This window comes from Molothrus aeneus, chromosome 6 (assembly GCF_037042795.1).
Source record: "Molothrus aeneus isolate 106 chromosome 6, BPBGC_Maene_1.0, whole genome shotgun sequence".
Classification (NCBI taxonomy): domain Eukaryota; kingdom Metazoa; phylum Chordata; class Aves; order Passeriformes; family Icteridae; genus Molothrus; species Molothrus aeneus.
This window is the reverse complement of record NC_089651.1, coordinates 18,899,867-18,971,955: the sequence shown is the minus strand read 5'-3', so window position 1 is coordinate 18,971,955 and position 72,089 is coordinate 18,899,867. Positions and strand designations below refer to the sequence as shown.

The following is a 72,089-nucleotide window of genomic DNA, read 5'->3' as shown; positions in this document are numbered from 1 at the left end:
TCCTGCAGCTGCATTGCTGAGGAGAGAAGCTGTTAAAAAATTTGGAATTTGATTTGCTATAATTGTCTGGCAGGGTTACTTGGAAGCTCTTTGTCCAGTGATGTGTGTTGAGAGTAATATATTTTTCATTTTTTAATCTAACCAAAAAAATTCCCTATAATGACATTAACAGTATTTTAGATGAAAGAATGAAAGAACTTGCTGGAATTGTTTGAAAAAATGTATAAATTAATGTAAGTTATCTATCTGCCATAAAGTGTAGCTAGGTGGCTTTAACTGAGTACTTTCCCATCTAAGAATCAAGTTATTTAAGTCTAAGAAGACATTACTACTTTTATTATTATATATTGCAGAGTTCTAAATTCTCACAAATTCTCTTCTTTGACCTTTTAAAAAAAATTTTTATTGCAGTTTTAAGAAAAAGTTTTTATTTCCAGGTGAAACACTTTCTCTTGAAATATCTCACACAAGATGAAATACAAAAGGCTGTACAATAGAAAGCAGAAAAAGGCCAAACCCAGGGCTTGATGTGCTCTGCAGGAATAAAGAAAGAATATTGCAGTCAGGAGAAAGCAAAGGGATGAGTTTTGCTTGAAATAAGCAGTTTTTTGCTTGAAAAAAATCAATGTTTTTGTGAATTTTCCATTGCAGTTTTTCTTTCTTGTCAAATACATTACAGATTCTAATTCTTTCTGGACATCCACCCTCTCAGAATAGTGGAGTGAGCACAATGTCTGTGAGTGGTTGCAATTTTGCTATGACCAGTACAAACTAGATTTCAAATGCATTTCCTTTTCCAACTTTATTATCAATGGCTTGCAATTATGCAACATGGCCCAGGAACAGCTTGTGGATGCTGCAGGCCTTTGTGGAGAACACTTGTATTTCATCTTACAGAATAGCAGGATGCATGGTTAGTGTTCCAGAAATCAAAGTCAAAAAGCATTGCATTTTTGTGTGAGTTTAACAAAAAAAGTGGAATCCACATTCCTGAGCATTGAGAAAAGGCAAAATACAGAGGCCACTTAGATAGTACATGAGGAGTATGCAGAAAAGGGGCAGGCAGACAGCAATCTCTGCAAGCTTTGGCCTCAGTCACGCACAGTCCAAGCTCATCTTTGCAAACCAGTCAGATTTCCAAAGGGACACAAGCTCTGCTCTCTCCTTTGGTTTTCTACTCAAAGTGGTCCATCTGAATGCTCCAAGGGAGGTTTGAATTCTGACAGGATATAGAAAGAAACAATACATTTTTATTCCTGTAACTCAAAGTAGTGAAGGTTGGTTTGCTTCTTAAAGAGTAAAGGAGAAGTTTTGTTTGATGGTGTTATTGGGGATACTGCTCTGATAATCCCCCTCATTAGAAGTGTGCTTAGTGATGCACTTGAATGAAAACACTTATAATTTACTATTTTCAACCTTGTCTCAGAAGATTTATTTTTGCTTAAATGAGCTGAGATTCAAAAACTAAGCAATTGCTAGTGAAATAGAAGTGCAGTTGCTGCTGTAGATGCCCTTTCTTGCTCTTCACTCCTGCCAAAGATCAATTAGTGTGCATGCCAGGCTTTGGCAATTCTACCCAGCTCCATTGTGGTGTTATGAACAAAGAGTTTCCACTAAGCAGGGAATTTCAGAAGGTCATTTCCCTATGCCCTAGCAATGAGACTCTGAGGAGCCTTTTAGCTGCTCAAATCCTTCAGCAGCTCAAGCCTTCTCTGGCTTACAGGAGTATTTGACCAAACTGGAGTTTTATGACTGCTGGAAAAGGATTAAAGGCTTAGGCATGCAAGTCCTGGAGGATCTCGTGGGAGCTGACACTGCCAGTGGCTCCCAGTGGTGAGCACCTGCTTAGTCACAATGTGCTGGAATTCCTCCATCCCTCGCTGGTCCACTACCCACCTTTGAACTGCCCAGTGGGGAGTGGAGGCTGGCAAGGCAGAAAGAGCAGTAGAGGGTGACCTGGGTACACGGTGAACAGGGAGGGGCAGGCTGAACCTGAAACAGGATCATTGACAGACTGGGAAGACCAGAGGCAAAGCAGTAGGAAAATACATGGATAAGCTTTATCAAAGTGCAGCAGGGCTGTGCAGTGACTGAGACTGCTGTCAATATGCTGGGAAAGGTGAGCAAGACTAGAGACTGTCACAAGAGCAAAACAACCCTGTGTTTAGGTTGGCACTGCTCTGCTGTGGGACTGACTGTCATCACTTTCTTCCACACAATGTTCATATATCATGTCAGAGAGGCCATTCTGAAAGCAATTATTAAATGTAGGAGATAAGGAAGTTATTAAGGGAATTAAAGAATACAGAGCTGTGAAGAAAATCTCATTAAGAAAATTAACTTTTTATAGTCTGCAGCAAGATTGGACACTTGTCAGGAAACAAACTACAACAGCTCATGAATATCCCCCTCATGAATAACACAAGGCCTGTGAGAAAAGACAGTGGTCCAGCAATGCCAAACCTTCCTGCAGGATAATCAGTGGACCAAAACATGGCTGCACAAGCAGGCTTAATTCTAGTTTTTCCCAGTTTTGAATGCCACACTCACAACATTAGTTAAGTTCCTCGAAAGCAGATTTGTATATGCAGGCATTTACTTATGTTTTGTGAATTTAATTACTCCTTTAAAAGGTGATACTGGCCTGATAATGTAGGCATGTTCCAGCCCTGTGAAGATCTGATTTCCAGCATTAGAGATGATTTTTACTTAGGAAAAAAAAGGGAGGGAAGACTGCAGGAGCAGTTTTCAAGGCACAAGGAGCCGAATGAGAATGAACTAATCTAACTGTAAAGGAAGGGAGAGAAACTGGTATAGAGGATGGCAAAAATGAAGTGCAAAGGGACCATAGGGCAAAGAAACAAAATACATGAATCATAAGAACAGAAACATACAGACACAATGCAAAGGTAAGAAAAATACCCCAGAAGTTAAAAAAAACCCCTAAAACACTGACATAATCCTCCCCAACTCCCAGGTTTTCAGGATAGTTATGAAAGTTATGTCAGGAAAATTATGAAAGAGTGGAAGTCCTGATATAGCTTTCATAACTATCCCGAAAACTTGGGATTTGGGGGAAATGATTGAGTGAATGGTTATTTTCTTCATGTTTTTTTCTATAGGTCATGAGGTACTACACTGGGAAGCATTAAATTCTGCACCATTTCACTGCTTTTTAAAAGAAATTCTTTAGGTACATTTCCCAGTTAGGTTCCTATACTTTGGAGTAACACAGAAAATTTTCTTTAATTTCATAAGAAAAAGCTTTTTTGATTTCTCAGACATGCTAGGATTCAACATGTCATCTAAAATGAACAATTCAATCCTCTCTATTTGTCTGGATTGAATCTGTCCAGTTAAGCAAGCAAACAAATAAAAAAGACCCTATTCTGAATTATTTATAAAGGAGCTACCTTCTTTGCCTATTAATCTCATCTATGCAAATGTATCAATCCATATATATTTGGTATATTTAGTTTTTTGAGCCAAAAAAGAGTTTGCTGTAGTTATTTATCACTCTTCTTTGTGCTGTATTGGGAAGTTGTAATTGCTCACATGATAGTTTTTTAACATGGCAGAATGAGTATGATTTTTATTACAAAGAATTTTCAGGGAAAATATTCACTTCACTGAAATCCAAGTTCACTTTCTACAACTTCTCATGCACGTAAGTTCGAATTTTCTTCTGCTAACCCTTTTGAAGGTTCATTCAAGTAGCCTTTGCATTTGGAAGAAGCAGTTCTGGAAAGGGTAAAAGAATTTGCTGAAGTAGAAATTTTGAATATAATTTTGAAATGCAAATTATTATTTGTGGCAAAGTTTCTCTATAACTTTTGCTCACATCTATGCAACCATAGTTTTAATTCTTCAAAGCAGTCTATGACATACAGTTTTACATACAGCAGTAACAATTAATGTGCAGTAAGTGCTCTCAGCTGCTCCCTACCTAAACTTCACAATAAGTAAATTGGTTAAAATGAAACATGATGTATGAAAATTCAATTGTGTTTTTTGAAAGCATCAGAGCTGTTTGGTAGTTTTTATGGACACTTGTTTTTATACACTACAAATTAAAGCAAAAGCTGTAAATTCATCAACCATTTTAGGCTAACCACAGGTGTTTTTCAGGGCTCTGATCTTGCTTTCCAGTGGACTTGTTTGCAGCATGTTATTCCCCATAACCTCAGTTCACTGCTGAGTTCCTTTGTTGTTTAGCCCTAAAAGTCTCATTCTTGAAAATCAGAAGACTTATTGCCATGCCTGCAATAGCCGTTGTGTTTTACAGGAAGCATTTGGTTTAAGAACTGGAATTATCAAATCAGGTGCTGCTGCAATAGCAGTTTAGGTTGGTACAGGGTCAGTGGGCAATGGCCAGCGTGGCTCTCACTGCCTGCACACCTGCATCACGCCCTGGCTTCATCTCTACCAAACAAATGGTACAAAACTCAGAGAAGTAAGGGGAATTGGGGGCAAGGGGGGCAGGAGGGAATGACACTATCATGTGTTCATCTCTTACCTTTCGTGTCCCTTTCTGTGTGGATTTGAGAACCAAATGCCATCCTGTGTTCTCCATGGTCCTCTGAGTGCCCTTCCTCATAACCCAAGGACCCCATGTACACTTTTGTTTACTTTTCATCCTTCACATCTCTTTTTGTGCAGATCTAGAGCCATCAAAGGCTCTCTGAACCTTTTTTTGTGGGGAGCAGTGGCTGGACGTTTTCCATTTTGGAGCTATGTTCGGTTTGACTTGGTGCCAGGGCACATTTAGTTTTCTAGGCAGGTGCACTGCCCCATCTAGTGGTGCTGTGGAACAGGGACAGCAGGAATGCAAAAGACCAGCAAAAATCTGTCACTCCTGACAAATTTTGTGTGGTAGCAGTGCCTGGGAGCTATCAGTTTTGGAACTGGGCTCTGACAAGAGTGAATACTGTGACAGTTCATTTAGGGGGGAAGGAAATTAAAGAGTCCCAGGGCTGGTCATGCAGTTAATAAGCTGCAAGGGAAGCTGAAGGCAAAGTAACAGCTTTCTGTCCAGGCAAATTTTGTGTAGGAGCAGTCACTGGAAGTTTTCGAGTTTGGAGCTATGCTTATGGTGTTTTAGAGAGTGTCATTGTACATTTAGTTGGCTGGGCAGCTAAATTTCCACTATTTCTGGAGTTATTTTCTGAAGTGCCCCACCAACACTGTGACTATATGCCCCCCTTCCCACCCTCACACTCTCATTCTGTAGCTGAGCTCTAAAACTGTAAATGTTCGGTGGCTGCTCCCACAGTAAAGGTGATAGGACAGAGCTGATCTGACCTTCCACTTCCACCTGTAATACCCCCACAGCCCTTCCCTCCCACACCAGGCCATGCTCTGTGTGCCCCACCCTGCCCAGAGTGAATGCTTGACCCAGATATTTGGGGCTCTGCTCTGGGAAACTGGGAGTTGATCCAGTAAGGAAACCTGGTCAGACTGTGTGAGTGTGGGGAGTCAGGAGGGGCATCCAGGGGTCACTGGAGCCACTCTTTGTGAAGGGACCTCAGTCCCAGCAATTAAAGCATCTGGAGCTGGGAGTGTGACTGCCAGAGTGGCTGCTGGGTGGTCAGGCAGGGAAGTTTCCTAACAGTGTATTTAGGTGGGAAGGAGAGCACATAACCACAGTGTTTGTCATGCAATTTATGGGCTGCAGGGCAGAGTGAAGTCCAGCAACAGCCTTCTGTCCTTTTGTGTGGGAGTCTTTGCTGAACACTTTCTGGTATGGAGATGGTGTCTCTCCAGAGGGGTCATGTGTGATGATTTAGTTGGCAAGGAAAGTGCATGGCCCCAGTATTGGTGGCACAGTTGACAGTCTACAAGGAAAAGGTGCCAGCAACATCTTTCTGTCCTGGAAATTTCTGTATGTGAGCAGTCTCTGGATGTTTTCAATTTTTGAGCTGGAGTGTGCTGAGAGTAAATAATGTGGTGGTATATTTAGGTGGGAAGGAAAGCACATATCCCCAGAGCTGCTAGTGCAGCTTATGGACTCCATGCAGAAAGAAGGCAAGCATCAGCTTTCTGTCCTGGCACTTTTTGTGTGGGAGCTGTTGCTGGACTTCTTCAGCTGTGAGCTGGGATTTTCCTGGAGTGGAAGTATGAGATGGCACGTTTTTTGGGAAGGAGAATGCATAGCCTCAGATTTGGTGGCACAGTTTAGAGGGTGAAATGGAAAAGTGCAGATGAGCAAGAGCTGGCTCTTTACCTTCCCCTGATGCCATCCCAAAGCACCACTAGATGGTGGTATGCACCTGCCTAACAATCTAAGTGTACCCTGATCTTCACCGAACACAAGTGCAGCTCCAAAAATGAAAAAGTCGGACAAATGTTCCCACACAGGAGCCAGGCTAGAAAGATGTTGGTGGTCTTCAGTTTCCCATTGCAGTTCATAAGCTGCAGCACCAACATTGGAGAGAAACATTTTCTTTCCCACCAGCAGTTCATCCTTCCAAGTGTGGATATAACAGCCTCTCCTGATTGAAAGCTGTGGACAGCCACATCCAAAGGAAGGGAGAGTCTGCCGGTTGGGGAACCATGCAAAGAGAACAAAACCCATGAGAGAGAGAGAGATAATAAATAATTTCTCAACATACCATGGTCTTTCACATGCATTTGATCACCTTTTTTCACCACAGTATTAATTAGATGCAATCTGCCATAAAGAATTTCAAAGGGGTTTACTCCCTCTCTAGCACATGGAGTAATCTAAATTCTCAGTAAAGCAACAGATAATACATCTACTTAAAATTTGACAATTTTTCTTCATAGTCTGATTCAACCTTTCTACTTTTTCATTAGATTTTCTCCAAAAGGTGTGCAAATGCCCCTTAAACCGAAGGAAATTAGACAATCCCTGAACCACCTCTTTGAAGAAATGTGCTCCACTGTCTGAAGATAAACCCTCTGGAATTCAAAATCTAAGAATTATTTCTTTTATTAAAATTTTAACAACCTCCCTGGCTCAGCTGGTGCAGCAATAGAAAGCTTCTGCACATCTTGAGAAAGTATCAACCAGAACTAGCAAATCCTTATAACATCTACATTTAGATAACTTAGAGAAATCTATTTTTCAGAATTCCCCTGGAGCTATTCCCCCTTTTACCACTCCTACAGGGGTTTTAGGATTATTTGCATGGCAGATTGATTTTCTACTGATCGTGAGAATTTGTCAATTCATAGTTCATGATTCGAAGTTCACAGGCAGGCAACCATAATCCCACAAACCACAGTTAAAACACTTAAAAAGAGTAAATGTGTTTCCATTGTCCTGCTAACTGGGGTATCCCCAAAGCCACACCCAGGCAGAGACACGAACAGGCTCTGCTGAACTTGTCCATGCTACAGCCTCCCTGGCCTGCTGTTCACTCTGCTTTATCAAGGATTATTCCCAGCTGCACAGTCACTCGAGCTACTGACAATACTCCTCACCTTTAACCCATTCCTCCCAACACAGAGTTATCCACCAAACTGCAGGAATTGTTTTCCTTTTTTGAATGTCTCAGTATTTCTGCCAATTGAACTTCTTTCATTCACATATTGGCATGGAGTTATTTGTCATTGTTACCTGACAACTGTTCCAGTTCTTTTGGAAATACATTCCAAACAGAGTAGAGCTGTTTCTTAATCTCTGTGGTAGTACTGTCCAGCATAGCTGCATCTTTCTTCCCATTGCTGGATTTCTGCTCATCCACCAGAATGCAAAAGAAAGCATCTTCTAAATCCAAAACAGTCAAATAAGTACTTGCCCATTATTTATTTGGATTATTGCTCTGAAATTCTGCACCAGCCTATGCTCTTCAGAACGAGCCTTCTTTACTGGGAATATATTATATTCAGATTGACACTCTAAGCAGCATTCAGGATTACATCCAGGATGTCATTCTTGGGTTCCTCCAAGGTCTGGTTCATTCATTAACAGGATCAAGCCTTCCATGCCTTTTCCTGTGGATCTGCAACTATGTGGAATTTCCCAGCTATGTGAGTATTTAACTTGCATAATAAATCACATCCTCTTTATCTATCCCTGCCCCAATGTTATATAGGGTGAAAAGGGGGGAACTGACATTTTCCCATCTTCTGGCTCATCCCCTCTGCAACACACCTCAACACACCTTGCTGGTTTTACTCCTCCTCCTCAATATATGGCATCAGCATAACTCCTCCAGCTCACACCAGTGGCCTGCTTCTCCCTTGCCATCTACTCAGCCACCAACACCATCATCAAAAGCTGCAGAACCCTGCTTCCTGCTCCCACACCATCACAACAGAGCCACCAGTAACCCTGCAAACACCTGCCAAACCCAGGATTTCCATCCATACACATGCAGCTATTACGTTCAGCAAGGACATCACAGGCAGTTGTACAAGGCATGGAAAGCACATACAGCCCCAGAGTCTGAAGTGCAGTTTATAAACTCTACAGAGAGAGGAAGGCTAGCAACAACTTTTTCTCCTGGCACTTGTTGGGGGGATTTTTGGTAGAAAAAAACCCTGGATGATTTCAGGTTTTGTGCTGTAACCTGCTGAAAGTAAATAATAGCATAGTATATTGAGGTGGAAAAGAAAGCACAGGCTGTGTAGTTTGTGGGCTGCAATGCAAAATTGAAGGCCTGCAGCTGCTTTCTCTCCAGATACCTTTTGTGTGTGAACAGTCACCAGACATACTCAGTTTTGGAGCTGCAATTGTGGTTATATTGTGCCATGGTGCACTTAGTTTTCTAGGCAGCTGCTTATCCCCATCTAATGGGTTTGTAGATGAGCAACAGGGGCAAGGTAGAAGCCAACAGCAACTTTCTGTCCTGGCACTTTTTGTATGGAAGCTGTGCTTGGAAGTTTTTAATTTTGGAGATGGGTTCTGTGGAGTGTATGGGTTACTTCCTTTGGAAGGAGAGTGCCTAGCCACAGTGGCAGTGGTGTAGTTAATAGGCTGCAAGGCTAAAGAGAAGGTGAGCAACACTCAGCATTTCCTAGGACAAGGTTGTTGAATAGAAAGCACCAGGAGATAGGGCTGCTTGGGAAGAAATAACAGACATGCAGCAAGTAAATTACAACAGCTTGAGACTGGCTCTAGTGGTTTGTGGCACATGCCATTCTTGCTTTTCCCTCTTTTAAAGCTTGCCAGGCTTTGTTTGTAACCTGTGGGATTTTTCTGTGTTATAGTTGACTTTGTTCAGTTAAAGTGAATTAAATGTTCCAGGCAACACTTAAAGTACTTCTAGGAAGTAGATAACTACCTGGTTCCTGTAGTTCATAAACACACCTTAGTTTAATAAGTCATCAGTTACAGGGAATTCTTGCACAATTTTTTGCCTTTGGAGCCGAGTCTGCATGTCTCTCAGCAACTTTTTCTGTACTTCACACTGTTTTGCTTCTTATCCCTGTATATTGGTGAAAATTACTTCTGAAAATTAACTGGTGGTGGCATCTAGCAGAGAAAGGTATTTCAAATACCAGACATGCACCAAAAATGCACATTCTTTGGATTCTGTCTTATTTGTCACTCCTGTTAGTGGGACCGGTGGTCTTGTAAGTTGAAGGCCAGGTTCCACTCTCTAATGTTGCAGAGCCCAAAGGGAGGCTTCAGTATAAAAATCACTGCTGAAAGTAGTTGTTTGAGCATGGATGTCACTCAGATGGAAAGCCTGAAAATCTTAAAAGTGAGAAGTTCAAATACCATGTTTTGGTTTAATGCTGCTCTTGTTGTTACACATCACCAGTATGTTAAGGACTTGTTCTCCTCTGCAGCAGCCATCAAAATGCAGGTTCATCTCCAAGCACAGCAACACTCACACAAAATGCACAGGTCAATGATTTGAATGCTTTGCTACATTGGAGCCAGGGACTCAGCACCTCATAGTATGGACTTCTCTTGGGAAGATGGAGGATCTGTAACTGATTTTGGTTTTGTCCTTGACAAGAGCCCATCACTAGGAGTGGAAAGGGCTTGCCTCAAGAGTCAGAAAGGACTATGGACAGGACTATAATTACTTAAAACTCCCCAGGATTCGGGTGCAGTAAGCACAATTAACAATTTTGATGAAGTGCTGTGATTCTTAGGGCTGTGTGTGCACTATGACCTGCAGCCTAGAGGAGCATGGATGTGCTTGAATGTGCTACTTGGCATTGTCAACACAATCAGCTGTCAGAGACAGGATCTGGCTGGCTGAATTAGCAGTCTTGCAGTGTGGGTGTAAATCTTTCTACACAGTACAGTTTCTTCACCCAGCAAGGCAGTGTCTTTCATGGAGTGTCATGTGGGAAGTTCACCCTAGGCTCCCAAGCATTCCCACACTGTCTCTAGCTAAGAGAATTAAGTATACTGGGCTGGATTTCAAAGGAGACTCCCTCAAATTGCAGGTATTTCTTGGGATGCCCTGTCATTTAAATGAAGATAAAATGAGTCACTGCAGCTTTCTTGCTTCATTATGGTAAAATATTTTGCTTTAAAGCTGATGTTATGAATCACTTCCTTTTCTAATTAAATGTTTCATTACTTCAGTTGCTATATAGACACAATGTCAGAAGACACAAAAGACACCAAGTCAGAATACCAAATCTGTAAATCAAACCCCCACAGCAAAACACTTCACTCACATTGGAAGAAATGGAGTTAACTCCACTGCAGTCATCAGCGGGAGCAGGCAGGCAGTATCTGGCCATAAATAAACATTGCTGGACCAACTTATTTGAGAAGAAATCTATCTCACTTCATTTTAGGTGTCTAAGAATTAATTTTAAGGGTAAGGTAAGTGGTGAGAGCTCCTCTCCTAGCCCCGGAGAGTCATTGCAATGCCTGTGGGGCATGTTCCAGCTGCCTGGAAAAGGATGTGTTGCCACTCCTCACAGAAGGATCTGGGATCAAATTTAGTAGATTAAGTATCAGAGAGGCACCATGAGGTAAGAAAACCTCTGCCATGATGGCAGACTGGGGCAAGTGCCTGGATGTTGGCAAATTTTCATTAAACTCATTACCTTGGCTTTATGGTACTCTCCCTTTCTAAAGTGGGAGGTTTCCCCCTTTAGCCCCCTGAATAAACTGTGCTTTCTCCTTCTGAGGCATAAATCATAAACTCCCCATGTACATGAAAACACCAGTGGCCTCATTAACCACTGCAGCCCAGGGTCTGGGGCCATGAGGAAAACCTGTGCCACCCTGGGACTGCCCGTGAGAGCTGTGGCACTAGCAGGGATGCTTTCTCTAGTGATTTTCCCAGCCAAGCATGCAGCTTCATTGTCTTCTTCTTTTAATTTGTGTGAACAACTTGATCTGTTGTTAAGCCACTTCCACCATGACTGATTGGTATTTGGTGAGATTTTGCTGAACAAGATGTGATTGAGCCACACTTGTCCACCTTTTCTGTCAGCAGGCTGAAATGTCAACACCAGCATAGGTGATAGTGTCCTAGCACCAGTATTTACAGAGAGAGAAATTGCTAAACCTCAAAGCATGTATCTTGTCCAGTTCAAGAGTCCATTTTGGGCAAGGGTGCCAAGTGTTTTTGTGCCTGTGGCCTTCTTTTGAAATGACAAGCTGTTTGAGAAAGACTCCCTCTATTTGTCCTCACCAGTTGTTTTTAAGGGATGATTCAAAGGTCTCTACTGTCTCTTGACTGCTGCAAGAATCTGTGTGAGGGAGGGGCAGGAATGGAGAACATGTCTAAATTTTCCCAGTAAAGTCAGGTCTTATATCTGATATTTACCCTACAGGCACAGTGAATGTGCATAGCCCATGTGCAGCTGCACATGCTGTAATATCCATTACTTAACGTGCCTGGTAAGGAGTAAAGGCAATGACAGCATCCTACACATGAGACTCCAGGCAAGCAAGGGCATCTTCGGTGGGTAATGGCCCTCCATGCTATGCTGGAATCCCATGATTCCATGTCATGACACCCATGACATGGGTGACATCTTCACTGGAGCACTGCAGGCACAATGTGAAAGGTTAATCATGGGCTCACAGGGCTAACACTGTTATCACTGTCATCACCACGTATCAGAGGAAGATTATGCAGGTGTGCACCCTGTGAAAAAAATGGAGATTTTGCAACCTTATCTCTGTTGCAGCATTGCTACTGTTACTGTCATTGTTATTATTATTATTGCTTCTGAAAAGTAGTGATGCATAGAGCCAGAATCCCCTCCACAGAAGGCCAGTGATGAAAGGGGGTGAGGGAAGTCAGCTGATACCTCCAAAAGCCCAATCATATTTGCATCAATATTCATGCTGTTTGTACACTATCTCAAGACATCCAGCAAAACTTCACACTTCTATCTCTGGAAGTCATATCCAACTCAAATCCCAGGAGAGGGCTGAGAATTGCAGATATCTGTGAGAAGCCACCATTGTGCAGGACTTTTTACCAAGATAAAAATGAACAAACAAGCAAACACTTTTCGCTTTCAAGGGGCTTTGTAAGTACACTCTGAAAAAGTATGAAAGCAGCGTAACTCTAAGTTTAGCTAATTTCTTAAGTGCAGTAATCCAAAACTATTTAAACACATCTCATGCTGGGATTTAAGAAGAATATTGACCTCCATACAGGTAGTCCTATGCTACTGAGAAAATGATGAAATAACAAAAGATCAGTCATAAAATGATAGGATGAGGTTTCTTCTCTCGAAACAGATGAGCTGAAAGATCTCCTCAAATACAGAAGAGTCCAGGAAAAGGTAAAGGTCAGACAATGGAAGGTCAATGGGTCATCTAGTTGAGTCCTGCTTGAAAGCAGCTGCTGGAAAGGCAAGAAGAAAAGTTTCACAATGAGAAAAATACGCAATCTATGTTTTGGTAGTTATGTTGCATTAAACCTGAAGCATATATTTTCCAAGGCCTTTGTTTATCATTTTTTTTAGCAGCAGCCACATGGCAGCACTATGACCTATTTTCTACTGCGCATGTTGCACAAAATGCTTGTTCAATAACGTATGCATTGATACTTGCACTCTAAAGACCCAATGTGACACAGTGCAGTATGTCACCAAGTTTTCAAAGTGAGGATCACTTTGAAATCCTGAATGAAATTCAGGATTCATGAAGATGAGTACATTTAGGGACATGGTATTATGGCCTTTTTAAAATGCTTTTATTTTAGAGCGTGTATCTTTCCCCCATGCATCCTTTCCAAAGTAATTTTCATGCAATTATTTCTAAAAGAAAAATCTTCCTGCGTGAAATTCGTGATTCAAATCATATTTTCTTCCTAGAAACCACATAAAATCAGTCACTGGCAGAGTCATTCTCTCTTTGTTACAAATACTAGGCCTGCATAAGATATCCTAAGGAATAGCACTCCACTATTTTCATGAGCTTTGGTAGAAAGTAATCTTTCCTTGCATCCAGTGATGTTTCATAATATTGATTTTCTCCATTATTCTTCATTTTTAATCATTAAAAAAGTACAGTCTTTGAAGGAGAGATGCAACTGCTGTCCCTCCTCTGACCAGTTGATTTTCTTTTATATTGTCTTCTATACAGAAGACAACAAACTTCTCAGCCTTTGTTTTTAATAATTCCACATACCCATGCCTTTTTTTTTTATCTTAGCCATTCTCCCTTGACCCTAAACTGCAGGCGTTATTCTAGTCATCCAGCAGTTCATCTGTGTGACTGCTAAATTCATTAGCTTTCCAGGCACAAGTGCAAACTAGGCTTGTTCTCACACACAAAGATAGTGCAAAGCTCCAGCAGGGAGAACAGGGGGACTTGCAGTTGTCACTCGTGGCTGACAGTATTTTGACCAGTAGCCTGGCAGACATGGATTACCTGGGAAGCTGATCTGCCCTCAGATTTGTAAATAGCCCACAGAGCATATTGAAACTGTTTAAGTCCTGAAAATCTTGTTTGTGAAACATGTTGATGGTCTGTGCTTCCAGTCACTTTTACTTATCTGTTCTCAGCTCTTTATGTGGTTACAATACATGTTTTGGATGCCTGTAGGAAGAATTTGTGCTTTGTGTACGACCAGGAAACTGAGCAGAGTTACACAGACTAGAACTGTTCAGTCACAAACAGGAACAAAGTCCACTGGATGCTTCAGGTCACTCCACAGACCACTCAAAGAGCAGGAAAGGACTTGTGCACTTGGCTTGCTTTCTGCTGCCCAGCTTACTACGACCTGAACTTAATTTTGGTAAATAGGTTAGTCAAACATTTTGCTTTCTGTAACAATTTTTATTACTCCTTGGGATGGTTTGATAAACACAGGGTCATTAAATGTGACTGAATAATTCAATTTCTCCAGAAACTGAAAAATGTTATGGTGCACTTCTTAGCTGTTTACTCACAGAGCCAATCTTTCACCTGCACATGTTTAGGTGAAGTATACCACAAAGTTCACTACTTATGCACCCAGTACAAAACACCTTTTTCCAGACTTGCTTTGCTTTTCATATATGTAATACATCAAGGTTCTCCAGAAATATCAAATTACAAAAATATAAAGGCAATACATTTTGCCTATTAAGTGAGGAAGGAAGACCAATATGACAAATTGTTTGCTCTGGGAATTGCTCAAGCAGGGCTAATAAATAAAAACAGCAAAACAGACAACTGTAGGGCAAAAAAACCCAACAACCAAAGTAACTCTTGAATCAATTCTCTGCCTTTAAACAATTTTGCTCTCTAATGAGGCCTTGGTGGTAAAACTAGCCATTGGCATTGCTGGTTAGGTGTCAGTTTCTGATGAGGGGAAAAAATGAAAAAAAAACCCGTCTTGCTTGATGTCAGATATTTCATGGCAGATATAAGGAAGATTTGGGCTTTTATGTTAAACATTCACGAGCAGTAACCAAGATCCTGGTTTGGAAACCACACATTTCTTCCTGGTAAGGATGTAGAGGTTTCAACATGTCATCAGGGACGTCAAAGGCAAGAGAACACAATAGAAGGGGAGGAATGCTTTCTAATGTCCTGTCCCAATTTCTGAAGGATTTCTCCCTCTTCTTACCCATTCAGCACTCTGTTTTGCTTGAGTTGAAAGTACTATAGAAGCTAAAGGAAACACATCACAAATAAATTATGCTTTATTATGGCTGCAAATATAAAAAGATAAGGAAATTCAACAGAAAAGGTACAAAGGTGGATTTTAATCATATGTGTACACTCAGCTTTGACTGAAGATGAGTCTTGCATACACTGCAAATCTACAGGGCCTTAAGATCTGTTAGTTATGCATTATTCATCTGAAACGAAGTCTAAGGAATTGAGTTCATATTGCAGCTTATTTATAGAAATTACTGGTGTGATCTGAGAGAAACCACAGCACTGAGATTTTTTACTTTAGGATGAGCATTATAATGAAAATGAGCCCTCTTTCAGGACTAAAGTTAGAATACTTTTACCTTTCCTGAAAGAGTGTTTGAGGAACAGTCAAAACATTCAGTTCATAAACAGTAGCACTGTGGATCTTAGTTTGATTGCTGTGACCATGGTGTTCAATACCAGATATTTTATCTGGCTTAGTTTGGAAATAGCTTGGAAATAGTTTGGAAATGGCACAGAGGCTAGATGCCAAGAGAAACTGGATGGGGACAGAGTTGGGGTGATTCAAATTTCCTGTACTTTCTGGGAAGTATTCTGAAATGTAGAGCAAAAAAACCAGAAAGCTCTAGGTAGGATGGAAGAGTATGTCCTCACAGTGCTGTACTCCACACTAAAGAAGGCATACCTGAGTGAGAAGGAAATTTAGTAAGGAAGATGAGTGGATGTGCTTCAATCAGGCAGGCAGAGATGAATGCTGAGGTTTGAAGGGAAACACTGGGCTGCAGTAACACAGCAGCAACACTATGTACTCAACAGCAGTCCTAGTGAGTGTTGCGAGGCTTGGAGGCTTCACTTCAGTAAAAACTATGAGGAAAGAGGAATAATCTTTTAGTTCACTTCAAATCTTTTAATCTATTCAGCATGCAGTATTATCCTGTACTTTTCTCATTGTCTGAGAGACAATGGCAAAACCAGGTGAAACAAAAGGACTTTTCTTCTCTTTACTCCCCACCTGCATAGATGAGGTTTTGTGCAGCCTTCCTATGTCCTCTGCTTAGCTTGAACTACAGGATGAAGTCAGCTGATACTCCTTAACTGTAAATTAGAGTAGCAAGGAATGAACTCACTTCCTTCATTTAAAGATTTCTCTCTAAAGAACAGTTCAATCTATTTCTGAAACCAGTCTGAGAACTACTATAAGGCATGTAATTGGTATACCAGAAATCAAGCAAATAGTCAGAAATAATTCATATTATTGTCCTTGCAGACCTAGGTGAGTAAAAAACAGTTCTGCTTCCATCCAGGAGACTGCAGCAGAAAATAGCACATACAATATCTGTGGCCCAATGAGTAAAAAAATTCTGCAATGAAAACCCCTTCAGTTTGGCTGGCATTTGAAACTGTTAAGGAAAACTGTGCTATCAGTTTCAGAGTGACCATTAGTCTGCATTACAGATTTTCCACTGACAGTAGATTATTCTAAATATTTTAGGAATGGACATAACAGTCTCTTTCCAAAAGTATCTGCCAGATCCACCAATCTGAAAACCCAATCTCTAAATATGCCTCTAGTCTTTGCTAGAAATGATTATGTGTATTTTCAGGCCACAGAGTTTTCTTTCTCAAAGTTTTGCAGAGTTCAGGGAATGTCACAAACACAACCACCATTAGGTTGCAACATTCACTGTGGCTTTTTCTAATATGGTAACCTTTAATACAGTAACCTTTCTAAAACAGTAACCTTTAGTATTGCACTTTTGACTTGTTTCCTTACCTTAGAAAACTTCCAACTACTTACTTTCTTTTCAAAGCTTGGCCAGGCTCCATTTTGCTACTGTTAACATAACCTTAGGCACATGCTGTGAGGCTTGCATGTAATACCCTTTGGACCTGGGATGTCATCCATCTTCTCACATCCAGGATGGTGTCAGATCATCTGTATTCTTCCCCTAATGTGACTGTGAAGGACAAAGTCAGGAGCCAAAAATAGGCAAAGCAACAGATAAGAAGTGAAACATCAGAAGGAGAGAAATGAAAACCATGAGATCTAAAAATCTGCATGTGATGCAGTTCTGTCACTTGCTGCAGGTGTTCCCACCAAACAGCCTCTTGGCCCATTTTTCTGAGTGGAGGATCCCCTATGAACTTGCCCAGCAAGGCTCTCTCTTCTGTGTGCTAAGCAGTGCTTTCATTCTGGTCTTACTGGTCAATATGTATTAAAAATAACATGGAGAGACAGTGAATTGCTTGGAACATTGAGTATGCAGATGTCACTTAATTTCTTTTGCACTCTTCTGCCAAAGATGCTCAGGCACTTTTAGGAAATCCCAATGGGGTCTACTCATTGTTAGCTAATGAAAAATTTTAACTTTCCTTAAAACACTTAGGTACCTGCTCAGTTTATGGACATTTTGGTCAATAGTGTATTAGACCTATACTTGCCCACTTCCCAGTGGATATTGATTAGTGCTTGGGTTCACTTGGTTCCCAGGTCATCTCTTTGGAGGTACTGTTAAAAAAGGTGAGACTATCTCAGCTGTTCCACACAGTAATACCAGAGACTGGGGACATAACTGTGGCTATGGAGAGTTACTAGAGAGGATTTAATTTCTAAAGCAATAATGTGTTGCTTAGTGGTTACATGGCACCTGTACTTTGCAGACAAACTGTAAAGCCTGTTTAGTTTGACTGTACACTTATTTTATTTGGATTTAAACTACCATCAAGAGTTGTGAAATGTTTTGAGTGATCATTTTGCCATTCCTTAAAAACAAAACACCTATCTCACTCAAGAAAATGAATAAACCAAAAGTGTTCTAAAAGGGATCTTGGTTAGGAGAAGAGGGGCATATTTATTTTCCCAAAACATCTTTCTGTTGCTGCAATCACAGATGTACACCACATGTTCTGTGCCAGATCTATCTCAGTGTAGTCTGATAACCCTGTTGACAACTCAGTCAAGTGAGGTTAGTTCTGGTTAAAAAAAGCAGTGCAAGACATGGCAAGACACTCTGATCTGCTTAAATATCTCTTGAATTGTTACTGCATCTTCATGAGAAAGTATTTTAGAATGGAAAAAGACTAAGCCAGCTCAAAGTCTGAGACATTAGTGTGCTGGCAGAGCTTGGTGTTACTCAGTATAACAACAGTGAATGAGATGGTTGATTCATACCAGTGAGGGCTTGGGACACATGATTGGTCTGGAACATGTAAGAGAAGGAGGACGTGGCAAGGCATGGGCAGTATTTGTGGTATATGAAGTCACTAAATGATTTTTGCTGGCCAGTAATGTGCACTACACAGTTTTGCAATATTTTGATCGTGACAAAACATCTTATTCCTTCTGGATACTGGATTTTGTAAAGATTTACATAGAAGCCTTTTTCATAGAAGCACAGAGTTGAAAGAGACTTGTCAGGATCACTGAGTCCAGCTCCTGGCCCTTTGCAGGCCACCCCAAGGATCCCACCAGGTACCTGAAGGCATTGTCCAAACACATCTTGAATTCTGTCAGGTTTGGTGCTGTTCCAGTGCCCAGCCACCCTCTGGGTGAAAAATCTTTTCCAAATATCTAACCTGAACTTCCCCCAACTCAGCTTCCTGCTGTTTCCTCAAGTCCTGTCACTGGTCATGAGAGTGAAGACATCAGTGTCTGCCCCTCCTCTTCCCTTCAGGAGGAAGTTGTAACTGGAATGAGGTCTCCCCTCAGTCTCCTCCATGCTGGACAGACCAAATGACCTCAGCTGCTCCTCACACCCTCAAGTGTGTGAAGGCCCCCTCAAGGCCCTTCACCATCCTCAAGGCCCTCCTTTGGACCCTCTCTAACAGCTTCATGTCATTTTTATATTGTGGCACCCAACACTGCCCCCAGCACTCGAGGTGAGGCTGCCCCAGTGCAGAGCAGAGGGGACAATCCCCTCCCTTTCTGGCTGGGGATGCTGTGCCTGATGCCCCCAGGACAGGCCTGGCCCTCCTGGCTGCCAGGGCCCTGCTGGCTCAGATCCAACTTCCCATAAACAGAGCCCCTATGTCCCTTTCCTGTGGCACTGCTCTACAGCCTCTCATTTCCTAATCTATACACACAACCAGGGTTGTTGCCCTGTCCCAGGTGCAGAATCTGGCACTTGTCCTTGTTAGACTTCATGCAGCTGGAGATTGATTGACCTCTAATTTGTCAAGGTCTCAGCAGGGCCTGTCCCCTCCAGGGAGCTGACAGTTCTTCCAATTTGCACAATTATTTAGAGAACAAATAAATTAATACTTTTCCTGCATCATCTCATGAAAGGTAAATGTGGCCATTTAGTGAGACCACACTCATGCATATGTGTCAAGGCACTGTCAGGGCCCTGAGGATATTCTCCCTTCCCCTCTCCCAGGCTTTTGGCTGCCAGACCTCTGGGCAGCCTTAGAAAAGGATGCAGGTGTCTGGTTTTTAAAGGAGCTGTTGGGAGAATCTGCTCTGCAGGGTCCCAGTGGGGCTCCCTGCTTAGCTTGGGAGTGGCTTTAAGCACCCAGTCTCATTCTCAGTGCCCTTCTGCAGGTGACTCTGCTGTTTTCCACCTTCACAGCCTTGGGCTTGCCCCATTGCTGAAGACTGGTCTAATGATCCAGCCAGCCCAGTTTCCTGTCAGATGACCTGTCCTGCTCATCTTGCTCAGATGCCAGGAGAAGATGCCCTTGTCAGGGAGGGTCCTGTCCAGCCTGCTTTGCCCTCACTCTTCCCTCCTGCCATACAAACATGCATACACTTATCTTTTTATGCAAAGTTACAAAGTTACATTTTGGAGCCGTTCTTCATTTCATTTTCTACCACCTTGTGTTGCCACTCAGGATATCAGTGAATGTGGAATACTGACTTGCCTGTGCTTACATTCTAACTATGGACACTGTCATTTTTAAATGCCATGGGAGATAACATAAAAGGAAAAAAAACCAAAAACAAGTAGTCTTGGCCCTGTTTAAAATGAAACTGCAGTGGTGTTTTCACTAGCAAGCAAATTGGAAAAATACCTGCTCAAGAAACTGAGACTGCACCCAACAAATTTGTGCTCAGAAAATCTTGAATAATTCAGTTCCAATGGGCAGACTAATTCTGTTACCGATATTAAACTGCTTGACATAAGCAACTTGAGAAACTAAAGTATTTTTTAAAAAAATACGCCAAAACAGAGAAACACAAAATTGCACTGGAGATAGCCACACTTCCAGACCAGATCCAGGTTTAGGGTATAATACTTTGCCACATCTTAAAAACAGATGAAAGTAAAGATAATGAAAGGTAGGTACACTGAGTAAGAAAAGCTGCTACAAAGAAGTCGTGCTGCATGTACAGAAACCAGAAAGTCTTGAAAGCCTGGGGGGTAAGATAAACGGATATATTTAGATCAAGAACTACGTAACTTTCATGGTAAACTGATATTATTTCAGTCTGACAAAACACAGGTTATCATGACCTGTCACTGATTACTTTGATTTCTTTGGATTACAAGGATCAGAATTAATTACAATAGGTCTTACAGCACCAAGCACATGCAGTCTGTGCTGATGATATTCAAAATGTTTTAGAAATTAAAAATAGGCCGATGAAAGGGAAAAAACTGAGTTAACTTTGCTGAGCAATGCAAAGTTGCTACAGAAACACAGACCATACTGCGAGCACGCAGAAAATTGCAGTTGCAGCCGTGGACGTCAGAATCACCTTGTATCTTATCACCTTCTTAGTTAGCAGGGGAGATAGAGCATTTCAGCAGTGCCTACTGCCACAATCAAAGGCACAAAATGTTCTGATTAGGTTCTTCTTATAGAACTACCAACCTGGCTTCTGTGGGTTAATGGGTGAATACAGCCTGACCTAGATGCCAGTGTCAGGACCAGTGGGAATTGGAATTACTCACAGGATTATCTGTGATGTTTACACTTGCCAGCTAAACAGAGCCAAGTCAGGTTTAGCTAAGTTGCAATCATCACAACTTTACGTAAGGCAATAGTTTTCATTTCTTTACTAAGGTTATCTGCAGGGGGCTTAATCATGTTAAAGTAAGCACTCTGTCTTAACACTTCCTAATACATGACAGCTCACACAATTATTTGGAGAACAAAATAATTAACATCAAGATATGTTCTCAGTTGACTGATACTCTCCTGATTTCATGTGTAGATGAAAACAAGGACTGGAGACTAAGATATGTATACAGGTACTGGTAGAATGAAAAAGGCAGATTTGTTATTTTTTGTTCTTTTTTTTTAAATACAAATATCTTGATAGTAAAAGGCACCTGCAAGATACAGTAAATAAATAAATGCCTAACATGGTAGTTTTGGTTGCCTTTGTGCCTAATGAAAAACACACATGATTTTTCCCATCCAGTTACCTTCTTGTAACTGTCCACCTTACATTCCTATCCACTATTCCTATCCTAGCCAGACATATGTAGATATGAGTGCTGTTGGTGGGTGTAGCTGATGATTTATTCTTTTGTTTTCTTTTTCCCCCTACTGATATTAATAGATCTAAATGCCTCTGCTTTTTCCTCTCCTCACCTGGCTTTTTTTCCTAGGCTTTATGCTTCCTTCTGAAAGAATAACACCTTAAAATTACATCATTAGGCATACAATACTAGAAGGGAAAATTCTGACCAGAAGTGGGGGTTTCTTTTTGTTGATGATGCATGATCTTTAGTGTAAGGGAAAGATTTAGTCTGTAGTGTCCATGCTTCTGGATTGGGTCCCATTTATGTATTTGTAAGCTTTGAGCCACACATCCTGGAAATTGCAGCAGGAAGGATTGCATGGCTGGGTGGGTTTGCCCACATGTGAAAAATGTAGGAATCCCAGCTCTTAGCAGTTCGAAGGAGAGACTCCATACTGACACCACTGTGGTCAAACAGGCCATGACCTCCTTTTGGGACAGAGCAGTATTCCAGCTGTTATCATACTAAAATCAAACAAAGCATCTGCTATCCAAGCTCTTGAAAGTGGCAAGTTCATTACAAATTCAAAAACTAGTAATTTTCAAGCTGACTGCCATTCTGCCCTGAGACTGGTACCTTGGCATTTTAATAACTTTCATGAATTTGCATTTTTAAAAGAATGTAGTCACTTTTACTGAGATGTATTGAGTGTACTTATTTCCCTCAAATCCCGCTGTTTGCTGGAGCAGAGTGGGCTGGCTGGTCCTTCCCATGGGGTCTATCTTACAGAAGGGGCTCCCACACAGAAGGGGCCAGGACTGGAAGCTCTTGCTGACGCTCACTGGGGCTCTGCCCTTGCGCCAGGATATCCTTGTGAGGATATCGCTCACCTAATGCCTGGCGCCAGTCAGAACCCAGGCTCCAAAGAGAAAACTCGAATGAAAGACCCTCCAGCCAGGGCTCCCGAGCAAAAGGAAACAGGAGGGAGAGCTGGTGCTGTCCTGCACCTTCCCTTGGAAGCTCCTTCACACCCCCGTCTGCACTTGCTCTAAGATCTGACCCCACTCTTGCCAGAGCCCACGAAAGCCATCGCCTTGGGCTCACAGAGGGGCTGGGGGGCTCGAAATCTCAACTTTCCTTGGCAGTCCCTTCACGGCCAAACAGGTGCCCCTCTCGCAATCCTTCTCCAAGGAGCACGTTTCTCCCCGCCTCGTTCATGGCCCCGGATCCCCTCCTCGCAGCCCCCGAAGCTTCTCTCCCGCGGACGCTTGCGAGGCCACAAGGACCGTGTTTCCCGGTTCCTGTCGCAACCCCAAGACCGCCGCCCCCACGGCCACACTTCCCCGCGGCTCTGCCTTCCTGCATCCCGACTCCTCGCCGTCCGCCAGCCCAGCCCAGGCCACCGCATCCCTCCCCCGGCAGCTCCCGCCCTCTGTGCTCCGCCTCCGCGGGGCGTGCAGGGGAGCGGCCGCCGTCCCACCGCTGCTTCCCTCCCGAGCGGCCGCCGCCGCACTCGGCCCGCTCGCCGCCCGTCGCCGCCGGTCTCTGCAGGTGAGCGGCACGGGGCCCGGCTCCGGGGGCGGGCGGCGGCGGCCGTGTGCCCGCCGTGCCCGGCTGATTCACCGCGGGCTGCCGCTCCCCTCCCCCTGCAGCCGGGACGCTCCCGCAGCGCGCCGCCGTCCGCCCTCCTCGGGGCTGAGGAAGGGCAGCATCGGGCACAGGCGGACGGGCTCGCCTGGTCCGGTTTTAGCATAATTATTGTTTCCATTAGGTCGAGCACGAAGTTCCGTGGTGCATGTGCGAGTGCGCCGGGTGCTGCTTCCTCAGCGGGGCTCGTTCTTGGTGGAGAAAAGGGTGGGAACGCAGGGAAGGGTGGTGGGCGCGGTGCTGGCGGGCGCCGGAGAGTCCTGGAAAGGCGCGGTGTCCTTGGCACGGTGCTCGCGGTTTGCCCCGGTGTGAGGGATCGTGCCTGGGTGCTGCAGATAGGGGCGGGGATGGGGGCAGGGGAGCGGTGTGACACAGGTACACCGGGAGACTCGCCGAATCTGTGCCGCCGCCGAAACAAAGGTGACACGGGTGACCCGCACCTTCGTGGGTCTGACTCGTAGCCGGGAGGAGTTCCACGTCTGTGGAAGTGTGCATGCGGCGTGGCATCGGTGGTGGGTTTTCGAGTGCGGAAATGAATTTATTGTGTGTGTCTGTGAGAGAGAGAGACTAGTCTATATGCCCGTGTGATTCCAGCGTGTAAAACCTATAAAAACCGCAGTCACTACAAACTGCTGGAACTGCAAACACAGGAAATGTAGTATCTTGTTCAAGGCGTGACAGGTTTACTGCATGAGAATGCTAATTAGACCTCTTGTAAAAAGGTAGACCAAGATTCTCGCAGCATCGCATTTTCTCGCCTCATATTCCCACAGCTTTGGTCTTTGCTCTATGTTCTCTGGTCTAAAATAAAAAATTGAACTTAAAGTATTACTTGGGCTGCGATCCAGTTATAATAGATGTGTACCAGTGTTGATGAAACTGTAACAGGAAGAACCTTTTTTGGAAAGAGAAAAGAGCGAAGTAGGACCAAGACAAACGTCTCATTCTTCCTCTTAACCTGGCAGTTTGTCAGCACTTAGAGGACAATCCGCAGTCTAAAGGAAATTACAGTACAGAAAACTGCTCATTTCCTTTTCACGTGTGTGTAAGGGAGTAGCACTGAAAATGGAGATCTGATTCCTTCGTTCTTCTGTCGTTATGTTTTCCCGAGTGTCTGGCGTGTTCAGTTTCCAGATCTGCTAACTCCTTTATGCTTTTTCTAACTCCTTTATGCTTTTTCTGACCATCAGCACTGGATGCTGCATAAAACAAGTGGTGTGGGGATCCGTGGTAACTAGCAGGTTCTTTTCCTCCTGTAAGCATATCGATAAAAACTAATGACTGCCAGTTTACAATAGCACAGCTGGTGTTGTGTGGATCTTTGTTAGCGCAGGAAATGAAACTTCTCATGGTTACACAGGTATCGGGCTCCGTCACAGCCGTGACTTAGTTTGAAAGTTAAGCTGACCTGAGTGCTTTTTAAAATTTTGGGGTGTTTCAGCCCTGATTGAAGAGCCTCTTCCAAGAGGAAATCACTATTCCTTGTTCAAGAAAAGGGTAACCTTGAACTACTGAGGCTTCTCAGCGCTGAGAACCGGACTAGAACTCGCTCGGCTGCAGGAGCTGAGCCCCCCCTATTCGCTCAGGGGTGCGCTTGGCTTCTTTCCCCGTTCGCCCTCCTTTTCTCTGGGAACTTTTGTCTGGCAGCGCCTTCCCGGCGCGCGTGGAAAGGCCTGGAGCGGCCGGGGACGCGCGGGGCGGGGCCGCGGCGGCGCGACCTTTCACCCACTTCTGGGAGCGGTCACGTGGGCGCGCCCGGGAGCGCGCCGGGGGCGGGAGCGCGCCCGCAGCCCGGGACGGCCCCGCTCGGAGCGGGGGAGCGGCGGGAGGCTGGAGCCGGGGCAGAGAGGGGGGGTCCCGCGCCCCCTGGGCAGCGGTGGGCACCGTGGGATGCTGGAGCCGGAGCGGGCGCCGTGGTGAATCCCAGGTCTTCTCTCAGAAGTCTGGGATGAACGGCGACTTGAGCAAATGTTTGTGCTAAAAAGACAAACAAATAACGCCCCCACCCCCCGAAAAAAATCCACAAATAAAACCCCAGCCAGTCAACAAAGCCCCTAAACGGTGTATTTTTTATGTATATTTTGATATTTATTTTTTTTTAACATTCCAAACCCATTGTCTTTGCTCTGCAGCATGCTGGTATCGTAGTCATGAACTCCACATTTGGAAAAACACAATCCAAAGACTGAACCCTCTTCCTTCGAGTCTGGGTTAACTTTAATGTGAATGTCAATTTAAATATTTTTGCAATTCTTTGGAACCGGTTCTTCAGTCTTAGAGCCTCATGCTAGCTGAAAGACCTTATTGAGGTCTTTCAGCCTTGTTCAGTAAATGGTCATTGAACTACTGTGAGAGCAGTTAACTCAGTTTGCTTTCTCATCACCACACATTGTTGTCCATCTTCCAGCATCTCTTAAGTTCTAAAATGTGACATCTTTTATGTCTTGTAAAAGTCCTGTCACCCTAGAAACATTTGTTGTCATAGGGAAGATAATAATTCTTCTTTACTGCAGGAGCAGAGAAGCTCATTAAGTTCAAAGAGAGAGAGAAGGGTTCAGCTTGTATATTCTAAACGTCTGGGTATGTATTTTATAGCAGTTAAAAAGAAATACCCAGTCTAGAGCCTAGTTTTTATGAGGTGGGGGAGGTTTCTGCATGGTATGATAACTGCACAGGGTTTTAGCAGAGTATGCTTCTCTGTTAGATTATTCCGGATTTCTAGAAGGTCAGAGGATGTAGCTTGCTGGGATGTGGACAATATAACATGTATTGCAATAGAGGCTAGAATGATCTAAGAGGCCTAGGAACAATATAGTATGTCCTGTATAAGGAAAAAAAAAACCCTAGAAATAATCCAACAGTTGTAAAAGTTTCTGGTTTGATTTTGGAGAATATTGGTGGTTTGTGTTTGTTGGGGTTTTGAGGGGGGTTGTTTGTTTATTTGTTGAAGTGAACATTTTGGAACCATCTTCTACAGGAGCATGCTATTGGGAAGAGAAGAGAGATCATATGATCCAGAAACTGTAGGGATTAATATTCCTTAGGGTTAGCCTAGTAATTAATTAACAGATTGTTTGCAAATCTCCTCTGCTTTGCCTGTTTCCAGATCAGGTGAGAAGACAACTTACTAACTGTGGCTTTTCTCCTTGAAGTGCTGGTGAAAACAGCCTGCACTCTGAGAAATCTTGATGGCATCTGTGTTGAGTAGTCTAATGGAAGTTTAAAGCCTGCAGACAAACACTTGGTTAGATGTCTTAAACTGGATACTGAGCCTAACATTGGAGTCTGGCCCCTGAAATCAACTTGCTTGTCACAGGAGCTGGCAGTCACTACTGGAGCCCTCAGAAATAACTGAGTGGGGAGCACATGAATTTTCTGTCACTCCACAGTTCCTCTCCATCTTGGACACGTTCAGTGTAAACAGTGTCATTCAATGTAATGGAAAATAGTGTTTCAGAACCACGGTCTCTGACTGTTTTCTCCATTGGCATCAGTTTTTCTGAAATTGTTCCAATCTGATCCAGCCCCTCAGAGCAGTTGAAAGTTGTGTGTGAATCAAAGCTCACAGCGTTTCTCTTGACTTTCTTTCTGTCTGAGAGCCACAGCTGAGCGATTGCCATTGCTGCAGTGTAGTGTCTGTTAGGAGCAAGGAGCACTGGAATGAGTCTGCCTCGTGCTGTGTCCTAACTTACTCAGGATCCCAGGGCCAGTGAGCTTCTGGGATAGAAGGTTTGTGTGTAGCAAACAGATCTCAAGCCTGCTTTTAAGGAAGACAGCTGTTTGGGTATGTTTATGTTGCATTCATTGGCCATTGTCATTATCTCTTTCCATCCATATAGACCTGTTGCTCCAGTTCACCACCAAGGATGGGAATAAGAAAATTGGCACAAGGTGCCAAAAGAGATATCTGCAGAGGGTAATGAATATATTCACCCACAGGTGATCTTGGAAAACTGCTGAGGTCAGGACATAAACTGTCTGTGGGGCTACAAGTTACTTCTTAGCTGTTCTGATTTCAAACTCTCCCCTGTGGGTGACGTTTGCTGTGGGTCCCAGTGCTGCTGTAGCTGAGCAGATACATGTGTTCAGTTCTCTACCTTGTCTTGAACCACAGCATTTGTTCATCTCTTAGTTGTGAGAAGTCCTTAAAGACATTTGCAATTCCAAGAGACCACACCTGTCAGGTGTAGGTGAGGGTGAGAAGGATTGGAGCCAATGATTAGCAACAATCAAATATGAGAACTTGTCCCAACTTAAGTGTCATGAGAACACCTGTCAGGCTAATTTTGTTTTCATCGGTGCTATGTTAATTCAGCATTTAAAGGAGAGTGACTCTTTGGTTTCTGTTCTATTTGTATGCCATAGTCATTAGGTTCACCTGAGAAGCCTTGAGTAAACTTAATCCTTGTGGCTAATTTTTGCACAGATATGATTTGGCTTCACTCCCCTCATATTTCTCTTTAAGATTTTGTGTCTGTAAAATATGATTAGTCATTGTAAGATAGCTGAGTTATTGGTAAGACTTGAAAGCAGTGAGTATCTGTGTCATCCCATATACGGAAGCATGTGATTAGACATTCTTGAAGGTTGTAGGCAAAGAAGCAATTTAGAAATAGAAATTCTCAAGTGAATAACTGTGTCTGGTTAATCTTTATAGTAAGTTCAGAAGTGAGCACCTTGTGGAATGTCACATGAGCTAAGTATAAACTCAATAAACTGCTCTTCTTGAGGCTTTGGTATCTTGATACCTTTTTGCATAAGTGCGATATACAGGAAGGTGCCATTACCTAAGAGAATATCAAAGAAAGAGATATGAGAGACCAGACAGTCTTTTTGTTCATGTCTTTCAATGTTTCATCTGCATATTTTTTACTGTTTACTGAAGATTCTGTAGAACAATACCTGAATTTCCTTTGAAAGGCATAGAACTCCAGACAAATTTGCTGTTTGTTTAGATTTCTCCTAAACTGAATGCTTTTTCTACAGCTTTAATTTTGTTCAACTATGCATCAAAGGAGCACCATATGCACACACGTGAAAGCATTTTTGGCATCCTTTTGGCATTCCCTGGATAGCTGCATTACCTTATCGATCCTCTTGCAGCAGGGCAGAATTTTGGCATTTATGTGAGTGACTGCCTCCCCATCACTGTATGACCCAGGAGTGGATGGGACCTTGAGTTACTGGATGCTGCTGTGCAGAGTATACTGCAGTGCCTGAAATTATTGTATTTATAGCAAACCCCATGAAAAACCTCCATATACTTTACTGAAGTCACATCTGTTTTATTATTGATAATACAGTAATTTTTAAGTTGGTAGGAGCAGTCAATGTTTTATCTAGATAGATGTATATACATGTAACATTGAATTTCAAGCCTAATTTTTTATTAGGAGCTTGTACAATTTCCCACCATATCACTGCAAAATATGGGGCACTCAAAATCAGCTCAGGAAATCTACCTGCTGCCTTAAAACTGGCAGACTTTCACTGGGCACGGTAGTGGTGTTTAAAATCCCAATATGCATTTGAAAACCTTGTATAATAAAACTTTGATGCTTTTCAGCAAAGGCAAAGTTACTGCAGTAACGCTGAAAAACTGAGATGAATCATTTTCTAAAGGGTTCATTTTTCAAAGTCCAGGTTCTTTTATTCTCCAAACTACTGGCATACTTTTGTCAGTTGCAGAAAACTTGCTCTTTTTGAATATTTGGCTGCTACTACCCATTTGAATTTCAAGGTATGCTGTTCATTTAAAGCAGTTGAAGCACAAGATTTCTTGTTCAGGCCTTAGTGCTCTATAAGTTTATTTTTTACAGCAGATGTCTTATGAAAACTCCTACATTAAATTTATTAAAGTGTCTCTGCAGGCTTGATAGTTCAAGCCCTTAATCTTCTTACTGGCTCTTCACTGAACTCTCTCCAGTAGTTTCATTTCTCTCATTGGGGAGCCCAGAATTGCACAGAGCTTTTGAGATGGGGCCTCACCAGCACTGAGGAGAAGGGCAGAGTCACTTCCCTCAGCCTGGTGGCAGCAGTGCTCCTGATGCCCCATGGTTCTGTCAGCATCCTCTGCAGCCTCTGCAAGGGCCCCTTCCTGCCCTTGTGCCACTTGCTGAGCTTTGCTTTCCAGCCACTCAGTCTCTGGTGAATGGAGCTAGCCCTCCCCACCTGCAGCACTTTGTACTTCTCCTTATTGAACCTCACCAAGTTTCAGCCTGCCTGGTGCTTCAGCCTGTCAAGGTCCATCTGAATGGCAGTGAAAACCTTTAATTTATCAGCCACTGCTCCCAGTTTCATTCCTTGTACTTGTGAATCCATCAGCAGTTTCACTTTGGCTGGTTTTTTCCCTCTGGGGGGTGGGGGTTTCTGTTGGTTTTATTGTTTTGGTTTTTTGCATCCACTTCTGGGAAGACTGTATGGGTCAATTGAACTGTAGCAGGTGGCAATAAAAAAAAAAAGTGTGGAAATAAATGAACAGGCTAGGAAGTTATTTGAGGATGTTGGCACTGGCTTTGTTGTGCCTCACTATGTATAATTTCATTGCAAGCACACTGTCTGGGCAAAGTCAGCTGCCATAGTTTCGTCTGAATACTTTGTGTAGGTGGTACTGAAGGCTTGGACTGACAGGACCATCAATAACAGAAATCCAAGTGAAATCCAAGTAATAATGCATGAGGAGACTGGATAAACATCTCAGTGTTTGGAATTCTCTTTCTTTTGATTTAACGCCTGGTATGAAATCAACAGATTTGAGCGTACAAAGTTCTTTACTGATCTGTGAAAAACAAAATAAATTCATAGTTTTGGCTTTCTGGGAGATAGAAAATGCAAATTTCCATAGTAATGGCTTACACAACTGAGAGAAAATACTTGGTCACTGTCTCAGCACAAACACAGCACTGCTGTTCAAGTGTTTAAATACTGGCTTTAATTTCATTATGTCTGTCCTCAGACTCTTAAAATTCAGTGGCCTACCCTAAAGTGTCAAAATATGTTATCACTAAACATACAAAATAAATCTTGTGTGTCCATTTTCTTTTAAAAGCTGTAGCAAGCTCACCTTCTGGAGGGAGATCTGATGGACAGCAAAATACTGCATAAATTTCTTCAATATTTTCAATATTTAAAGAGGTTTCAGACTTAAAGTCTTTTACGAGAACTTTTGGGAGCTCCAGAATTATTTTCTAGTTTTCTGTGGCTGCTTTTAACATTCAAACAGTAACTCTTACTGATTTGCATGTTAATAGAAATAGATTCCCTCCCCCTCACTTTTCTTTTAAATAAACTGGTTTGGGGTCATACCAAGACTTTAGGGTACTTGCTTGGTTTTCCAAAACCATTCTTCATTCAAGTTGTCTAGCTTTAAATGGAAATTTTAATATAGTTTTAAGTATATTTGCTAATTAAAATTGGGTTTCATGTACTTTCATCTGATGTTTTTCTCCACTTCTTACCTTGAAAGCTTCCTTAAACAATGTCATTTTAAATAGTTTAGTATCACACTTTTCTCCTCACCAGCTTCTATTTGAAACTGGAGTGCCAAGCTTATTGTAGTAAGTTAGTTTATTGTAAGAAACAAATGAAGAATTCTTCAGGGTCAAGTTCCTGTTGTGGTTCGTTGGATTTTTTGTTTTGTTTTGCGTTGTTGTTTTTTTTTACTTCTAAGCTTGCCTAGTAGGAACTTGGCAGGAGTCAGACGACAAAGCCTTTGTCATAAAATGCTTCTCATTGCTTGATTGGTGGTGCCTTGTATCTGCCTGAAGTTATGAGGGTTTCTGGGTAATTTTGAATTCAGAAATGCCATGATACAGGTAATTCTGATTTCAGAACTGCCATCATACCTGCAAGTAGTGCTGCAAGTCTGCCCACCATCTATGAACACTCTGTGCCTTGGGTGCCAAGGATGTCTGGCTGAGAATTCTGACAGTATCAAACCTGTGTGTGGTGGTACCTAGGCATGTTCTCAGAGAAACTGCGTGCAGCAGCCATTGCTTTTTGTAGAAAAATGTCAATTTTTGATTATCCGAGTAGAATAATTGGAGAGAATTGTTTTGTGAGCTTGGTTACTGACAGTCATATGCCCTGCATATAAAGCTAATCTATAAATAGGTGTCAGAGACCTGTGAGGAGAAACTCAAACTAAATTATCAATGTACCTTGAAAGGGAGAGTCACAGAATTAAGTCTTTCATCAAAGCTGTTTGGGATCAAGTGAATGAGGCCTCTTCAGTTTTCCTGTGCATTTGTTAATTTCCTTTGCAGGAAAAGGAGTATTGATGTGAAAACTGTGTTTAAGTAATATGTGTCTTTTTGTTAGATGTTTAGAATCCTGACAAGGAGAAAGGACAGGGGTTTTTCTATTCAAGAGGAAATGGGGGAAAAGTGAATTGCATGAGCCAAGCAACGTATAGGAAACAAGTGACATCCTCTTAAAGCCTAGGATTTGCATTTATTGTGAGATATAGGTGTGACTTTATTCTTTTTAGCACTATCACTTTATCCATGTAAAGTGTATAAAATCCACAGAAAGAAAAAAAAGATTTATGCTCAGTAGCATTTCCAGCAGTAACTGCTTCAAGAATTAATACATTGTTTTGTGCTGTAATGCAATTAGCTTTTGTATCACGGCTTGCTGCTATTTTAAAATGACCATGGCAGTTCTTTCACTGTGCTTCAGAGAGACATTGCCAACCACTGGTAACTTCTTGCATGCCTGACTTAAATGGAAGCATCCTGCATGTAGGACCTCTCTTAGCCTCAGATTTTCCAGAGCTGAAGCCCTTATCTCCTTCTGTGATTGTAGGAACATATAAGTCCCAACACTGACTGTTCAGTGTCTGCAACCTGAAGTCATAAGGTCTGTGAGTTAAACCTTAGTCTTTGTGGAGTAAATGTCCTGAAACTGCAAAAATAAGTGTGAGGGTGCTTTTTGCATAGTAGATGTAGCAGCATAGTTTTGCAGACCATCAGCACACAAGCTTTCTAGTGTGTAATGTGTTTTCTGTTTTCTTGACTTAAAAGCGACATCCAGCCTAGCAGTTCTTGTTTATAACAACGAGGAAAAAATTGTGCTTAGTTTAGTTTGGCTCACACAGAGGTTTGAAAAAGGAAGAGGAGAAACATCTGCAACTGTTACAGCATGTTTGAATTTAAATAAAACCAGATAAGAGCAAGGAACAGGCAGCTTTCTTCTTCAAATAAAAGAAGGGGAAAAAAAATTCACAAAGAATCAATAAACTAAATTTTAAGGGGCAAGTGTGTGATTTTTTTAATGAAAACAGCCATTTCAGATGAGTTGTAGAAATTATTGCGCTGGGTTGTTTTTTTTTTTTCCACTTTGAGTAAGGCTCTGCCAAGCTGCTAGGAAAGCCAGAAGCTGTTGTTCATGGCTCTCACGAGGTTAATCAGTATATGCTATGCAGAAGTGCGCTGCAGAGCCGAGTGCCCATTCGCGGCCAGGCGCCGCCGTTGCGGCCGTGCTGGCTGGGCCGTGGATGTGGGCGCTGGATGCGGGCGGTGCTGGCTGGGCCGTGGATGCGGGCGGTGCTGGCTGGGCGCTGGATGCGGGCGCTGGATGCGGGCGGTGCTGGCTGGGCACTGGATGCGGGCGGTGCTGGCTGGGCCGTGGATGCGGGCGCTGGATGCGGGCGGTGCTGGCTGGGCCGTGGATGCGGGCGCTGGATGCGGCCGATGGATGCGGGCGCTGGATGCGGGCGCTGCCTCGGCAGCGCTGGCGAGTCAGGCTGGAAAGGCCGAGGCTCCGCCCGTGCCCTTTCCCCCAGTTCGCGGAGCACGTGGCAGCGCTGGAATGCCGAGGGGAAGCGCTCCCCGCTCGGATTAAACCGGCCGGCAAGGAGCAAAACAAGTGCTCAAAGAGGCGGCTTCGGGAAGCCTTTGGTGTTCCGCCATCATAATTCAGGGCAGTGTTAAAGGCTTATGGTTTTGAAAGGAAAGGAAAGGAATATGAAAAGAAACAAGCTGCTTTATTGTTTCACATCTTAACGTCAAGCAGTACAGGTCTAGAACTGGACTGTATTTGTTTTCAGGGCTCGTTCACTTTATTCAGGATTAGTTCTTGGTGGATTTTTTTTTTTCATTTGGGAATAAGGAATATTTTCCTTAATGAAGCTTATTTATTTTTATGAGAATGTTTAATTTTAATTCATTAAAATGTCAGGTTGACTGTTAATGCTTGACACTATTTAGAATCTTTTTCTGCCTTGGGCAGTAAAAAGAGCATGTGCTTGAAAACGAAAGGGTTCCTGAAATTCTTTCCATTCAGAAACAAAGAGGAGGTTAATTAAAAATTTCTAGGCTGAGAAGTCACAGTGGAGTTGAAGGGTAAGGGAAACTAGCTGATCTTGTACTTAAGACCCTGGCATTCCAAAATACAAAATTCCATGTGTGAACCGAGCAGAACATGTTGGCCCTTCTTGAGACAAGTCCAGGTGCCTGATTCCCTGTATGCGAAAACGGTTGAGCTCTTTGTATGTGCTTGCTGGGGTTTTATCATCCCACTCTTAATAGTGCCACTAAACATATGATATATTCTTAACTTTGAAAGCTTTTGCAAACCCTGTTGAGTTCAGGCTATACCCTGTATTACTGCTGCCTCTCCCTGCTTTATTGCTCTCTTGTCAGCTGGTAATGACCAATTTAAATGAATGAATGGACAGCTGACTTTGACTTCCTCATACTTGCCTGCAGCAGAGCCCATCAGAGCTGTTAGTGACAGAGTCATTAGGTACTACAAATTGCAGTTGTTACTCGGGCACACAGGGCTTGTGTTAAAGCTTTTGAAACTGGTGTTCAAAGAACTTTGTGTTCTTCTAATTTGTTCTTCTTTGTTATTATAATCAGACACTACACACGCATAAATCAATTGCATACTATCTCTAGGATACTGTGAGCTTTAGGTGCCTTGACTCACCCAGCTTCTAAAACCTGAGCAGTGGCTGATGGATTTGTGAGATCTGTGGATTACCATTAGGCACTGTAGCAGTAGCTGTATTGCAGAGGTGGATCACTGTAGGCTGGTCCAGGAAAAGGCACATTAAATATTGCAAAGAATCCATGCCTGTTGGTCAGCAGCCTTAATAGATGATGTGCAACAGCACTTACCTCTTTCATCTCTGCCGAGTATTCCTTCTCTTTCTATATTGTGTATTTTTTCCTAAGCCTACTGTTATTGCTGCATTCCAAGTGCCTGGTTTTCTGCTCATACACATTGGCACCCGTTCTTTGTGTTTCAGGTGACTTTGGTTAAGTAGAATATTTACAGACTAGAGGAGCAGCACTCTGGTCATAATGAACTGCCCATTTAAATTGCACTGGGTAGTCCTCACGTGCTGTTCAACAGGCATGAGAGTCTACCAGAATTTAATTACTAGCTTTAGGTTGGCAAACAAAACATGAATTCTAGCTTTTAGGATTTAAAAAGGGTGAAGTAGTTGTACTTTCTTTGATTTTGCTTCCATAGAAATGCCAGTGCAACCTTAAAACACTTAGTATTGATAATGTGTTTTGTACTAATCTCAATCTAAAACTTACCCTTGAATCCCAACTTACAGATAGGGCAATAAATTCCACTACTATTTAGTCATACTTCTAGGAGGATATTGGTTTTGGGGCTATGCATGAAAATTTTGGTAAGCTCATAAATTAAGTTGAACAAGAGACTGACTTTGGAAGCATGATGGTCTCCTCAAGAATACATCGTTCTGACAATTTCAATGTTATACATAGAGTCTGTCTGCAAAAATCTACTTTCTAATTGTAAGTGCTCAAAAACATTAGTTTGAATCAATAATTAGCAGGAGTAGCTTCCAGGGTGTTTATGTATAAATGCTAGTTACAGGAACTAAGAAAAGCTATGGAATTACCCACAAGTTTAACAAGGACAAGTGCCAGATTCTGCATTTGTGTTGGGGCAACCCTGGTTGTGTGTATAAATTAGGAAGTGAGAGGCTGTAGAGCAGTGCCACAGGAAAGGGCCCTGGGGGTCCTGGTCTGTGGGAAGTTGGATCTGAGCCAGCAGGGCCCTGGCAGCCAGGAGGGCCAGGCCTGTCCTGGGGGCATCAGGCACAGCATCCCCAGCCAGAAAGGGAGGGGATTGTCCCCTCTGCTCTGCACTGGGGCAGCCTCACCTCGAGTGCTGGGGGCAGTTTTGGGTGCTGCAATGTGATAAAATATATAAAGCTCTTAGAAAGAGTCCAGAGGAGAGCTGTGAGGATGGTGAAGGGTCTAGAGAGGAGAGAGGGTACAAGGAGCAGGTGAGATCACCTGCTCTGCTGAGCCTGGAGAAGAGGGGACTGAGGGAAATCCTTTCAGTTACAACTTCCTTGTGGGGAAAAGAGGAGAGGCAGGTACAGGTCTCTTCTCTCTGGTGACCAACCAGTGACACAACCCAAGGGAATGGCCTGAAGTTCTGTTGGGGAAGTTTAGGTTAGATATTTGGAAAAGGTTTTTCACCCAGAGGGTGGTTGAGCACTGGAAGAGGATCCCAAAGGAAGTGGTTGCAGCCCCAGACCTGACAGGATTCAAGAGGTGTTTGCAGAACACTCTCAGGCACATGGTGGGATTCTTGGGGCTACATTGGGTTTACATTTCTGTTTTAACTTCCAGTGGTTTTGGTTTGAGTCTTTTGTGGCTGCTCAGTATAATTGTCTTCTGTCGATATTGGCATGCTTGTTGAGATTTGTTTGGGCAGTTAAGCTGAGCTGCAATTCTGTGAAATTTCATCATAGTTTCAGATTTCTTTGGGGAGGTAATTTTTCTGACAGTTGTGATTTGGTTTCCTCAACTCTGCATAGTTTTGATTTTTGCAGTTATTTGCCAGTCACAGCACAGAGCCACAGGGACTATAGTCTCTTACTGCTTTGAGTAATCATCTTGAAATTAGGATATGAAAAAGATTTTGGGAGAAGATATGGCCAGAAGCAGCTTTGTTTTTCTAGCTGAGGTGAAAACTTTAGGTACCTTTTGTTTCAAATAAAACATTTTCTGAATCTTCTTTGAAATGTAACATGCTCTGTATACCTGTGATATGCTTTTTCTAAATGTTTTTGCTTTCACTTTCTGTTCCACTCTGATTTTTTTTTGTATTGCGTGTATAGGTGTTACACAGCTATTGTGATGCTGCCAAAATGCCTGAGTTACAGGAATGTTTTGTTTCCATTTGCAGCTGTTTTGGTTAAAAGAGGTGCCTTAAATTAACCTTCACTCAGACACTCAGACTGAAGTGCAAGCAGAGCCTGTAAGGAAAAGGCAAGTAGTGTATATAAATTTTTCATACTTGGAAATCTTTGCCAAAATCATGGCAAAGATTTGCCATATCTTGCTAGAGATGGACTAGGTCCTACTTCCTTTGAACAAGAAGGAAATGCTCTTTCTAAACTTTGTTTTTTTGGCAGATCTCTCTCTGAAAATGGCGGAAGCTCATCAGGCAGTAGCTTTTCAGTTTACAGTAACTCCAGATGGGATTGACCTGCGTATGAGCCATGAGGCACTCAAACAGATTTACCTGTCTGGTGTCTATTCATGGAAGAAGAAGTTCATCAGATTCAAGGTATGCTAAACTAGTCCAGTCCACCAAATTTCTGGGTTATTTAATATTTTGTGAATTTATTGAAGTTTTTTTATGGAAAACTGATTTTTTTTCCCTTTATGGTAAATAAGGTTCCTTATTGTGAAAGACTTAGGGGGTTTTATTTAAGACAGGGGGTGCTGAGGAAGGTGGCACAGAGTGATACTGTAAAGACTGAAAGGGTACATATTTTTTATTTATTCTGTGGAAGCAAGATGAAGCAGATGTAGAATTTAACTGACTTCATTCTCTTCCTAATGCACCACGTAATAATATAATCTTTTAGCAGAAGTCCAAAGTTCCACAAGTTGTGATCTTTAGTGTCATATGTCTTAGAGGTACAAGGTACACTCTTTTTTATAGCTAAGTAGTATTGTTTCTGATGAGGTATTTGATAAAGATTGTTTTGTTCATGGGATTATAATTGTAAATATCTGTTTCATTAGTAGCAATCTACATAAACTACAGGTTATCTTCAACATCTCTTTCAAAAACATAAACATATTAACAGAAATCTCATTAAAATTTTCTTATAAAACCATGAGAAGAACTGTTTAAATTGCATTAAAAAAGTTAATTCTGGTTCTCAGAATTAACTCTGTTAATTCTTGTTAAGTAGGATATTTTTGTTATGTATTCATGTAGAAGGGTCTAACTCAGTGTAAGCTGAAATTATTGAAGTGTCATTTGTTTTAGAGTTGTTAGTTAGTTTCACTATTTTTAGTAAGACTTGCAGCAGGATCAGTGGTGTCTGCAAGAGGATGTAAAAGTTCCTTTCATTGTTGATGTCATTGTTACAATTTTCTGTAGTAATCAAACTTAAGTAAATCCATTCCCTACTGCTGAGATAATCTCATGTAAGAAAATGCTGGATAATCTTAACTACTTGTTTATAACTAAATGACTTAAATGTGTTGATTTTTGTTTCTTTCCATGGTAATATGAAGTCAGTCACTTTGGTATGAAAAAATTATGTGAAGGCTTTTCTTTCCAGAACGGAATTATCACCGGTGTTTACCCTGCTAGCCCATCTAGCTGGCTTATTGTAGTTGTGGGTGTGATGTCAACCATGTATGCTAAAATTGATCCTTCCTTAGGGATAATAGCCAAGATCAACAGAACACTTGATACAACGTAAGTAGACTGAAATGTTAATGTTTCTCTAAAGGGAAATCAGTTTTATTTGCAGCTGCTCTTAAAGCTATTCCTGTTAAAATGTATCAGTTTTGGAACAGTACATTTGTGACACCACAAGCCAAATAAGCAGCTGTATGAGGATATGAAATAGGGAGGTTGTACCAGTATTGCTGCATAGTTCTGGGTATTTGGGAGGCACATTTGGGAACTTTTGTGGCCTTTGATGTTGCTGCCTGAAAAGGTCTTTGGAAAGGGATGTATGAAAGCAGGGTAAGCAGGCATAAAGCTTGTGTAAGGCCTGTCTGTACTACTATTAGACTTCTGTTTGCAATACCAGCTTCTCTTTGGAGCTTAAATGGACACTAACTGGCGTGTGCTGGCTTTTGTTTTAAATAGTGGCTATATGTCAAACCAAACACAGAACATTGTGAGTGGAGTACTTTTTGGCACAGGGCTTTGGGTTGCCCTTATCGTCACAATGCGCTACTCCCTGAAAATGCTGCTCTCCTACCATGGTTGGATGTTCTCTGAGTATGGCAAGCTTAGTGCTGGCACCAAGTTTTGGATGGTAAGGATATGTTGGTTTCATTTCATCTTAACTTCTAACTGATCAGCATTCAAAGCCTTAAGGGAAAATTTTGTAGTTTTATTTCTTTCTTGTGTTTTTTGTGGCATGGGACAGGAGGCTGTTAGGAGCTATTTCTGCTGTCACCCTTCTAATGCTGTAATGAAACTCTTCATCATGGCTTTCTAGAAGGAAGAGTGAACACTTCAAGAGTAACTTCTAAATTGTCCAATGCCTTGGGCCTGTGTGACTCAATACCTGCTTTTTCTCTATGTGCAAGTACAGTTAAAGATCTTTGGCTGCAGCACCAAAGAATCTTGTCCTCACAGAAAGGGCTCCCCTAATTCTTTGTTGTAATGTTAGGATTTCTAGTCATCCATTATAAAATTATTCTTCTGCTTGAAGCAAATATTGCTGAGTGTCCTTTCAACTGATTTATTGGCATGTCTCCAAAATGAGTTGGGGAAGAAGCATAAGGTGTAGGTAGCATGTTATGCAGTTTTCAGATGAGGATAAGGTGAGAGTGGTATGTCCCCTGTGGATTGATTGTTGTGGTGCTTTGGAAAAGGATTCTTAAAGGATATGATAGGTATAAAGTGAGGAAATGAAGATGTCGGTGCTGCAAGAGATGAAGTGAGGTTTTGCTACTTGGACTCAATTCTTTCATCTCACTTTTGCCTGTATTGTGGTAGGAATAGATCAGTTTCTGTACTGTGATAAAATTAGTCTCTGCAGCCTCAAAAATTAACTGTGTTAAACTAAGCACAGCTCATTATTTACTATGGGAGCTATTCAAGGATAGGTATCCAGAATGGTGTACACTAAAATAGAGTTTAATGTTTGTCTGGTACAAGTGAAATTTCTAATTGATGGTTTCTTCTGGAAGCAGTAGCAGCCTCATGACCCAAATTGGTACAGTCCAGAGGCTCTGAATGGTAAGGCTTTCTGTCAATTGCTTGGAGCTGTAGCTGCCTTGGTTTTCAGCATGTCCTACCAAAGGGATTCTTCAAAGCTCTTAATATTGCCTTATCAACCTTAAAACAGTATAAACTGTAATGCTACTTACCGTGCTTTGTTGCATATTGTATTTATCAATTTTTGTCTACCGTATATGTTGCATATGTATTTTGTTGCGTATTGTATGTGTTTAAAAGTACACTGAAGGTGTATGCCCAACAGTGTCTCATCTATACCTGCTGTGAAGGGCTATGAAACTAGACCCAGCAAAACTAGTGAAACAGCTCCAACTGCCCTAACTTTCTAGATTTTAATAATACTCTTTTCTCTTCAAACGATCATGCAGATCAAAAACCTGAGCTCTAATTTCAGTCACAGTACAAAGTGATTTTTCAGACTGGTTGGAAGTCTGGTGGCACTTTTAATCAGCATATTTCACCTTGTAAAATCAAATTTCCTGTATCAGTGTTCGGGAAAAATCCAAATATTAGTTGCCGTTTTAAAAAATAAATTAGAAAGTGGTAATTGTATGTGAAGAGATGCAACATATGTTAGAATGACATTATTTGCTGTGTCTGCATATGAAGTCAGTGATGTAATGAAATGTGTGTGTCTGTCAGAGCACTTTATTGGTCTCAAGCTATTAGAATTTCTCTATTACAAGTTTTCTTTAGAGATAAGTACTGTGAAATGTGTTTGCTGGGCTTTGTCAATTGAGCAGGTGCTCTCTTAAAATAATTTTATCCTTTTCTGGTGTAAGAGTTTTGGAATAAAATTGTCTCCAAGTATGAAATTAGATTTCCAGATGAAAAGCTGAGCTTTCACTTTCCCACCTGTTTCCAAAATTATCTTGTCCTGAAGCATCCCATGTACATCTGATGGCTGTGATACAGATCCATTTGCAGGGAGGTCTTTGTTGCTGGCAATACTCTGCAATTGTTAGTTCTTTTGTGCTGCCTAAAACTGTCTCCTCTACCTGTGCTGACCCAGGAAGCTGAGAGGGAGGAAAAGTTCCACATTCCAACAGTTTTGTTCAGAGACATTTTTAGAATTTAGTAGTGAAATTACATCCTCTGTTTTATTCTATCTTGTCTATTGGCTTATATATATTATCCTGTGTATTGGACCAGGATTACACTTTGACAGTAAAAGTTCCACTGGCTTGTGGGAGAATCCAGTCACTTCACTTGACTTTCATGCTGAAATAGGGTGGCAGTGTCAAAATCCTTCCATGAGTAGCTGAAAAGTTGCATGGTCTAGAATTTCAGCTTAGTGTGTGCTGCAACTGTAAAGCAGTGGTGGACAGAAAAGCTGCTTCTGTTTTCACTCTCCTGTGGAGCACAGGAGATTCTGCAATATCTGAAGCTAATTTCTCTCTGGCTTTTTTGTTTCATTGCTGGGGGGTTTTTAGGTAACACAAGCACTGGGTGTAACACTGGCATGCTTGCACAATTTGCTATGTTCAAATCATGCAGTAGACTACCTGAGATTCATGCTTGAATTAACTCCCTGTAACATCAATCCTATTACTGATGTTGAGCTGTAACTTTGGAAAACATTAAGCCATGATACAAAAGCATAATTATTATTTTTAAAGATTACTGTAGCTATCTAGAAACCTTAGCTGAGTCACAGGCTTGATAATGATTGTGTTTTGAAGCACAATTTACATATATTTGTAGTATCTACTGTGTGATATAGTAAAAGGTCACGTGGTAGACGTGAGTTTTTTAATCTTTCCAGAGGGGAATATATGAAGAAAAGAAGGGCTAAGTAACTGTATTTATGTTGAGATCAAGGTGTGCCCTACATAAACAGCAATATTGTCTGTGACAGGATGATAACTGGGAAGTCAGGAATGACCATGCCTATCTTGCTCTTCCACTGCCATGTTGTTTAACCTTGAGGAAGTTAGTTTCTGCCAAGGCCTTTTTGTCACATGTGAGACCCTGATAAATGGGGTAGCTTCCTAAATCTAGTACAGTATAATTTACCAGTGAAAATGACTGTGAGTTACATTACACATTTAGTCTGTTATTCTTCTGTTGAACCTAATAATTTGGTGTGTGTATTTTGTTTTTGCTTTTCTTCAGGCCCTTGTAAAACTTTTCTCAGGGCGTAAACCCATGTTATACAGTTTCCAGACATCTTTACCACGATTGCCAGTTCCAGCTGTTAAAGACACAGTTAATAGGGTATGTACATTCACCAGTTTATTTTCTTCAGTAGCACAGAATCCTAGATGCTTTTTGGGGTGTTTTTGCCATTCCTCATGAAAAACTGCATAGTGGTATTAATATGGTGTAAGAGATTCAAACTTCTGCATGGAAATGAAAATAAAGGCTGTGACAAACCAGTGAAACTGGTGACAGTTTGAAGCCAGTGTGATTCACACTGGATGACATAATGCCTGTTGTTGTAAGGCTGTGCCACAAAGTGTGATTTCCAGGGTGTTTGAAGCACACTTTTGTTATCCTCTCCAATTTCCAGTGTTATAACACAAAACCTTGTAGCAAAGTGGCAGTATGTCACAGAAACTGAAGGTTTGATTTTTAGATGAGGAAAAAAAATCTCTGTCTGCTACTGAAGAAGCAGCGTGCCTTACCCTTTGGAATGGAAAATCTTTAGAAAAGTTACCTCTTCCACTTGTGTTTTGCTCACAAATGCCTGAAAACATATTTTATTTTTTGAAGTTTGCAGCAGACATTTAGAAGAGCATATACTCTTATTTTAAAAACATGGTACTTGCAGCCTTATGGATTGAGAGTGGATAATCTTTCTTTAATGTTAAAATGCTTTATGTAGGAATGGTGAGAAGCTATGTATTAGTTCCTGCACTAATCAGGAACACTGATTCTTTTCTTGTGTTCTAGTATCTGGAGTCAGTTCGACCACTTATGGATGATGAAAAGTTCAAAAGAATGGAGAGTCTTGCCAAAGATTTTGCTTTTAATTTGGGACCAAGGCTTCAGTGGTATTTGAAGCTAAAATCCTGGTGGGCCACCAATTATGTAAGTTGATAAATAGGAGGCTCAGTTGTTCAAATTACATTATTTGTTCCCTGGTGCTCTTTTTGGCTTAAACTACATTATTTCTTAAATGTAAAAGAAGAAAATTCAAATAGCTTAATATTTTTTTAAAGTGCATGTGACTTTGCATGTACATAATTTGTGTGATTTGGTGAGCAAAGGTGAATGAAACTTGAAAAAATGAATCCTTATTTTGTGTTTTGTTATTCTGGAGAATTTTGCTGTTAGGATTGCTTTGGGGGCTTGTTTATTTGCTTGTTGAGCTTGATAACTCAATAATGGGCCTGGCTACCAAGGTAGTTTAGAAGAATGGTATTCTATATCTATAACTATAGAACAGTTTTTTTTTTTAATATAGAGCAGCTGAGGCAAATAGAAGAAAAATAAAGAACTGTATCAATTGAGTTGTTGAGCTGTCGTTTCTTTTCTTCTTTTTTTTCTTACAAAAAAAAAATAATCCAACCCTCAACATCATTGTAAGAACTGTAATGTTAATTCCTTCTTAATATATTATCTAATGTACTTGTACCCAGGTAGCCTAACCTGTCCTGGTGAAGGCTGTAAAGCATTCAGGAGATCTGATACATTTTAAACATTATGGGGAGAACATGACTTCTTTGAAACCTTATCCGAGAGATATAGCTGAATTTAATTTAGTTTTCTCACCTTTTTTCTCTGTTTTCACTGAAATCTGATAGAAATTAGCAGGGCGGGGATTATTGTCTTTTTAAGTGCTAGCAGTTTCCTTCCCATTTGTGGATGGAAGGTTGTCTTATGCGGCCATCAACATAGAAGACTTAAACTGTGAAAATGATGAGATTTTACTGATTTTGTTTTTCCTTCCTGCTGCAGGTTAGTGATTGGTGGGAAGAATACATCTACCTTAGAGGACGTGGACCAATCATGGTTAATAGCAACTATTTTGCAATGGTGGGTAAATAAATCCTATAAACCCCTTACGTTGCATAGAAACTGTAACATTTCTGGCAGGCATCTTACTTCACGGTGTCTTTCTGCTTAGAAATCTGTTGCCACTGAGGATGTAAACTTTGTTTTTCTTTCTCTGGTATAACCTGCAGCCAGTGTCTTCAGGTACCTCCAAGTACGTCACATACTGAAGTATGTGGCACAAACACCCATTTTAGCAGCCCTAGCACAGCTGCCACTTTGGCAATCTCATGCAATAATGACTTAAGCAGTTTTGTCCTTACTGTAAAGAGTAATCTTCCAAAAGCTCCATGTAAAACTTCATGGGTAACACAGCTGAAGGAGGCATGTTCTCATGCTAGCAAATGTACTTACAGGAAGTAAAATTGTAAAAGATTGAAAATAAAAAGGAAAAAAGAAATATGATGGTCTTGGATCAAGTTTTATGTAGCACTGTCTTTTCTACTTAAATGATTAATAATGTTTAGGGAGATTGTGACTACTGAAGAAAAGTTTCATCAGCTCACTGCACTTGTAAACTTCATAAATTTTAAAGCCTTTTCTACCTTGTCCAGAATAAATGTTTAAATACGTGGATGAGAAGTACTACTTTAATGTAGCCTGGTAATCTTTAATTATGATTCTTATCTATGATTAATTATGATTAATTATGATTAATTATGATTCTTATCTACTTTTCAGGACTTCCTTTCTTTATATCCCACAACCCTGCAGGCAGCTAGAGCTGGTAATGTTATCCATGCCATCCTGCTCTATCGGAAAAAACTGGACAGACAAGAAATCAAGCCAGTATGTATATCAGTTTAAATGGCTTTTGATCTTTTTCCAGCACAATCTGTGAGAAGCTGACCAGCTTTCAGAATGGGAGAGGAATGTCTTATTGTGACGAATTTTTGTGGTCATATCATCTTGGCTATCGCTTGAATTGCACATGGGCAGAAACTAGCCACTGTCAAAAGTACAGAATTGCATGGATACAATACAGGATGGTTGGGATACAGGTCTGGAGGCCACTTGACACCAAGAGTGGGCCAGGCTAATATGATAACATCCTGTGTTGCACTAATTTCTAGGTAGCAAAATAGGCAAATCCCATTTGAGTTTCTGTACTATCCAGTGCCTGTGTATTGTAGTAAACAAAGACTGTGGAAACAATTAAGTAGTTTTTTTCAAGATCATGGAAGGGATGTGATTAATTGAATGGAACTACAGGTCTGAGAAATGTGACCTTTTGTTCCTGTACAGCCATAAATAGCTTAAAAGAATGAATTAAGGGATAATGCATGCTGCATGTGTTAATTTTTGCATCCAGACCACCCATGGAGAGCTCTTTGAATTTCAGGTGCTAGCTAGCTTCAGTCTTCCCTCATGGAGGGTGAGCTTTTGGTAGAAGGGGAAAAAATAATGGCTCTGGAGTGTCCATGGAATATTCCACATGTAGTTTAAGGAAAGACCATGAACAGGGAGGAAAAAACTCAACACTGCATTAATGTATTATAAATCTTACTCTTCTGAAGCCTTTGTTTAGCAAGATCTTGGGGTTTTTTCTTTACTTTTTAATTTTCTGATCGTATATGCAAAATGACATTTTAATGTATGTTTGCTTCACAGATTCTTTTGATGGGATCCACTGTTCCACTCTGCTCAGCTCAGTGGGAAAGGATGTTTAATACTTCCCGTATCCCAGGAGAGGAATCAGGTAAGCAGGGCCAGCCAAGGAGAATGAGCACCTTGATGGAATTCAGGGCTTGCTGTCTTTTCTACTAAAAATCTGGTTTTCGAGATAAAGATGTGATTGGCACAAGTGTTCCAAGACTCAGGATGTAATGGATTGCTGTAGAGTTCCTAGATGTCTTTCATTTTAGGGAGATTTTGAAGCCTTTTAGTGGTTTTTCTCCTTTATTGGAATACGATCCCAATATTACCAGGTGGAACGTGCCTGGGCTCTTCTGGCCCTTGCTGCTTGGCCAGAGGTGGCAGCTGTGGTGTTTTCACCTCAGAGACACTTTTGGCTGGCTGGATGTTGCAGCTGGCACTTGGAACAAGTCCAGGCAAGCAGGAACTCAGTTTTACCTCTGGTGGAAGGGCTTTAGGCAATGGTGAAGGAGAAAAGGAGACGGATTCTGACGGAGGGTTTAATCCAGAGCTTTTTTCCAGGGTCACAGATCTCTGAATCTTGTAACAGCTCCAACAGAATCCCGACTGCATGGTCCCGTGTCTTTTCAAGCCCGGGGAAAGGGGAGGGGAAGGGGTAGGTGTGCCACCAACCAGGTGGCACGGGGGGCAGTCTCAGGGGACAATGACACCTGGACTGGCCAATGACCCCAGGGCTGAGGGGCATCTTTGGAACTTCACTAACCAGACGCCTCCCTTGCTGGAATGTTGGGATTGATGGACAGCACCTAGCAAGGGGGCAAGGGGGAGGGGAAGGGAGAGGTTGGCACACCTGAGGGACTGGGATAGGTGTGAAAAAAACAACTTCAAGATAATATTGTCTGTCCTGTTTTTGAATTTATAAATAATCTTTACTTTTATTTTTCCAAGATCAAGATGATTTTTGAGGTCTTAATATTAAAAGTGGCATTTTTTGTTGCCTTTTATTGTTTTTCCTAAGTTTTGTCACTGTAAGTGGGGTCAGATTGCATCTAGAAGAACTGACCATTTGTAATCGGCAGGTGGAAGAAAACATTAATATTAATTTCCTTTCTCTTTGAGAGCTTCACAGCCAATTTTAGTGGAGACTTGTGCTGGTGTGTTTTTCTACAAAATCTGTATCTAGGCTTCTCTGATCATGTTGTATTCTGAAGAGCCTCTTAGAACTGATTTCACCTGTTTACCCAACAGTGCATCATTGTGGCAGCATCACAGTGAAACATGAGCAGGAGTTATTGTTTAGTCACCTCCGTTGGGAATGCACGTGGGGGCTGCCACTTGAAGACAGGATGGATTTTTTTTGCTCTCTGTGAGGCCTGTAACTCACTCTAATGTTCCAAACTGCCTTCAAACTTGTTACTCCCACTCAACTACAGAATTCAAAACAAAGAGTTTCTAAGCAGATGCAGGGATCTGCCCACTCTTCCCTGGTGGAGACTGACATTTGCTGTAAGAAGCTGGATAAGGTGGAGAAGTGGCATTGGATAGTGGATAAAGCAGTAGGTGCATGTGTCAGATAAGGACTTTGCTCTCAGTTCTGCTGCTGGCCTTTGCTAGATTGTTGAGGAATTTTTTTTCAAGCTATGCCTCAGACAGCTTTATCTGCAAACTGAAGGAAAGGACATCCCTGGTGTCATTACTCCATGTCATAACCAGTAGCTTAAATAGACGAGCAGGTTTTTAAATCTCTCCTGGACAACTTTAGTCTATGAGCTACTCTTATTCAGAATACTGCAATACTTCAAGTACTGAGAGAGCAACCCTTGCCCCTACCTGTTGTCAATAAAATAAAAGGTATAAACAGTTTGCATTTAGCATTGGTTTTCTTTCAGTCTAAAATGAGTTTTGTACAGAAGTGTGGAAGTGGCTCATTCTAACTGGCACCTGATTAAAATACATCCTGTATGTCTTAGGGGTTCTCCTCAGTTTCTCCTGTTTAAAGTCTTTCAAATTAAACTACAGTCAATATAATAATTACTGTCCTTTTCTCCTAGGCTTTTCACATTTCCTATTACACTTTTTCCATTTTGCTTTGTTTCTGTTTTTCTAAGGGAAAAACAGTTGTGTCATTCTGTATATGTCTTCTCTAAAGGAAAAACAATTATGTCATTCTGTATATGTCTAAGTGAGTTCCAAAAACATCTTTCACACATTCTCATGAGCAGCTTGACTCCTTGTCTCCTGATTTCAATTACTTTATGTATATTACAGTTCCTAAAGAAAAAAAAAGGAAAAACTTGTTTTCCTATTAATTGGTGAGAAAATTTTGATGAACATTATATTGTCATTTGAGCAGCAGTTAAATAGTCATGATTTTTGACAAAACATGCTATGGAGTGAACGACTTCACCTGTGGTTTGATACAATGCCTTCATGACTAAATTTAGGCTTATCCCAGTTAAGCCAAGTAGATGGTAAAATGAGGGGAAAAATGTGGCCAAGTTTTTGCTTCACATAGCATTACACATTTTGGCCATATATGGAATATTCACTCTGCGTCTGCCAAGACAAATGTAAACAAAAGCTGATGGTATAAATTCTGAGTTTCTTAAGACTCTGCATGAGTTGTCTAGGACCTGAGTGCAAATGATTTAAAAATACCTTTCCTGATACTCATCTAGCATGTTCTTCACCAGGCTACACAGCTAGTGCTTGTTTTTCAGATAAAGGAATATAGGTTTAGTTGCTTGATAGTGGCCTGCAGTGTGGAAACTGGTGATGCTATATGTGGAAATGACTGTCAGATCTGGGTATTTGACTGTTTGGGTATTTGACTGGGCATCTTTGTGATATTTGACTGTTTGGGTATTTGACTGGGCATCTTTGTGATGAAATACCATGGGGTGCTGAAATAACTTGTAGTGCATGCAATAGGCATCTGATGTTATTTAGTGCATTAGTGTTTTGAGACTTCAGCTTTGTGTTCACCTAAGTGATTGCAATTCTAGATACCCTCCAGCATGTGAAAGACAGCAAACACATTGTTGTGTACCACAAGGGCCGTTACTTCAAAGTGTGGCTGTACCATGATGGCAGATTGTTGAGACCCCGAGAAATTGAACAGCAAATACAGAGAATTCTTGAGGATGATTCAGAACCTCAGCCTGGTGAAGAGAAGCTTGCAGCTCTTACTGCAGGAGATAGGTATGGGGGTTATTACTTTTTAAATAAGTTTAGTTTTAGAAATCATTGCATAACATAATCATTGACTATTGGCTTTAGAATTTTTAAATAGTCTGCAGTCAGTTGTTTGTACCTTGGTCACTGATTTTGTATATTGATGATGTGTAACACTGCTTCAGTCACTTGTAATTGTGTGGAGTTAAAAAAAATTTGCAGTGGCAATCCTATATGCAGATTATTATTTTTACTGTTGTCGTCTTCCTTATAATAGATACTTTCTTTTGTTTAGTTTTAAGTGAAGATGATCTATGCTGTAGGTATTGCATGTGCAGAAATGTTGAATTTCTGAGGGTGAAGTTTTGCACACAGTTTGTGTGATGATGAGTTGACTTGGTTCCTAGGATTCCACTGTACAAGTATTATCAGAGCTTTTCACAGCTCTCATAGTTTAAATGCAAAGAAAGTAGCTGTATCAAATTCCACAGAAGTAGGAGGAATGTCTCATAGTGATTTAAACAGTAATCAAACATTGACAAATTTATGTAATCTGGCTATAAACCAATTTTTTTTTTTACAGAGTACCATGGGCTAAGGCTCGTCAGGCTTATTTTAGCCGTGGAAAGAACAAGCAGTCCTTAGATGCTGTAGAGAAAGCAGCATTTTTTGTGACATTGGATGACATGGAGCAGGGGTACAAGAAGGAGGACCCAGTGAAGTCACTGGATGCATATGCAAAATCATTGATACATGGCAAATGTTATGACAGGTGCAGTATTGATGCTGTGGAAAATGCCTCCTTTTTTTTAGAATTTGCTAATACATATGAATTAATGATGACTTTTAAATTGATAAATTCCACAGAATCACAGAAGGGTTGGGGTTCATAGGGACCTTCATCTAGTTCCACCCCCCTTTGCAACAGAAAGGGACAACTTTCACTGCATCAGATTGCTCAAAGCCCAGTACAACCTGACCTTGAACATTTGCAATGACAAGGCATCCACAGCTTCTCTGGACAATCTGTTCCAGTGTCTCACCAGCTCACTGTAAAAAATATTTCTCCATTATACCATATCTAAATTTATCCTCTTTCAGTGTATATCTGTTGCCCCGTGTCCTGTCACTATGAGCCATGACAAGAAGTCTTTCTCAGCTTTTCTTATAAGCTCTCTTTATAAATTGAAGGGCTGCAAGAAGGTGTTCCCAGAGCCTTTTCCAGACTGAACAACAAGCCCAGCTCTCACCCTTTCTTCATGGGAGAAGTATCCCAGCACTCCTGCTGGAATATTTTCATGACTCTCCTCTGACCCAGCTAACAGTTCCATGTCCTTCTTGTGCTGAGAACCCCAGGGCTGGACACAGCTCTCTAGGTGGGATCCCATCAGAGGGGAGTCAAGAGGCAGAATCCCCTCCCTCACCCTTCTGGTCATGCTGCTTCTTAAGCAGCCCAGGACAGGATTGGCTTTCTGGGCTGCAAGTGCACCTTGCCAGCTCATGATGAACTTTTCATCCTCAAGTCCTTCTCTGCAGAGCTGCCAAATCCATTCATCCATCAGTCTGTTGAACTGAGCATTGTCTTGACCCCGGTGCAGGGCCCTGCAGTTAACCTTGTTGAACTTCAAGAGGTTCAAACTTCTATTTATTTAAATGTTCTTATGTAGAAAAGGATAGGTTCTAGTGCATTTGAATGTGAATTTTAGAGAGACAGGAAGTTACAATACAAAAATGCTTCTGAAATGTACAAAACCATAAAGAAATCTTGATTTCTTTTGTAGGTGGTTTGATAAGACATTCACTCTTATAGTATTCAAAAATGGCAGAATGGGCCTGAATGCAGAGCACTCCTGGGCAGATGCTCCTATTGTTGGACACCTGTGGGAGGTAGGTGCTTGGCACAAAGAGCTAATGCAGAAGATAATGTGACAGGGGCTTGCAGCAGCCCTGAAGGTCAGCAGTGACTTTCAGTCCCTTGCATTCACATTGCTGAGGAGTGACCTGGGGCCTATGGCTACAGCAACTGTAGAATTTGGAAAAGATCCCAAACCCTCACTTAAGAAGCTGCTATTTTTTGAAGGCCAGCATTTTAGTGAGCTTAGATGTCTTCACAGAATAGTGATAAAGCTCCCCAGCTACCTTTTCTTTAATGTTTTAAATCCACAGATTATTGCCTCTTTGATATGGCATTGTAATTTTTGTATGTACATTTTCCTAAAGCTCTTAAGTTTTCTTGTGCTATTAAACTCCCATGAGTTTAATATGCTTACTTTTAAAATGTAAAAAATTATACACAGTTTTACTTTTTGTCTAAACATTGTTTGCTAAGATGCAGACTGATATGCTGTTCACATTATCTCGTGTATTTATTTGCAATGAATGCAGTAAATTCACTTTGCTTTGCATTCATCATATGCTTAGTTTAATTCTTGAAGTCTTATTTGATTTTTTCCCTTTTTTCATTTTGAAGCTTAAACCTACAAACAGTTATGTGACTCAAATCAATTAAAACTATTTCAAAAATGTTATTTAATTTTGATTTTGTATGTATTTGTGCAAATGGCTCTTGAGTCTAATTGGCCCCCCAAGTAATTTCTGAGTTTTGTTATAGAAGTGCTTCCATGTGCATAAGAACAAAAAAAAAGCCTCATTGCATTCTCCACCGAGGGAAGAAAGAAGGCAGACTGATAAGAGAGTGACATGACAATGCAGATTAGACTATCTCAATGAAAGAGGGATACTTTTTTTGCTTTTAATGAATGATGTTATATGCTTCATTCATATATCTGTACTTAATATTAGTTGATACATTTTCTGCTAAGAATTAAGATTACTGAAACAAGATTTCATTTTCTAGAAAGTTGTCTGTTGTTAGCTCTTTACAGATTGTCTATTTTTAGAATTGAATGGATTAAGCTTTATTTCATAGTTGTCATGTTCTGACCAGTAAGTGAAATGAGAAAATGAAGACAAAATGAAATTTAAATAAGAGATTAGAAATAAATCATTGACAATCATCAAGCTTTTTCTTTCCATATTGAGCAGATTCAAATCTTTTGGTAGTTCTTGGTGTTTGTATGTGGGTTTGTTGTTTCTTGATTTTTTTTTAACATTGAGGATGCTTGATATCTTATAAGACAGGGCCTTTTATGTCTGTTCAGGTTGTGTTGTTCATCTTGGAACATGCTTCTTTCCCACCCAGGAGCTCTAGTGCACATGTAAAATAAACTGCAATTTTGAAAGGGATATAAATCTTAAAAATAATTGAGTTCTTGCAGGATTTGCACTTACTCTGAAATAAATTACTACTTGATTAATAAGTTTTGACAAATAACAAACTTGAAGAAATTCTCTAGAATCTAAATTGAACAAAAATGGTGAAGTCTGAGTTCAGTTTTCTACTTCTACTTAGTTTGAGGTGGATTTTGAATTGAAAAGGTTTTTATTAAACCAGTAGCATCTAGCAAAATGCACCAGCGTAATTAAATAAGTGTTTGGTTCACATCTGGTGTTCTTCTGGTAAAACTGGGGGCTTCACTTGCAGTTGTTTTCAGTATTTGGAAATGGATTGTTTTTTATTTTATTTCACTGTGTAGTGAAAATAGGTTATATTGCTTTCACATTAAAATCTTAATTCCATGGCAGTAAGTAATGTGTTGCAATTCTGAAGAAGTATCATTCTTTGCAGAATGTGATGGCAACTGAGTATCTTGAACTGGGCTATTCAGTAGATGGACATTGCAGAGGCGATCCCAATCCCAATATTCCCATTCCTACTAAACTGCAATGGGAAATTCCAGAAGAAGTAAGTACAGAAGATTTAGTGGTATGTCATTATGGTTTAGTGGTATGACATTAGAAGAAATGTCTCTTTTCCCCAGTGGTCAAATAATTTATGTAATTATTGATAACCCTATAAATTAATACTAAATTTCTTTTAGTCGTGTAGGTTGTGTACTTCATATGTAGTCATTACTCAGTTTGCTTAGAAAATCAGGGGGTTTTGATGTCAATCTTTAAAAATTCTGACTGGGAAATGCCAGCATTTTACTAGAAGCTTTCTTGGTTGGCAATATGTCAAAAATAAATGGCCACCTCTTTTAAACAGTGACTGTATTAAAATAAACATTTACTTGCTGAGGTTTCATTACTGTTGTCACAACAAATACTCTTGTCTAATAGTTCCTTTAGAATAGCTGGGGGTTTTTTTGTGTTCATAGTTCATCTAATAAGATTTGATTTTTCTAAGTTGTTTTTTTTTTTTTTGCCTGAGTTTCTAGAAAAACTGCCACCACCTATTTGGATTTTAATTTTGAATAAAGAGCTAATGGCTGGTGATTTATTTAATTAAGCATGTATGGGAGCTTGGAAGGCATACTGCTAATGCCATTCTGTAACTGTAGGCCATTCTTTTATATTCTCCTTATCTGAACAGTTTTAATGCTGTTTTTATGAGTTATTTTTGGATGTGTACTGGCTTAAAACATTTTTATTACCTTTTTGAATTTTAACTTTCTAGCAAAGATAGCTTCTTTTCTTTCTCTAAAGGGAAATTATTTGGGTAATGATGTTCCTGGCATGCATAAAGGCAAGCATTTCCTGTTTAACAGTTAAAAATACTTGTACTTTTTCAATAATTCTCTCAAATACCATGAATGCATGTTTGTATACATAGAGGTGTTTGTTTGTTTGTTTGTTTAAGTGCCAAGAAGTGATTGAGAAGTCTCTGAGCACTGCTGTAGCTCTAGCAGATGATGTGGACTTCTGTTCATTTTGTTTTGATACTTTTGGGAAAGGACTAATAAAGAAAGTGAAAACCAGCCCTGATGCCTTTGTGCAGCTTGCCCTGCAGCTCGCTCACTACCGGGTAAGAACTGAGTGTTTCTGCCCTGTGGAGCCTCCTCAGGCTGGCTGTAACATGTGTGTGACTGAACATGTGACTGTGTAGGGTAATCTTGCACTCCTTGTACAAGGTTGTTAAAGACATTCAATGCAAATTGATACAAACCCTAAGCAGATTACTAGCTGAACATCAATTCTACAATGGTTCACATATTGATACATTTCTGAAGTTTTCTCTTCTGCTTAGTTGGTGTACCCCTAGGCATTTTGTACTAGAAAGAAATTATGAAACTTCTAGTAGCTGTATTCATAAACACATAAACAATGTCAAATTTACCTTTCAGATTAGAGTCACACAGGATGCAGTAGTCATGGACACTCCCTAAGAGGATTAACAGAAATCCCTACCTGTATTTTCTTCTGTTAGTTCTCTTTTCCTGTATTGGGCTGTCAGAAAAGACCAATGTAGCAACATTCAGCCTCTCTTTTAAACTGAAGAGGGTTGAATATGAAATGCAGAGAGTAGTCCTTGCTACTTGGTTGTTCTGTTAGTGTTTATCAAATCCTGCTACTAATCTTATTTTTGCCTTTATTATCTTTGGGTAAGGGGGCTAATGGTGGGCTACTGAAAACTCAAATGTTGAGTTTAATTTGTGCAGTGATTCATAGCCTGTGTGCTTAGCTTGGAACGTTGATTAAGAAAGAGGGGCCAAGTCTATCTAAACCTTTAAGTTCTTTTTTTTCCCTTTTTCAAGGATATGGGAAAGTTTTCTCTAACATATGAAGCGTCCATGACACGCCTGTTCCGAGAGGGCAGGACCGAAACGGTTCGTTCGTGCACGGTGGAGTCCTGTCGTTTTGTCCAAGCCATGGAAGACCCCACTGAAAGTGTAAGTTCATGGTGTTGGTGCCCTGTAAAATTGGGAGGGTGGATTTAGATTGGGTATTAGGAATAAATTCTTCACCGTGAGGGTGGTGAGGCACTGGGACAGATTGCTCAGAGAAGCTGTGGATGCCCCATTCCTGGCAGTGTTCAAGGCCAGGCTGGATGGGGCTCTGAGCCACCTGGCTAGTGGAAGGTGTCCCTGCCCATGGCAGGGAGGTTGGAATGAGATGATCTTAAAGGTCCCTTCCAACCCAGCCAACCTATGATTCTGTGATAATTCATAAGGCACATGAGTTACCACTAGACAACCATGTAAGTCCCCAAATAGTTTTTAAGCATTTAGTGTGATGCGGGTTTTTTTCGGAAGGAAGAGCTGCTTAAGGTAATTGTCCATGTTTTCTGTCAAAAAAGCAGAAATTCTGGGCCATACTAAAAAAGAATGGCAGAACTTAACCCAAATATACCCTTATTTACCTGCTTCTGCACTCCAGAAAACTGTGATTACATGTAAAATTTTTGTGATTTGTAAAACTCAAACATAGATTTGTAGAACAACTAATCTCATACCAGTTAAGCTTTCCTTTCTGACAGGGAAGCAAGAATAATTCACAGGAAGGAAGTGATTGCTCTTTTATGTTGATTTTGATGACTAGCATTCATGGACCTCTGTACCTTCAGTGTTGGCAGTTTGCCTTCTAAAATAGCTCTGGCAGTTTGTTTTCTTAAAATCACGTTGGGATTTGCTCTCTATAACTCTTTAAGACCAGTATCTGTAGAAGCTATAAATAATGTAGTAAGCTTGAGCTGTAATCATGTTTGATTGTAGGTTAGATAACACTTAAAATACAGATTAGTTTTCATTATGCTGTTTACAGTAGGTAACAGCAGACACTTGCTAATAGCTGAAATTAAATACCTGAGGTTGAAAAGCCAGGGGATACTATTTGAGATCAGTTGTCTTGTACTTGACCTTGAAGTACTCAAGGCTTGAGAGTCATTGCTGTAACTTAGTTTTTGCACCTTCATCCTTGATGCAGTTCATTTAACTGAGTTTTCTTAATCTTTGTTTATTTGTTAGAGGGAAAATACGCTGAAGTTTTTCCGGCAGGCAGCTGACAAGCACCAGCACTTGTATCGCCTCGCCATGACCGGGGCGGGCATTGACCGCCACCTCTTCTGCCTCTACGTCGTGTCCAAGTACCTCGCTGTAGATTCTCCTTTCCTCAAGGAAGTAAGTGACCTTTACTGGTAACTCTTCATTACTGTAATTAGTCCTTTGGTGAGGTTGTGTTTTGTGGTATCTGCTCAAGAGACTTGTGCAGCTCTGGTTTTCCTAAGAAAAAAGGTAAAATTGCAGCTAGTGCTGTTTAACATCTGCTGATAAATTGTTGAGTTAGTTTCATTTTCCTTTACGTATGCATTTGTTGATAGACCTAAAAGAATGCTTTCAGTGAGCTTTTTAGCATAATACATGTTACTTAGAATTGCAGAAAATATATATTCAGTATTAAAAAAATTTTTTTTGCTTTGTGTATTTTCAAGGGAGTACAGCAGAGGCTGTGTGTTTTCTCTGAGAATTTTCTTGTGAAACTGACAAATTCAGTTCCTTTTAAGTTACTAAGAGTTAAAGGAGCTGTATATGGCATTAATGTAGTTGCATATTATTCTGAAAAATTATTAATTAAACTAGATTTTAAGGTTGGATTTTATAAAAGTAATTACACTGCACTTGGTCATTTTTTTCTGGTTAATCAAAAATGTGTTCCACCTTGCCTAAAATTAAGCTATTCACGTTTGTCTGCTTGCTCTCCTAAAAGTGGCTAAGTCAAGAATAAAACAACTTTCTACAGTTTTCACAAACTTTCAAGATGTTGTTAGAGATTTTACAAGCTTCTATCTTGATGTAGGATCTTCCTGGGATTTGAATATGATTAATAATGGTCTTGTTAAAACAAGACCTTTTGTGTGTAAATTACAAGGCTGTAGACCAGGTAATCTTGTTTGAAGTAGTATTTCTGTTGAAATTCTATTTTATTCTCTTTGAGGAATTGACATCACTTCCTCATATGATAATGGTTTCCATATCAGGACAAGTTTAACTGTTTCATTTAAGCTTCTTAGTTTTTCATTCCATTGAAATGGGAGTTAACCTTAATATTGCTTTATAAAGTGTTTTCTAATAGTTTATAAAGCAATCCTGCACTTGTTATAACACATCCTATCCTGACTAGTTTTTGAGAAAGTTGCATGTTCTTAACCAGTGTTTTCTATTTGTTTGCATCTCTTTTATATCTAATACAGGTTTTGTCAGAACCTTGGAGGCTGTCAACGAGTCAGACACCCCAGCAGCACATTGATCTGAAGAAGAACCCGGAGATGTTGTCCTCTGGTGGAGGGTTTGGACCAGTATGTTTCCTAAATACAAGTATCCACTAAAAAAGAGTTTTACAATCAAGACAGCAGTCAAAAAAATTCAGATCTGTAATCCCTCATTGTTGCATATCAAAGGTGCAGCTCATGCTTTTAAATGCATGTACTTAATACTTTCCCATGATGTGGCTGTGTTTAGAAAAGTCTGCATCACCCTTTTCTGGTATCCCACTACAAGAAGGGATTATTCTTAGGGAAATGCACAGTTATGAAATGAGATACAGGGCTCCAAGGCAAAGAGAGCTTATGAAATTGAGGTTCTTACCACATTGCCTGTGCCCAGATCTGTTGTTACTGTTGTTACAGTAACAAATGCATTATTACTTAAACTATATTTTAAGGTTGGGATTTGTGAAAGTACTTACACTTCACTTTTCTTATATTTCCTGCTTGATGAATAAATGTGTTCGTACATTCCTCCAGATTAAGCTGCTCACATTGTTCTGCGTGCCCTCCTAAGCGTGAATCATGGCCATGTCAAGAATACAGCCATGTTCTATGGCTTCTGTAGACTTTCAAGAAACCAGTGTATTGTTAGAGATTTGACAAGCTGCTTATTTGCTGTGCTATTTTATTGGTATTTGAGTTTGGCCACTGATGAGAATATTGGTGTCAACAATATCTCTTCAGCAGCCTTTATGGGGCTATTATAATAGATTAATCTGTTTTCAAAAAGCATTTCTATTGAAGGAACAGTGAGAGGTATCACAGGACTGCTCTTTGCCCCACAGAAATTAGGGTGACAAGTCCAGTGTATTTTGGCTGGTTTGTCAAGCTGGAAGATGGGGAATGGGAGGTGGGGTGTGTTAAATTGTTGATGTTTATTTACTCATGTTTCTGATACAGCTTTCAGTAGTTTTTGAAGTTAAAATGAATTTGACTTGCAGTATCAAGGAGGCCAAGCTATGGCTCATTCTTGAGATTCTGACTTCCTCAAGCCATTATGAAATCAGTATTCTGAATGCCCAAAAGGATTTTGGCTGCAAGAATTCTAACACTGTTTTCCTTTGTTTTTGTTAACAAAAACTATGCTTTGGTTTGCTGGATCAGCCCAAATACTCAGTACCTCAGCTTTCTATGCATGTGTTTTTGGTTGGTTTTGAAGAGTTTTTTTGAACGTTCAGTAGAGTTTATCTTTGTAGCACTAACAGTGAGAAGAGTGAGAAGACTGTCAGAGTGCTTAGCAGCAGTGGCAGCAAGGACATGGAAGGTTGAGATCCTTTGAGTTAGGAAAGACATGAAGAGGGGTGACATCAGGATAATCTGTGTTTACCAGGCATAGTTGGAATAAAACATCAGACTGAAACTTGGCACAGTTAATGCTACTAATGTTGAAATTGGACCAGACCTCTGCTCATGATACAGGTGTTCAGAATCCCGTTTGCTGTAGAGGTAGAAGAAAACTTGCATTTGGCAAGTTTTCATCATGCAAGGCCTTTACACTGTGTTTGTTCACATCTGCAGAATGACCCCAGGAGGCCGATTGGTTAGGTATACAACTGAACTAATTTATTCCTTGCTGCTTAAGCATTATATATAAAGCTTAAGCATTGAAGCTGTATAGCTACTTAGGACCAGGACTTTCTATTACCAAAAAATACCTGAAAAAGTATTTTATTTCAAACTATTAAAGCTGGGAAATATTACAGATAAATGTTCAGAAAGTGGTTATTCCATGCACTTCAGATGAAACTAGACCTATTCCTTAAGTGGAGCCAATCTTCAGAAATTATGGATTAAATGTATTAGTTGAAATTTTACTTAAGGAAATTGCAACTGATTTAAGAACTGTAACAACTTCTTAATTGTACATAAGTTGATTGAGAACAAAGGAGAAGGGAAAAGTTTAGTGTGGTAGGACACGGATTGGCTTTTGGCTACAGTCAGCAGAAAAAGAGAGCACTCTCCAGCTGTGGTGCATCCAGGTTTATTGGGGCCCAGGGGAACTGACAACTGAAGAGAAAGAGAGAGGGGTTGCAACAGTTTATAAGGAGGGAGGGAAACAGGGGAGGAGTCAGTCCTCAGACGAATAGAGTTTTAGAGGGGAGTGGGATACAAAAGATTGACTTAGGGAAAACCCAAATGGGGATAACTTGGGGGTGGGGCCCCAGCCCCTGAGCCAATCACTTGACGCTCTAGCTGGAAGTTTCTAGAGAGTTCTAGAGAGAAGGGTGGGAGCGCCGAGTGACGGACAGGGCACTGGGGAGGGATTTGAGAAAGGGTACCTTAGTCTCCAGGGCAACTGGGGAGGAGTTGGGATAACTGGCAGCACAAGGGAGGGAGGGGAGAACCAGGCAGAACCATTACATGATAGGGGGAACAGAGCAGTCCAACTTATACAGACACAACACAACAGTTTAGAAGGTGTTTTTCTCTTCTTTCTTCCCCTAGGTGGCTGATGATGGTTATGGTGTTTCTTACATGATCTTGGGTGAAAATTTCATCCATTTCCATGTCTCCAGCAAAATATCTTGTTCTGAGACGGTAAGAGTCAGTCCATTCCTATGGTTTAATAAATCTGTTCTGCTTTGTGCTTATAGAACTATTCTACTCATTGTCTAAAATATAAATTATGTGGTTTTTATTTCTCAATATGTGCTGCTTTGTTGGAGTTTTTTGCCTCCAGTTGTATAAATTTAATAGTTTTGTGAACCAAGGATACCATATTCTATTTTGCTTACGCTTTCAAGTATAAAGAAAACACATGGCCCAGGATCATCTTTACACGTGTAGTTCCCTGCAGCTCAGGTGAAATGATCACATGTGTCCCCTAAACATAAAGATGGGCTTATCTTGGTTTTTCTTATTACAATTTTGGTTTGTCTCAGCCTGCAGCTGTAAAGATGGAATAAAATGTATCTGTCTATTGAAGCCTTCCTGGTTTAAATAATGCTGAACAAAGCTGACCCATAAATTATAATCTGTGCTTAAGAAACATAACTAATCAAAAATTTATTAAAATAACACCCGTTATTAGAGGATAGTAGATGTCATATGTTGAACATGCTGTTGTTGTGGAGGACTTTGTGCTTTGAGTGCTTTGTGCTTTGAGTTCAATTCATCCTTCCCCTTTATATTTTTATGGCCTTACTGAATATGCCAAGTTCATTCAGGGTTACATAGCTGACCTAGTTTTCCTCTTTTGACCTTAACTTGTCCAGGAGATCATGGTGCTTCTGGTTAATCATTAAAGATTAGGAAATACAACTTTGTTTTTTTCATAGTTGAAATTGTTCTTCAGATGCCTGTTAGCTTGTACTTTAAATTTCACTCTGTTGCTTTTACTTATCAATTGAGTCAAAGGTCCATACAGAAAAGGCAGCCATTTTGTGTGTGTGCCCTTGATATTAGTAGGGCTGCTGTAGTAGATCCTGTAATGTAGCTAATAATTTACATTTGTAATCTTAATTTCTTTCTTGTGCCATCCATCTAATGCTTAGAATAAACAGAACAAGTTCCTGTTTTGTTTACACTTAGAAAGTTATTTTCATTTCCAATTCTTTTTTCAATGGCAAATGATTCAGCATTTCTGATAGGAGCTCAAATAAAAGTAATTTTTCTGCTCTTTCAGTACTTCTTGGTCATTAGTCATCCACTCACTGAACACTCCTTTGTTTTCTGAAAATGAGCTTTTGCAAAATCTTGTAGGAAAAGCAATATCAAAACCCAAATTTTAAAGTAGCAGAAGGCTATGCATGCATCCGATTTCAAGACGATATGATTTCATTTCTGACTGTAGGAAAGTAAATGCATAATGAAGAACTCATTGGTCAGCACTAGCATAAACCTGGATTAATCTGTAGTTTTAGAAGTTCTCTTATTAAAATTCCCATTGTATGGTAAAATAGATGCCTGAATTCCAGAAGCTCCAAAAGTACAAAATATTAGAAAGTTTCTTCTTTTGCCTGAAAAATATCTGTTGATGGACAGTACAAGTATTTGGTTTTGGGTTTTGTTTGTTTATTTTTAAAGGATTCTCATCGCTTTGGAAAGAACATCAAGAAAGCATTGGTTGACATCATGGGTTTATTTAACCTCAGTAAAAACTGTACCAAGTGATCTGCTCGCTTGATGCCAAGCAATCTCCTCTTGGTGGGATGAGGACTCTGCTGCACAGTGAACAAGAGCAAGGTTTGTTGAAGAGTAGCTGGAGAGGAAACTGAGTCAGCACCTTCTTGATCACCTATTAAAACCTTAGCAGTACATTAAATGTGTCTTTTTTGTTGTGATTTGTTTTGGGGGTTTTTTTTTCAGTAGTGTGGGAGAGCTTATTTCGACAAAGGATGACTTCTAAAATCTTCTGTTTCTAGGGAGGAAGCATAGTATCAATGCATGAAGTCATGTATATTCTAACTTCTGCAGTTTTCTCTTAATTTGTATACACTTTCTCTTTTTTTTTTTTTTAACTTTAAATTAGTTTACTTGTTTCCAGAATCAAAGGGATAAAACACACTGACTTAAATACTAGAAAAAGTTGGATTTGCTATGTATTAATAGCAGAATGTTCTTCAATGTATCTGCTGCTTTATGTTAATGAGTGACAAAACTTGTGGCCATTTGCCTTCCTTGGTTTCTTTTTAGAGGTAAATTCTGTAAAACATACCAAAAAATCCCTGCTGTAACCCACCTTAACACATCAAGTTGAAGAAATGCTATGTTTTTTGAAAAGCAAAAAAAAAAAAAGAGACCCAGCCATTGGATAGTACAATGTGTCCCCTCATTAGCAGGTATCACATTTTTCTTACTGCTTGCAAGCCTGTTTGTGACATTGATTTTATTTCTGTATAAATAAATGGACCTGTGTACTTGTTCATGCAAGTGCCTTAGAAAAACAAAGATCCTTAGCCCAGGAAAAAGGCATATGCTGGGAGTTGTTTCAGTGGTGAAACAGGGAAGGTTGTAGTAATGCAGATCTGGTTTTCAAATTACAAATGAGGATGAAGTGGCATAAGCAGATGTGAATATGTTTCCAAATGGTGCAGTCAGGTTTAAAATTCTAATGGAATGCTCCTGTCTTAAATAGCAAAGGTCAGTCCTTAGGAGGGGCAGGACTAACTTTGTTTGGGATATATTCGTGCGTTTGTTTTGGTGAGTGGAATTGGTAGTCACTCGGGTTTCTGGGCCCTGGGAAATGTTAATTGAGTTGAATGCAACCTGTTGGAAATCCTGCAAAGCAAGGCTGCCCATGGGGGCTGATGGATTGCAGTTTGTCTGGAAGGGTTACTGCTGCCTTGGCAGCCACCTGCATGAGAAGGGCAAACTGCTGAAGCCATGGGAAATAGCTCCAGAGTGGGAAAGGCATGGCCTTCTCAACCCCTCCTGGGAGATGCTCTTGGTCAAGCAGTTCCTGAAGGATACAGGGAGGGAGAGGAAGCTTTTTGACTCAGAAAGGAGCTTGGTGTTTCCAAGTGCAGAAATAAAATGGCTGCTACCAAATGGAGTAACTTTTGCATGATGTTTCTCTTCCCTGGGCTTTTTAGGTGTGGTACCTTTTTGACATCCTGCAGTGCAGTAAAGTGTACTTGTTAGCACAGCCATTTTATTATTATTATTATTATTATTTTATATAAGGTACATGATGGTTACTGATACGGTGAATGATGCTCCTGAACTCTGCTGAGTTTAAAAGACCCTTGGGGTGGATATAAAACTTCTCATTAGACTTTGAATGTTTTCTGGCCAGTATCTCCAACTTTCTATGCCTCTTCATGCTTATTTTTACTCTGATCCAGCTATTAAAACACCTGTGTATGTATGCTTGGGTGGGAGCTCTCAAAAATCCAAGATGCATACTTTGGCGACTGCATGCTCACATAAATGTGGGAACCCTCACAGGAGCTGATCAAAGGCACTCATTATTTGATTAGGGTACAGTGTGTGGGAAAGGACACTTGGAAAATAAGCCTTACTGTATCTGGCAGGCCTGGCACTTATCAAGCTACTGCAACAATTTTATAGTGATCTATTTTTGGAGCTGCAGAAATAATGCACTGGGGGTTTTGGGGGCTGTTTTTGGTGTTGGCTTTTTTTTTTTTCTAATTGACCACTGACCAGTCTGTGTTTAAATTAACATATTAGCTTTTAGGGTTTTCTTTAAAAAAAAAAAGGTTTAGATTTGACTCTCAGGTCTTAAATGTTTCTAGTCTAATTGTAGTTAGTGCAATTTTGCATTCTTGGAGAGTAAGTATGATTGGCACAGAAAGCTGTTTTTTATTGTAAATGTTTCAAATGTTTTGTGGTGTTAAATGTATCTTTTTAGATTTTGGAATAGATATAGTTCCTGAACAGATAATATTTTATTTCTTTTTCTTTAAAATGTCAGCAGCATGTAAATAAAATATGCTTTTTGGATGTAAATCTTAGAAATCCACAGTGAATGTAGGTTATTAATAATTTAAATCTTGATGTTCAATATTGTGTACATACAGTAAAACTGCTTGGGTTTTTTTTGCTCAAAGCCATAGGAATGTAACTGAAATTACCTAGATTTGAATGAACCTTCTAGTACAGTGTATTTTATTGTAAAGTTAAATGTTCATATTCAAGTAAAACTGCTAATTTGATACTAAAACCTTGAATCATTGATTCTCAATTAATTCTTTAGGAGATCAAACTTAGGGTTGAGGAGGTGGCTAAAAGCCAGGTTGGATGATAACATTTTCTGTTTATGAAATGGCAGTGTGGAATTGGTGGAATATACCTTGAGTGAGCATTTTTCAAATTTATTATTTCAGCTGTTTCATGGCAGAAGTTTGGAAAGCATGGAGTCCATTTACAGGGTACCATTGTTCAGAATTAATACTGTCCCCAGCTGAATATTCTTTTAAGGCTTGAGGCTTTTGAGAGACTAGGGAAGTGTGTGCCTGACCTTGAAAATCATGGTTCTAGTTCAGCCTTTGTACCAATTGTTTTCTCATGTAAAATGTATTAATTTAAAGTAGCAGATTTTTTTTTATCTTGTTTAGTTACTTTACATCTGTTGTTGGTTATTTACATCCAACACTTTGTCTCTGTTTTCTACTTTCTTCTGTGACTTCAAAAAATGAAATAAAATTTCACAGTTACCACTACCTGGAACAATGTTTAATATCTTTTGTATCTTCTTCCCAGCTCCCTTGCTGTAGTTGCTTGAAATTCAGGACTTATGAATCCATTGCTGTTAAATCCAGTTAGGAACAGTAGCAGTGAACTGTTCAGTTTATTTTAGCAGTGATTTAAATATGTCTTCTAGCTAATAGGGAATGTGTTAATGAACAGTTAAAACTACAAGGAATTAAATCTCCCAAAAGAAGCTGAACACGTGGATTCACCGTTGTCTGACATCAAATTGTGTTCACTTTCTTTTTTCTGTAGTGATGCCACATAAAAATTTCAGTGTTCTGACTTCAAGCATTCTCCCTCCAGAAGGGGATCAGTCATACAGATAATAAAGATATGATCAGGTGGAACAGTTGCTTTCTTGAAAGTTGAAGATAATGAAATTCATTCATACCTATATTAAATTTAGAAAAATCTTTGTGACCTTTCAAGAAAAATCTCCTTGAAAGTTGAAGATAATGAAATTTATTAAATTTATTAATATATATATTAAATTTAGAAAAATCTTTGTGACCAGCTCACTTCCTTACAGTTTGTCACACTATATATGGATGTTTCCTTCCTTTGCCCTTTTTCTTGAAGGTATTAGAGTGAAATTCTGATCAGGTTAAAAATAATTGCATTGAAATTAAACTGATTGCTTGTTTCTATGCTGCTTGCTTACCTTCTAAACTGCTCTCTATGTAAGGAGGAAGCACTGTACACACAGGTGGAGAGCAAATTGTCAAGTTCAAACAAATTCCAGTTTGAAACTAGAAAACCCAGCTGTAGTTAGTTTCAGTCTTTGTTCCATTTTCTGTTTGATTGGTTTATTTTTGAAAACACAAATGTAGATATTGAGTGTGATGCTATTATAGTTGTAAATGCATGTGAACAGAACTGTGCACTGAACAAAAATAACCAGAAATAATATTCAAAATATGTAACAATATCTGGTAATGCTGAACGGGCCATAGCACTTATATGCCTTGTTATATTATGAAAATATATGTAGCTTCCCATTTTAACATCAATAAGTCATGAGTTTTGTTTGGTCATTTGGCTTTTAAAAATGAATTATTTAATACATAAAATAGTTATAAGTAATTTTTTTTTTCTTCAGGTGATCATATCAAAAACATTTATTCTTACCTGTAACTGGAGATAGGAAACTTCCTATCTCCAGTTACAGGTAAGAATAAATGTTTTTGTTTCAAAGGCGTCAAACACCCAAACTGTTTCTCCCAGGAAGTCTTTTACAAAAGAATAGTAATATTTCTTTCACAAGAATGTAAAGCTGCAATGACATCAAAATCTTTTATTGATGCTGCAAGGGAGTTCTTGGTTAAAACACTCATCTTTTTATTAAAAAGACATGCATTTTTTTATGTACTAGAATTCCCTCAGTGATATCTGTGGTTTACCTCACACTTGTGCTTCTGTGTATGATTAAGCAGGCAAGGTTTTATGCTAATTGGAAGAATCTGTCCAACCATTGACTGTCTAAAATGGGCTTTATTCTGAGTGCCAGAGGGTAAGAGGTGCTTTCAAACACTGTCCTATCTGATCTGTTCACAAATGAGAGGCACAGAAAAATGTTGCTCTTAGATTTCCTGCTTTGTGGAGCAAGGCAAAATAGCATCTGGAATTTTTGCCTGTTCCTGGCCCTCAGGGTTCAAGTCTAATTGGCTCCTGCCTTTCCCTTGCACATTCTGATTCCAGTTCAGGACAGTTAGGAAGGGGTTTTCTCCTAAGGCCACCTCAACCCAAACTGCCAAGTGGGACTGCTCCAAATAACCCTGGGCAGCTGATTCATTAGGATTTGAGCTTTTTTCCCATTTTGCAGTCTATGTAAAGGAACAGGGCTGAGGACTCAAATCTGCCTCTAACATCAGCAATCCCTACCTATGCTGAGATGTTCTTTACAACTAAATTATTCTCTTAAAATTTTTGATCAAATATAAAATTCTTATTCAAATATAAATTCCAAGGTATGTGCAAGACAAGTTACAGAAATTTGGGCTTTTCATGAGATGTTTATGGAAGGTGCTGGTATTTAGTAAACAGGATTTTTAAGGTTGTCTATTCAGGGGTCAAAGTGTGTACTGAAAGCAGCCAGGCTTAGCCTAGAAGTGTGACTTTTGGGAAGGTGACACTGTAATTGTAGAACTGTAGAACATGCAGAATTGGAAGGGACCCATCAGGACCATCAAGTTCAACTCCTGGCCCAGCACAGGACACCCCGAGAATCCCACCCTGTACCTGAGAGCATTGTCCAGACACTTCTTGAGCTCTGTCAGGTTTGGTGCTGTGGCCACTTCCCTGGGCAGCCTGTTCCAGTGCCCAGCCACCTCCAGGTGAAAAATCTTTGAATTTCTAATATCCAACCTAAGCCTGCTCTAACGCAACTGCAGGCCATTCCCTTGGGTCCTGTCTCTGGTCACCAGAGAGAAGAGACCTGTACCTGCCTCTCCTCTTCCTTTCAGGAGAAAATTGCAGACTGCAATGAAGTCTTCCCTCAGTCTCCTCTTCTCCAGGCTGGACAGACCAAATGACCTCAGCTGCTCCTCACACAGCTTCCCCTCAAGGCCCTTCACCATCCTCATGGCCCTCCTTTGGACCCTCTCTAACAGCTTCATGTCATTTTTATATTGTGGCACCCAAGACTGCCCCCAGCACTCGAGGTGAGGCTGCCCCAGTGCAGAGCAGAGGGGACAATCCCCTCCCTTTCTGGCTGGGGATGCTGTGCCTGATGCCCCCAGGACAGGCCTGGCCCTCCTGGCTGCTGACTCAGATTTAATTTCCATTCATGAGTTGCTGGATTGGCAAGGTAAGTGAAAGATTGGCTTCCAGTAAGTGCAAGTGGCACCATGTCTGTGATGAAATGCCACAGCACACAGTTGCTCATTTTGGAATAATTATTTATGGTACAGCTGAATTTGTAGTCCAGTTTCAGATGACTGTTTCTCACACTAAATCCCACTTATCCTCAGTCCATTTATATAGTTCAAGATTAAGTCTTTTTTTACATATTTGCTTGTGACTATTGCCTAACTTCTTTAGGGCCATTTAGAAATAAGAGAATGCTTCTTAGGGTTGAAAACACTGAATGCCATTGTTACTGTGAAGTATGTTACTGTTCATTGTCATTCTTTAGGAATATTTTTACTTGAAATACAAGCAAAAATCATTCTGCCATTGACAATTAAATTGACCATTCACAGTGTTACACTTAAATATAATCCATGCTTTAAAAAACATGACTTATGCAGAAAAATTATAACATTTATTGTGTTTGTTTGAGATTTAAAGTAGGTTTTAAAGCACACCTGTTAAGAATTAAAACTTTATATTCCAGGCTAAAGTAAGAGAAGCAGTCAGTATTGTTACTGAGGCAGCAATTCTTCAGATTACAAATGTTTACAAGTCTGGCTGCAAGTTATTAGCATTGCACAGTGTAGCAGAGGAATCCAGATGTTCAACAGAAATCATTCTAGCCCTGTGGTAATTATATGCTGTAACTGATAGCAAAATTATATGCTAGAGAAAATTGACTAATTTGTACCATGCTAGCATGGAGAGTCACACTTAGTAAGTGCCATATCAAGAATAATAAGGTAGTTCCTTGAACTTGCAATCTAAGTTTTATCTAGCTACGCTGCTACATACATATATACAGTGCTATTTATATATATAAAACGTTTTACTTTCTATTCAACAGCTGTTTAACAAACAGAAAAACTATGTGAAGATTGATTTATTCAAAGGAAAACTCTTGATTTATCAACCACAACTAAATAAATGAAATAAAGTGTGACAATGGCATGTTAAGGAGCTACAGTTTCAGATCTTAATAGGTGCTTCCAGAAATTAAGGGGGAAAAAGCAAACATGTTAATGCAGAATGATCTGTTTGTTTGACAGATTCCAATCTGTGATTATGAAGCTTTCTTGGATGGGTGGTACTCTTAGCAAAATCTTTATGTGCTTGGAATTACATCTCATTAGGTTTAAACTAATCATCAGTTCTTCATTCCAGGTTATCCACCAGTTGGAAGTAGGTACTCAAATACAGTTCATATAAAGAGTTGTGGCACACAGAAGCTAAAATTAGTTCATCTAATTCCTGACTATCACGACCAAAGTAATTATCTTCAATCAGGTACAATAAAAACAAAAATTGTCTCTAGATAATTTGATGATATATAGATACAGATTTCTGTGTTTGTCTAGATAATATACTGTCAGGTAGTATATCATAGATTGTTAATTTGGAACTGCTTGTGTTTGTGTTCTTAAGCAACAACAGGGCAGATGAGCCAAAAGTAACGGAGACGCCACCACTTATTATTTTAATTTATTTTTTAACTGAAAAATTTCTAGGTACTCCAGGGATATAAGAGTGATGGATATGTTAAAATTATTGGAAGTTTTAATATAGGTTACTTTCCATAGAAATCACATTTAGCACAAGCCCCTGAATACTTCTGCATTTACCCTCGTTTGCCACCAAGGGACACTGTTTCTCTATAAATGAGAAGCCTTGAGCGCTATGGGATTTTCTTTAGTCTTGGGATTTGGAATGTCTCAGTCATATTTAGATAATTACATGAACTTGAAATGCCATCAAGTTGTTAAAAAAACCCTGGGTTTTGAGGTCCTAAATTTAGTGCTATTTAGATGGAGTAGCGCGTTTTCATTTAAGCAGCAACAAAATTTTTGAGGTTCAGTTTTAACGTACATGTATTTCTTTACCTAAATATAGCTTCCTCAAAATATTTATACATGCTTTATTTCATTTTTTATTATTATAATGTTATGTAGTCTTTTATTTTGATAGAAGTTGAAACGCAAAGCCTTTTCCCATTAAGCACCATACAAGCACAGATATTGCTCCAACAGCAGCAGGTGCTGAGTGTGGGCATCTCTCAGCAGATGCTCCAGGTGTGGAGCCTGTTTGCTTTTATTTATCAGAAGCCATCAGAAGGGTAAAAAAGACAAGTTAAAGGTCATGTTCCCTTTAAAATTCAAATTGTCATTTATTTGCTGTAATGGTAGGGAAGAAGAACCTGAGGGGGAGCATGCAGGAATATGTTCTTTAGTTTTTATTTGCTTGGGCTTTTTTCTGTTCTACTCATCCTCACAGTAAGTACAAGAATTAAGACAAGGAATTGAAAATTTCTTGGGATTATTCTCTTCAGCTTTTGGGTTGTCCTTTGGTTTCCTTTTTTTATTTTCCTCTTTCCTTAGATGGGAAGGAATTAAATACAAGTTCAAGATTCATCTTGTATTCTTACAATGTAAAGTACAGCATACGTTCCTTTTCCTCCTTTTAAAATGGGTTGTTAAGGCTTGGTTTTTAACAACTGTGTGTATTTTCTAGTCCACACAGTAGTTTAGCTGGCATTCTGTTCTTTCTGCTTATAATGGTGTCTGGTTTCAAAATGTGCTAGAAGTAACACCAGAATTAAAAATACAGTTTTCGATGAAAAAAATACATTTATTTCACTTGTGAACCTTTACATTTGATTATATAGATTATGCTGTTTCTGAGAACCCTTTTAAGACTCTTTTGAGGTGAACAAAAGCACATTGACTTTTACCAGAAAAAGGAGAGTATTTTCTTCTTTTAGGATTTTTTACACATTTTTCTTTTTATTCAGGTTTCTTAATATCAATGCAATTGTGCAGTTCATTTGCCTCAAAAACATTTCATTATCTTACTTAATTGAGATGTTTCTAAATCTAATTAGCGTGTGTCTAGCTCACATTTTTAACACTAATGATTTCCTTTCATATTTAATTGCAGATTCTTTTTAAGTAAGAGGCAGACTTGTTAGGTAGCAGCAATTTAAAAAAAGATAAAACAGTACTTACCATTTCAAAACTATAGAATAATTTCCTTGTAGTTGTATATGTTTTTCCTCTATTTTTTTTTCCAACCTGTATAGCTTACCTTTTGTTTTAGGGGCTACAAAGTCCAAGAAAGCACATAACTGCACAAAATCTCAGTGCCTTGAAGTGTAAGTAAAAATGTTTCAGCATTTAAGGGTTACTAATTGCAGTGTGTAGATGAAAGGACAAACAAAGGACATGTGCTTTAAGATAAGCATTGTGTTAGTGTTAAAAATTATTCATCTGATACTGAGATAGAAAGATCCACAATTGATGTAGATTTGTGCCACAGAAGCTCAGCAGTTCGTGCATGGCTGAAGATGACTTATACAATCCATAGCTTGAAAAATAACAAGAGAATCTGGAAGCATGTTTGGAAAATCCTATGTAGAATGCAAATGCTGTATACAAAAATGAAATTTCTCTGCCTTGCTGATGCATGCATACATGAATAATATGCACAGAGATGTATACACAATAATTAGATTTGATTCTTTGATGGACTAGGTACATTTTACAAAATGTAAATTTGATAGAGAGAAGCTCAGTGTCTAGATTTGGATGTGATTAAATTGCACAGAAATAAACCTTTTTCTTTAGTAGAAACTGAACATTCTGCTTAAAAGTAGAGCTTAAATTTCAAAACTTCAAAACTTAAACCAGTTAAAATATTTTTATGTTATTTTGCATGGTTAATCATAAACACTGTGATTGCTTTCCCAATGGTGATTTTTGCAACAACAGCAACTGCAGTAATTGTTACAGCAACTGAGTTCATGAAACTGAGTGATTAAAAGCCAGTAAGATAAAAAAAAAAGGAAAAAGAAAAATGTAGAGTACACACTGGTATCAGCTTCATGTTTAAAAAATACAGGGGTTTTTTTTCCATTAGTTGCAGTACTTAAAAGACATTACTTTTAGCCTAAACAAAGCTGAGCATTACTTCTGTATTATATTTACTTAATGAAATGTAGGGATGTCATTCACTCCCTTTACAGAATGTTGGATTAAAACTAGTCATATGTTAACTGAATGATAAATTTTATTCTTTCAAGGAAGCATTCTACCCCAAAATTAATTTTAGAAAGTTATTTACTTGAATGAAAGTATATTGTATCCCAAAGTCAGACAATAATTAAAGGACATGAGGCAGGATCTGACTGTTGCATGCAGATGGAGTAAGAGACTTTTTGTTTAACCTTTCCCTGACTGCACCCATTCAGGAGAATTGATATAGCTTAATTATGTAGTAAGAACATAGTCTTCCATATATGATAAATCAGGAAAAACTCAGAAGCAATCTGTTAGAAGTAGAAGCTACTCAGTATAGAACAGAAATCCACTTCCTAAAATTCCCAGTATGATTGAGTTTCAGTAGGATCATTACCACTAAACAAGAAATTAGGGTTAGGACTAGTGACATAAACATGAGTTAAATGTAGAAATGAGGAGCATAAATTAAAAATAAGATTTAAAATTACTGGGAGGAGTAGAAAGAGATAAATACAGTACAAGATGAACTTAGAATTCTTGAAAAGCTGAATTTCATGTAACATGTTCTCATCATCAGATCCATCTTTATTTGAGACCCCACATCAGGGAACAATGCCAGAATATAAAGTGTCAAGTTATTAAGTTCAAAAGACAGATGAACTCAAATGATGATTTGACTAGTCAAGAGTTAGGAAAATAATATAGAGAAAAAAATCACTGGGAAAATTTAAAAGAGACAATACAGAAAATTAAAACACAATCCACTCCATGAGATATTTATGTAAATATTGAAAGCTGCTATTAGCTGCCCTTCCTATTATTCATGTTTGAAGTTAGTCCCTGCTTGGTTAGACCAGGTGACACCAAATTTAGTCAACTATACTTAAGAATATTAAGTATTAAATATTTCCTTTTCAATGTAGAGATTATTAAAAAATGTAACACATTCTGACAGGAAACCCCTTTTCACACTACATGGTCCATTTGAAGAGCTGACATATATGGACAGAAGGAGAAAAGGGTAAGTGTGAAAAGGGCCCAGGTTTTAATAAAAAGCAGAATGCAGAGGAACATGAAAGGAAATGGAAATACGAGAGGCACACCTCAGGAAGAGTGTAAGCTGGAATAAAGTAGCAAGATGTAAGAAATAGCTTCTAGTTCTGTATTAGTTTTGTACTGGTTTGAGGCAAGGGGAGGCAAAAAGAAATGTGTGAATTAAATGGTGAATCAAAAGGTCACTGTTGGCTACCACTACTTGGTGACATCATACAGCTATGAAAAAGCTTTATGCTGTTCTAGGGAATACTGCCAAGTATATATTTTAGTAGAGAAAGGAAGTTGTTTGTAGTATTTCATGAAATGCTGGGAAATCTCCATTTGGTTTACTGTGTAGAGTTCTGGTCATCTGTGCTCACAAAAAATAAACTTGATTTGGAACAGATGCAGTCCTCAAAGTCTCCTGGGACAAATGAGAGAATGGAATATGTGTCTTTAATGGAGAGAACAGAGGAGTTTGATCTAGTCTAGGCAAATTAAGTCTGAGAAGATATATGCTTCCTCTTCATAACTGAATTCAGGAAATCGATATTGGAGAAGACTAGAAGTTGTTAAAGGATACATAGCACTTGAATTTGGAAAGGAAAGGAAGTTTTCTTAACTGTTCAAAGAGTAAGGTTCTGAAATGTTCTTCCAGAGAGGATAGTGGAGCCAGGAACCTAAACTACATAAAAATGGAACTTTAAAAATTGTGAAACAGATTTCCAAAAATTGTGAAACAAGAACCTAAACTATTTAAAAATGGAACTTCAAAAATTGTGAAACAGATTTCCTGGAGACAATAAATCCATGGTACAAAGTTTTGGCATATTCAGGGGATTCTGAAAGGAAGGACAGTAGATGATGCCATTTTTCCTTGC

The 72,089-nt window shown here is 39.9% G+C and overlaps 1 protein-coding gene across 2 annotated transcripts; it reads left to right on the top strand.

Moving 5' to 3' along the window:
- Positions 1-22,884: 22,884 nt before the first annotated feature.
- CPT1A (carnitine palmitoyltransferase 1A) lies at positions 22,885-63,279 on the top strand. 2 transcript variants are annotated; one of them, XM_066552002.1, is made up of 20 exons: positions 22,885-22,962; positions 36,244-36,326; positions 36,473-36,627; positions 37,640-37,779; positions 38,179-38,350; positions 41,398-41,499; positions 42,178-42,315; positions 43,186-43,263; positions 43,963-44,070; positions 44,893-44,980; positions 47,883-48,078; positions 48,635-48,823; positions 49,833-49,938; positions 51,740-51,856; positions 52,754-52,918; positions 53,649-53,783; positions 54,858-55,010; positions 56,081-56,185; positions 58,601-58,693; positions 60,182-63,279. In XM_066552002.1, exons 3-20 carry the CDS (start codon positions 36,487-36,489, stop codon positions 60,266-60,268), a joined length of 2,313 nt encoding a protein of 770 aa, XP_066408099.1. In that variant the 5' UTR covers positions 22,885-22,962; positions 36,244-36,326; positions 36,473-36,486; the 3' UTR covers positions 60,269-63,279. The 2 variants fall into 2 exon arrangements, with proteins under 2 accessions (XP_066408099.1, XP_066408100.1); XM_066552003.1 differs by lacking the exon at positions 22,885-22,962 and adding an exon at positions 35,540-35,634.
- The last annotated feature ends 8,810 nt before the right edge of the window (positions 63,280-72,089 follow it).

Excerpts from the sequence above, each read along its gene's own strand:
- CPT1A (XM_066552002.1), top strand. The coding sequence starts at position 36,487 with ATGGCGGAAGCTCATCAGGCAGTAGCTTTTCAGTTTACAGTAACTCCA. Across the intron at positions 37,780-38,178 it reads AACAGAACACTTGATACAAC|TGGCTATATGTCAAACCAAA; the intron begins GTAAGTAGACTG and ends TGTTTTAAATAG. Across the intron at positions 52,919-53,648 it reads TGCAGCTCGCTCACTACCGG|GATATGGGAAAGTTTTCTCT; the intron begins GTAAGAACTGAG and ends CCCTTTTTCAAG.